General features: G+C 33.9%; 3 protein-coding genes, 1 long non-coding RNA gene and 1 pseudogene across 6 annotated transcripts; 3 read left to right on the plus strand and 2 right to left on the minus strand.

The window, feature by feature from the left end:
• The first annotated feature begins 15187 nt into the window (after positions 1–15187).
• Positions 15188–16894, plus strand: LOC145579311 (senescence-specific cysteine protease SAG12-like). Its single transcript, XM_081636560.1, has 2 exons — positions 15188–15581; positions 16157–16894. Exons 1-2 carry the CDS (start codon positions 15251–15253, stop codon positions 16726–16728), a joined length of 903 nt encoding a protein of 300 aa, XP_081492686.1. The 5' UTR covers positions 15188–15250; the 3' UTR covers positions 16729–16894.
• Positions 16895–25856: 8962 nt separating this feature from the next.
• LOC145578139 (cysteine proteinase COT44 pseudogene) lies at positions 25857–28180 on the plus strand (annotated as a pseudogene). The gene is made up of 3 exons (XR_014098846.1): positions 25857–25881; positions 26741–27247; positions 27494–28180. The product of XR_014098846.1 is annotated as a cysteine proteinase COT44 pseudogene (transcript).
• Positions 28090–45297, plus strand: LOC145578140 (senescence-specific cysteine protease SAG12-like). The gene is made up of 4 exons (XM_081635522.1): positions 28090–28174; positions 32732–32888; positions 43197–43657; positions 44505–45297. Exons 1-4 carry the CDS (start codon positions 28090–28092, stop codon positions 45062–45064), a joined length of 1263 nt encoding a protein of 420 aa, XP_081491648.1. The 3' UTR covers positions 45065–45297.
• Positions 45298–49841: 4544 nt separating this feature from the next.
• LOC145579312 (cytochrome P450 CYP82D47-like) lies at positions 49842–52230 on the minus strand. The gene is made up of 3 exons (XM_081636561.1): positions 51261–52230; positions 51009–51051; positions 49842–50773 (listed from the first exon to the last, which is right to left on the minus strand). The coding sequence occupies exons 1-3, from the start codon at positions 52187–52189 to the stop codon at positions 50150–50152; spliced, it is 1596 nt and encodes a 531-aa protein (XP_081492687.1). The 5' UTR covers positions 52190–52230; the 3' UTR covers positions 49842–50149.
• A 3533-nt stretch (positions 52231–55763) lies between these two features.
• On the minus strand, positions 55764–58567 carry LOC145579313 (uncharacterized). Of its 2 annotated transcripts, none has more exons than XR_014099118.1 (4): positions 58419–58567; positions 58103–58215; positions 56830–56987; positions 55764–56151 (listed from the first exon to the last, which is right to left on the minus strand). It is a non-coding gene; the product is annotated as an uncharacterized LOC145579313 (long non-coding RNA). The 2 variants fall into 2 exon arrangements; XR_014099117.1 differs by having other exon boundaries at positions 55764–56276.
• Positions 58568–72089: the final 13522 nt, after the last annotated feature.

Here is a 72089-nt window from a genome sequence, read left to right on the forward strand (position 1 = left end):
TGCAATATTCAAGATACAAAATTTGTAATACGTCGCATATAAGTTCTTCAGGAACTATTCTTACATGATTCATAACATGCTATTAAATCGACGTTATTAATATTTTCATCACAACTGTAAGCTTGTTGGAATATAAAAAAATCTTTGTAAGTTCCCAACGATGTTGTAAATACGCCTTACTATACCTTAGATTACCTTAAATGAGCATTCACACGTACCACAATTATTATATATATAGAAATTAATTATGCATGCAATATGAGATAAAAAAATGATGATAAGATATTGAACAAAACATATGATGAGTAACGCATCTAAAAACTTCCTACACATGCAATAGGTAATCCATTAATGATTAACCTATGGCTCACACATGCATGGGGATATATAAGACTCAAAATAATGCAACACTCTACAGTGTGGATTTGAAAATCCATATTTCAATGGACTTCGGGTCCATGATAAACTTATGATCATTATCATTATGTCGACATCAAAATGTAAATATATTTCAGATCCCTTATTCACTAGTCCATTCCATTATGCATATGCATATTATTCACCGGTTCCATTGTGTACCGGTATCATAAAATTCCTTTAACGTACATTCCACATGCTATTTTACTATGATATCTGAATATATTTCTCATTGGTACCATCATAACTTTTCTTACATCATAGACAATTTATTGTAATAATTCAGATATTTATACCACTTTTGGGGTATTTCATACACTATGGTATTTATATACTATTACACTATTAAAAGTGTTAACTGCACTATCTTTCCATATATCATATCTATTAGGCATATTGTTATTTTGGAACCAATCATACAACCTAAATTTCAAGTGTAGTGATTCAAGTATTTTTGGCAAGATTTTATCTCAATGTATACACATAATTAATATGACCAATATGTATCTTCAACGCTATGCAACATGGCCGAGTCATAACTGAATACAAATCAAATTATAAATGTGCAACATATCTTGATAATATATAGACAAAAGTTGGCATATAACTTTTCAAACTACCATTATACGGATCATAATTATTATTTATTTATTTAATTTTTTCAACTTTTGCTAATTTGTTCTTCTCCCCCTAAGTTGGTAAAATATCTCATTTATAGGGGCGTCTTATTCTATACCAACTTAGTAGACAAATTTGCATTAATAAAATTCACTTCATTAGTAGGATCACAATCAAAATTTATTTTTCAGAAGATTTGCATTAAACAAGTTCCATCTCTTATGGAGAACAATTTCAATGAAGAATCATTTCTTCATTAACTTTACATTGCAAGTGTAATTATTATCACCCTTTTCATAATATCTTCTAGAAAACATTGTCAATGGGGAGACATGTGTTGTACATTTTCCCTTCTTTTTTAATTTCTTATGTGCTGACATATAATAGCCCTAATCAAAAGAAATGTTTTACAAGCATAAATACCTTGATTGTAATTCTATTAGGTGGTGATCTTCTGTATCTTTAAAGACTTAAATTGTGATTTTGGTAAGCTTCTGGTCACCTAATCGTTGATAATAATATATAAGTTATTTTGGTGAACTTCTGGTCACCCATTACTCTTTTATATAAGAAATCAAAACATATTAACTCTTGAAATTTTCATCAATACAAATTATTATGAATCACAATCCAAATATAGCTCAATCTCAATGTTATGTCTTTCCATTCAATTCATTTCATATATCTAACATTGAGAGAGCTTCAGCACATTATCAAATGAAACTTCAGGCTTCTATAACAGGTATTTATTAAACCCGGATGGCCTAATTTAGTCATCACATCCAATCACTTCTCTAAATTTGAACTCTGGTCAATTTTCCAGACACTAGTGACCACTTTATAAAACTTACTTTATGCATGGCCACGAATATGATGTGATATTATAACACCAACATGTGTTTCTTTATACAATTAGCAAGACAATCAATTAAAATTTTATCCAATAATTACTCATACTCTACTGGACTTTTAACTATAAACTTGATACATGTTAATTTTGTTGGATATATCATACTCTTTTGAAGTCTTTTATATAATCATGGAACATAAGAATTTTACTAAAATTTATTTCTTCTAGAAATGTAATGTAGTTTATCACTTACTCAAATTCATCATTGAATTACCAATAGTGGCTCCTTTCCTTTTTTTCGAAGATACTTAATTATCTTTAGATTCTATTGATCTATCACACTTCAGGCACGCTATAGGTTCATCAGCAATTGGTTTTGTTCTTCTGGGACATCAATTTTAATTAGAGCATTTACAATTAGTATATAATCAATGACATTTATTTATATCCATCTTTAGGATGATATCATTTCAAAATATTTAATTAACATGTGGCCACTTCGATTAAAAAAATCATTGATTTTAAGTTAATGTATATACCAAACTAACCATCAATATATTTTATTATTTATGTGTAAGGATTACATAAAATAATGGAATGAATACAATCTCCCCCTAATCCTTGCATATGGGGCATAAAATGAATCCAACATTAAATCTTATCCAAATTTTAAGGCATAAATTCTTGTAGCAATGCATGTATCAAGCATAATAAAGTTATTTTTTATAAACTCTTATTCGTATAGTACCTCTTGCCCAATTATATTAATTTCTTATAAGTATGGGCAGAATAAATATATTTTACAAGTAAGTTTCCTACAATGTCATCTATCTCTTGCTCAAATAGATATTGTGCAATCATGTTTAATTTGCACATCGTATAACTTTTTGCATGAATTATAGAAACATGCATGTATCGTCTCAATCATACTTTTATTTCTGCTCATTCATTTTTGGGGTATAAGAATCTAGTAATCTATGAATCATTAATACTCACCCAAAGTGTGGTACATATAATAACCACCAAATTAAAAGACATTATGTCAGTTTTTCTAATCTTTTGTATTATTATTATTCTGTTTATAAAATCACATTTGTATGTAATGGATATCTAAGCAACATGCTTTAGGCCATATATTTTTGTATTGCTCTAATCCACATGGTTTTGAGGGTTTTCAAAGGTCAAATATTAATGGTATCACTGAATCATCAGTAACTTATATAAGTATTTGAAGTCAAAGTAAGACCCCCAAATTTGAAATTATCAAGATTCCATATGTAGTAGATGCAATTATATAACAAAGCTGAGCTAATTATAATATTACTAAACATATATTTACAAAGGTGAAACCTTCACCTTTCAAATAAAATAACTTAAAATTAATCTCCACAACTGAACATAATTCAAATAATTAATTAACCAATCCATCTACATTTTTCAGAAAAAGAAGGTAAAAGTAAGACATGACATAATTAGTTCGAGCTTTAATCAAAACATACCTTATTCGATGCACTTAGCTATACTAGCCAAAATTAAGCTTTGGAAACATAAGTAAACAAAATTAACACTGATTAATAATTCTAAATCCCTTCCAATGCCAAGTTAATCGAGATTTGACACAATAAAAAAAATGTATGTATGCATACCATATACAATACAAAATAATGCATTAATACAATAAGGTATAATGAATTGAGAGTTGTACCCTAGCGTTTTAGCACTTTAAAGCAAAATATGTTATGTACTTGAAACGAAATTGCCCTTGGCTAATCAGTCAAACATAAACAACCTTAATCATAAAACCAAATATGATATACAAAGGGTAATTGATCAACAAAATATAAAATTGCTTCCAAGATTGTAACATAATGCCTACTATATACTATCAATAATCAATCAACCAATCAATAATCTATAATATTATTAAAACCCAAGGGATTAACACATCGATGACATGTGTCATACATTTTCATCATAACATTTATGACATACCGTCACATTGATAATTACATGACAACACATTAGTATTTGGATTAGATTTGAACCATTACGTCCCTTAAAATTCCCAACTTTTCATGACCACTATTCCGCAATTAATGTCACTCTATTACTTAATTAACATTAATATATGAATTGTAAATTTTCATTAAGCATTATATGTAATTCCTTACTTAATTGTAAAACAAATACTACTGTAGCTCTCTTTCTATCCCCAACTAATTTTATTATTTTTATTTTATTATTTAAACTTATTAAGGTATTTTTTCCAAATTATTACTTAAACTCAAGGTAATTTTTTCATTTTGTATTTAAACATAATCCGAGGGCATCGCCCGGACCCCAAACTAACTATACTAAAAGACACACCGGTAATGGCTCGTGTCAATTTCTAGTGTGTCCTTAGTATATTATTTTCTTTTAATAATTAATTACTAAATTTTATTTAAGGAAGTTATTTATTTATTTATTTTTATTTATTTTTTTTTTCAACTATATAAATGAGCAATAATATTTACCATTTTTATGTTGATGCGCAATTAGTTACGAAATAATAAGGAAATATATAATCTTTTTCAAGAAGATGTAATTTTAGTGGCAAAATTGGCCTCAACACTCTGAACTATGGCTTGGGTGCACCCAACACCCTGTATTTTGCGTAGTAGCCAAAACACCACAAACTAATGGCTTGGGTGCAAAGCGCACCTTTAGTGAGTTTTCCGGCCACCATTCTTGCCGGAGCCGGTGAATTAAATTTTTATTTTTCGATTTGTGTGCCGAAAAATGTCCCGTAAAGGTTTAGGGGGTAGTTTAAATCTTAAGGGTCCAAATTGAGCTCAAAACAAGCAAAAAAATAGTGTACATGATTCGTTTAGTGTGTTATAAAATATCTCGATTTGCGTTAGATTGTTTTTAAGCCGAATTGAGTCATTTATGCTAGTTTTTTTTTTGCTTATTTTAAGCTCAATTTGGATTCTTAAGAAACAAAATGACCCCTGAAACCTTTACGGGACATTTTTCAACATGAAAATCGAAAAATAAAAATTTCATTCATCGGCTCCGACGAGAATGGTGGCTGGAAAACTCACTAAAGGTGCGCTTTGCACCTAAGCCATTAGTTTGTGGTGTTTTTGCTACTACATAAAGTATAGGGTGCTGGGTGCACCCAAGCCATAGTTCAGAGTGTTGAGGCCATTTGCCATGTTATTCTTCAATTTTATTCAAGATATTTTAACAATTTTTATATTTTATGCTATAAATAAATAAATTTGTAAAAAAAAATATGGGGTAATTAAATAACCGTGCATGATACGAGACCTAACCTAGTACTCACGAGACCTAACCTAGTAAGTGGATGACAAAGTGGGATTCAAGGCCAAAGAATTGTCAGATACAATAAACAATCAGCTTAATGCTATGTTTAAAAGAAATTCACATGATAAATCAATAAAAATAAAGTAATAATATTTTATCTTTTATCAAACTCAAATATATTATAAATTATAGAAAATAATTATTTGGCATTACTATTGAATCCGTAATTGTATTGGACGTAACTTTACTAGTGCAGAAGATATAATTTGCAAATTGATCATTTCAAAAACCAGCTCCTTATGTACAAGTCATATGTAATTATGACTCTTAAAGATATAATTTGACCTATTATTACTTGAGTATATACTACCAAAGGGATTAATATGATATAATTAATTAATGTCTAGACTCCTCAGGTAATTAAATATTGTTACTTGATTTAACATATACTCCATTACAAATACAATTATCATTATTGTTATGTAGTGAATCAAAATCAATGTTTCAAATTAATAAACAAGTATATACATATATATATATTTCATATAAAATATTAGATAAATAATATTAGTCTTGGTCCTTGGATTGTGACAAGGTCACACTATTGATGAGGAATTCCCTTCCGGAGGATTGGAAAAGGAGATTCACCTCATACCTTCCAGATATGCTTTTTAATAGTCTTAAGGAGCTAATCACAATGTCTTCCGAGACTAGGGACTTGAATGTTCATAACTTAACTAAATCATTATGAACATGAAGATTAAGATCCCGGAGGAAGGTTGCCTAGCCAAGGAAAGGCACAAAGTATGGACCTAGGTCTACAATGCTAGACTTAGACCCGGAATGCCTCTTTAACCTTATGTGCTTCGAAAGACAAGACTTTACAAGAACTTAGAGCTCATTGGTAAGCCATTGGAGGATAAACAAGCGGCACATATGCTACTAAGCTCATCCACTCAGGCTATGTTGCATTTAAAATGCATTTGATAGCCAATCGAGACAAACTCTCGTTGATGGAGGTTGTTCAAGAGCTTTGTAGAGCTGATTTTTGCAAGGATAATAGGTTTTATTTAAGGCCTAAAAAGAGGGATTTCAAAGACAAGGCAAAGATGTGGTGCTTCTATTGTAGTAGGCAGTGCCACTACAAGAAGGAATGTAGCATGTACCGAGAAGATGAGGCGAAGGAAAAAGTAGCTTTTACCTCAGGTATCTTCTTTATAATCAACACTTGAATATAAGCAACTCATAAGGTATTAGATACCAATAATGACTCACTATATGCTCCTATTTCAGGAACAAAGTGAGAAGAGCTTCACAAGTGGATTTGCATGTACAAGCGAAAGAAGAAGACAATCTTTCTATCAAGCTTGTAATCACATAGTTTGTCTTAAAATAGAACTTATCTTAGTTTTATTGTCGAACATATTTTGATCTTTTGGCGTTAGACATCGAGTTGTTTGATCACAAGACTATTACAAGTGATTGTTTTGAATGTCTTGTTTATATGTTTTATGGCATCACACGTTTATCCAAATGTGCTTTCTTTAAATGAACAAGTTTATAATGTTAAGGATACTAACAAGAGAGCTAAGACCGTTGAGTCAAATCAGACATACTTGTGGCATTTTCGTCTTAGCCACATTAACATCAAGCACATCAAGAAACTTCTACAAGAAGGTATTCCTGACTCATTTGATTCACAATCGTTTGAGAATTGCAAAGGATGCTTATTAGGCAAGATGATAAAGCAGCCATTCTCCAAGTTGGGAGAAAGGGCATGTGACTTATTAGGCCTAATATATACCGATGTATGCGGACCAATGAGCACAACCACAAGGAATGGTTATCGATATTTCATCACCTTCACGGACGACTATAGTAGATATGGATATGTCTACCTTATGTCAAACAAATTTGAATCATTTGAGAAATTTAAAGAATGTCAGAGTGAAGTTGAAAACCAGCTTGGCAAGAAAATCAAAGCCCTTCGATCGGATCGAGGTGGTGAATACTTGAGCCATGAATTCGACGACCACCTGAAAGAACATGGTATTCTTTTCGAGTTGACACCTCCAGGAACTCCATAATGGAACGGGGTATTCGAAAAGAGAAATTGAACCTTACTAGATATGGTACGATCAACAATGGGTCTTAGCGATCTTCCTATGTCTTTCTAGGGACACACACTTCTAACCGCGGCACAACACTGAACCGAGCTACGTCAAAAGCTATCGAAAAGACTCCATATGAATTAAGGACGAAGAAACCTCCAAAGTTGTCTTTTCTCAAGATTTGGGGTTGCGAAGCATATGTCAAGAGATTAAATCTGACAAACTTCACCCAAAATCTGACAAGTGTTTCTAAAAGATACCAAGGGGTATTAATTCTACAATAAATCCGAGAACAAAGTGTTTGTTGCTCGTGATGGTATCTTTTTGGAGAAGGAACATCTTTCCAAAATGACAAGTGGGAGGAAAATCGAACTCGATGAAGTTCGAAAGGACGAGCAACAAAGTCAAAATGACAGTCAAAGTGCTCCAAGAGCATCTGTTGACATTGGTTAAACTGTGCAAAGTCAAAATGACAATGCAAATGCTCAGTCCATTACCCTACGTAGGTTGCAAAGGCCAAGATCTCAACCAGATAGATATCTCGGTGTTATATTAACCGAGGATCAAGACATCCTAGTTATGGATGGTGATGAGCCAACAACCTACAAGCAAGCTATAACGAGCCCCAACTATGCAAAATGGCAAGAAGCCATAAAATCCGAGATGGACTCCATGTTTGAAAATCAAGTATGGGACTTGGTTGATTTACCCGAAGGTTACACACCTATCGGTTGAATATGGATTTTCAAGATGAAAACCGACAAAGATGGAAATGTATTTGTATATAAAGCTAGACTGGTAGCAAAAAGTTACAGGCAAATTCACGGCGTTGATTATGATGAAACCTTTAGAAAGACATATTTATATTTCACTGGGCTTATAATTATGATTATATTATATATGACGTTGATTTAATATTATTTATGAATCATGTAAGAAAAGTTCCCGAACAACTTATATGCAATGTATTTATAGCCCTAAAAATTTTACATTTTGGATATTGTAATTATTATGAAACTTTTAGTCTATGTGACTACATCGACATCTCAACCTGAAAAATTGAGCATATGAAAATTAGTGAGAATTACTATTTGTATTTGTAACAGAACTATCATGTCAATTATGAATATTCTAAAGAATATCAACGGAATACTTATGCATAAGACTATTTTATTATGGTCTAGAAGAAGCATGATCAATGTATATTATTACATGTGTTATATAATTCATTCGAGATTGAGGAGCAACATTAATAATATCATGTGTTGCCATTAAGGAATGTTTGATCAAATAATGACCATCAATTTCTATTATTCACGACCTCCAGAAGAAGGCGTAACTGCATTAGTTTAACTTTTAAACTAAAGTAACTTTATTCAAAAAGAGGTTTGGAATGATATAGAGATAAATCCATACATGGTGAAATGAAAACACTTTATATGTTCATGTGAACGCTTGAAGATGCAAATTTGGATTAGGAGGGTTGAACAGCAAGGAATGATATTCTACTACATATGAGAAGACACCTAGCCATATTGGATTCATTGCAGCACTAGATAATCTCAAGTTATGTATTCATCAAGGGGAAAAAATACACGCTACACATTTTTTTCCTTCACCATGGTTTTGTCCCACATGAATTTTCCTAGTAAGGTTTTTAATGAGACAGCATCCCGAACGTGTTACAAAAAATGTTGTACTCTTTTTCCTTCATTGGGTTTTTATCCCAGAGGGTTTTTCCTAGTAAGGTTTTAATGAGGCACAATCTTCGATAATAGACATCCAAGGGGGAGTGTTATGAAATATTTGTGGATGTCTATATCTTGTACTCTCCAGAACATTCTAAATCTAGAGTTTATTATTCTCAAAACAAACCCTAGTATTGTATCTGTATATATATCCCCTACTCTATGGAATAAAGACACACAGATTAATTCTCTCTTAATCACTTATGTTTCTCCTTATTTCACAACATTGATTAAATTTTTATCAAGTAAAAAATTTATTTTTAAAACAGAAAACAGGAAGAAGACAAGTGTCCTTCCAATTATCTTTTTTAAATATTAGTATTGTAGTTTTAACAAATATCTTATAGGGTTATGAAAAAACGCAAGTGGCAAAAGCAAATCGTTTGTTTTATAGTTTAAAGGGGTAAAGACGTAAAAGTTAAAAGTCAATATTGAATAAATAATTGTACAATGAAATATGAATCGAAAGGAAAGTCCTAACTAACTAAAATATTGTTTACTTTTTCTTTTTCTTTTTTTTGAATAAAAAATATTGTTCACTTTTAATTTCATTAATTTAGGAATACATTAATTTTAGATACGACTTGTCTGCGCATGACTACACGAGACATGTTGACATAACATGACCTGTACCCATCTTTAAAAGACAATGTGGTACAAGCGTAGAACCAATAATTATCACTTTGCACATTGTGCTACAAGATATAAAAAATTTACAACAATTCCTCTAATTTTCTCTCAAAGCAAGTAGTTCAAAGTCGCAAATTAGTGATTATGCTTGATGATGCTAACAATACTAAATCCCATTATAGGAGAGCTTTAGCCGAAATCAAGCTTTATCAGCTCGAAGAGGCCCATGAAGATCTTGGCAAAGCAGTCAAGAATGAGATTTAAAAATCAGGACATCCTTCGCGAGATGGAGAAGTTGGAGGGGTTGAGAAGACAAGTTAGCAAGATCAAGGGAAAGAGGGGCACCGAGGAATCTGAGTTACCCCGCATCATCTTCAACAAAACAAAAGAAGATTAACAACCCCTCTGTTAGTCTAGACTCTTTCTGGTTGCCAAATAGCGAGGCTTAGAGTGATATTATAGCCTTATCCACCATGGATGCTGCCAATGAGATGATGGTAGAGAGGCTTATCACTACATCCAATGTCCTTACCCTTTCGGAAAGAGGGGATGATGATGCTACTAGCCCTACAAACAACCATGATTCTAGACATGATGTGGACAAGGTACAGAGGAAATCTCATATTTTCCTCAACCGATCGAGAAATAATCAATCCCTTAAGATTTTTGATTCATCTTATTTAGAAATCAAACAAGGGAAAACCTTGAGTTTCTTAAGCATTATGTTGTATCATAAATGACGGTACGAGTGAAGGAAAAGACCACCTATAATGGGCATCCTGAACCTCATAAGGAAAAGGAATCCAAAGTTCCTAAAACCTTATTCACGCCCACTACGATGGTGGTGGGTCCTAAGAAGAGGTGTCGCAACAAATAGGGCCAAAGGAAAAAGGCCAGGCGACCCCTGAACAATGCCGAGGTCAACCATGTTGTCGGACTGCCCAAGCCTAACACTGCTGCTGTTGAGAACTTGAGAAGTTGGATGATCATATACCTACTAGCCTAACTTCTAGCAGCAATGAGGGTTCGATTATTGAGGAGGGGATCAATACCTGTGAGATACTTAACTACCACTGATATCGATGAAGTGGAATCCGTATGGTAGGCTCTAACGACGAAGACTCCATGACAATTGAATACGACCAAGTGCAACGCTCTCCACCAGTCTTTACCTTCACGTTTTTTGCCATGTCAAGAAAAAATGGAAGACCAATAAAGTCAAGGGTGAAGAATAAGAAAGGTAAAGGTATCCCTATTGTTTTTGTAGGATCAAGAAACGCAAGGGAACAAGTTTGGAACAACTTAGGGCTAGTTCTGATGATGGATCTTCTCATCCACCTTATTTGCTTTGCTTAGCAGAGCGTTTGTAACCCCAATAATCTCCCGTTTAGTTCTTGTATTAGTTTGGTTAAGAGGTTTAAATTTCTTGTTGTAGTGTTGAGTCTGTTAGGAGTTGGCCTCTTTTTTGATACCTTGTAAAAAGAAAAAAAAAATTACAAATTAAATTGGTTCCGGATTTTGGAGTAGGGGTGTCTATTCGGTTTTCGGTTTGGATTTAGGAAAAATCCAATCCGATCCGAAATAAAATTCGGTTTTTAATTTTTAAATCCAATCCAATCCGAATTTCTCATGAATCCAATCCGATCCAATCCGAAATAAAATTCGGTTATTTGGATCCGATCCGAAAATCCGAATTAAAAACATTGCAAATTTTCTAGGGACTTAAGTGATTATAAAAATAAAAATGCAATTATGAAAAGCCTAGTTTTAAATACATAGTTCCTCATGATTAATACAAATATTAAAAACATAATTTTTCATAGTTTATATTAATGTAATTATCAAAAAAAATTTACATGATTAATATAATGTATCCTTATTTGTAAAAGTGTGGTTTTATATTTCGGTTAATTCGGTTTTTTGGATCCAAACAAGGTCAATCCGATCCGATCCGAAAATTCGAATTTTCGAAAAATTTCAATCCGATCCGATCCGATTTAAAGTTTGGATCCGATCCGAATTAATAATTCGGTTTGGATTGGATTGGATTTCGGTTTTTATCCGAATAATGGACACCCCTATTTTGGAGCAAAAAATCAGTTAATTTTCGTTGAAATCCAAGAGCACGTCATGTCGTCATCTAGAAAGTAAAAAGTACAGTATAATAAAAATGTGTGGGGCTCGGCAGTAGAACCGTGTTAGCCGTTAGCGTAATGACTATTAGACTAATTGCTTATTGGCTTATTGCTTCTCCACATTAAGTTCAATTATTCATCATTTCTTGGTCTAATAATGACCTTGTATCTCACGTCCACTCATCAACTCTTATGTTTTAACTTTTCAAAGAACATCCAAGGTTGGAGAAAAAAATGCTTTATACAAATGGGAAGAACTGACAATAAATAAACATCTATTACACTAATTTATTTGTGAATTGTTGATAAATTCCCAACTTAATACCAAAAAAGGAAATATATTAAATGTTTATATGCAGCCGTAACATTACCTAATTATAAATATTTTCATGCTGCCCCAAACCAAACTAACAAATGTCACTCCTTGTACACGTGAGGTACTCGCCTTGTAGGACTAGCACGACATTTTTTAGGGAAAAAACTGCTATAATATAAACTAGTTCATATGTCGTGCCATGCATGGTTTTACGATCGTATTTCATAGAAAACATAATAATTGGAAGTAAAAAAGAACATAAAAAGAAATAAATTAATAGTTGCTAATGTATACATGCAAGTAGTCATCTAAAAAGAAATAAATTCATATACTTGATTATATTAACTTTTTAATTTAATTAAAAATAATAGAAAACAATATAGTTTACAATAAATCCAGTTTGGTTAAATTATTCTAAAAAAAAAAAAAAAGTAATAGTACACTGTTTCGTAACTATCCAAAGTCCGGTAACAAACTTTTTTATCTATTTATTTATTTATTAATATCAAAGTATTCATAATTAGATATCTTAACAAACTTCTTCCTTTTTATGATAAAAAAATTGTGAAAAAAAATAAATTAAATCTTTTTTAACATTAACAAAGTTTCTAGGCGGGAAAGTTTTTTCAGATATAATGACACATAATATTATGGGAATAATAACGGGGAATACTTTAATATATAAGTATCGAATGTGTTATAGAAAATAACAACTTTAAAAGAATTCTTAAAGATGAGCACCCAAATAACAATGGTTAGAAGGTTCTTAACATACCCATCAAGAGTTGTCAATTTCTACACCCTGTCTCAAACCGATCCAAAAAGGAACCAAAAAAGACCTAATTCAATTTTTTTCAACTAAAAATGAACCGAACTGAGTTTTTGCAAATCGTAATGACTTGACCTGTTATCAAGCCAAACCGTTACAATCCGAAATCGAAAATAACCCGAATCGATTGAATTGCGTCCGAACCCGATAATAACCCGACCCATTAAAATTGAAACCATTTATATCCGGGGAAAATCCTAACGTCCCAACCTGGAACCTGTTGAGACCAAACCGTTTATAACCCGTAATCTAATTTGACCAAAGTGTTTTTAACCTGTAACTCGTTGAGACTGAACAATTTACAACCTGTAACCCGTTATGATTGAGTTGTTTACAACCTGTAACACAATATGTTTATAATCCGATCTGTTTCAACCCACTACTAGATAAACCAAACTTATTTAAGACTTAACTCTATTATACCTGATTCGTTCCTACCCATTATCCGATTAAACTGCCTCAATAATGGTTCAACTCGATTTAACTCGATATGATTTGAATTGAAACCCACTTCAAACTAGGTAAACCCGTTTTCAAACCGACCCAATTTAATCCAAACCGATTATGACCTGAATCGGTAATGACCTGACCCGATTTCACCCGATCTGTTTTGAACTGAAATTTTTTTTTAAACAAACCTAGTTGTACCCAAACTGATTATGACCCGAACCGATTACAACCCGACTTGATTAGGATCTTAATAGTTTTGAACCGAGACCTACTTTAAACTGCTAAACTCATTTTAAAACTGACCAAGTTAAACTCAAATGGATTATGGCCCGAACAGATTACAACCCCACCTGATTAGGTATCGATTTGAATAGAATAGAGCTGATCAATATCGGCACGACCCACTAGCCTAGCCCAAATATAGAGCGGGTTTGGACAAGCCTAAAGGCGCATTTTTAGTTAAAAATCTGAACCCAGCCTGAAAAACCCAAAAGTCTTGTTTGGCCTGACAGGCCCGCTACTTTCATGTGGATTTGGGCACAAGATATATATGATGCTAAGGCCATGTCCACCCCGGCCCAAATTTTTTTTATCACCTATAGTATAGAAACCGCTATAAAAAAATCGAATCGAATTGTACAAATAATTCACAAAATTGACGTGAACCAACCCGTCAATTATTTCAACCCTTTATAAACCGACTCATTAAAACCCGAAACTGATAAACTTAACCCGAAATCTACATGTTCCGAATTATCACCCCTCCGCTCATCACATTCCCCAACTCTCAAGGCTCAAGCCAGCCAGGTTGGCACGCATGCACATTTATAGGGCATCACGAGAGTGAGGGATAGGCGGATAGCTCAAGTAGTTACAGTTTACCTCTCAATTCCAGAAGATCCTGGTTTCGATTCTTACCCCGCCCTTATCGATATCTAAACAACAAAATAAACTTTTGTAGGGCATCATCCCTCCTACCACTTTTCTTAAATAAGTTGTAGTAAACTACTACTCTCAATCTCTCATTAACGAGGGAAGTATTTAGTAGTATTATATTGTGGGACTTTTCCTCACTTTTCAATCTTCTATATTTGTGTTTCCCATATAATATTTTTGGTTCTTAAAAAACAATCAGGTATACAATCAGAACATGACACAAAAATAAAATAAAATGAATATCGCAATCAACATCATTCACTTGTTATATTTCGAACAAAATTTCGACAACATACTAAATATACCATTTTTTTTTTTTTTTTTTATTATAACTACGCAAGTTATTACTGAATTTTCGAACGCGGTATATAATACGAGTACCAATTTTTACACGAGTATTATTATTTACTTCGTATTATTAAATATTGATGATCAACTAAGTGTCATATATACAGTATTGTGCATATACTGAGTCATCCTTTCTTGATTATCAACCGAATCTTATTAAACACCGTTTGAAAAGAAAAGAATTCATATTGACACCCGCAAATTAAGGAGGGGAATACAAATTATCATTCTAAGTCAACCTTATGTAATTTCCATGAACTGTAATATAAAACGTAAAGATTGGTTTAGAAATATGATTATATTTCATAGTATGGGATGCCTATAAAAGATAGATACATTGATATCATTTTGTGCATCCAACTTATACCCAACATATATACTACACACCTTCTCCTGTAATCTTAAATTCTTAATGGCTTTCGCAAACCAACACTTCCAACTCTTTTGCTTAGCCTTAGTCCTTATCTTGGGACTTTTAACCAACAAAGCCTTGGCTCGTCCTCTCGACCATCACAAAGCCTTGTCTCTAAGAGAGAGGCATGAGCTTTGGATGGCTCGACATGGGCGAGTCTACAAGGATGAGTTAGAGAAGGAGAAGCGTTTCAACATATTCAAAAAGAATGTTGAGCGTATAGAAAATTTCAATGCTAATGCATCATCAATAAACCTATACACATTAGGTACTAATGCCTTCAGTGATTTAACCACTGAGGAGTTTGTAGCTACTCACACTGGTTATAAAAAGCGATCTCATTCCACATTTGGTGGTTCGGTCACAACGAGGTTTAGGTACGAAAACCTTACTGATGCTGACATCACGCCTTCAATGGATTGGAGAGAATATGGAGCTGTCACAGGGATAAAGTACCAAGGGTCATGTGGTATGAAATCAATTGAGAAATTTTTTACATAATCCTATTGTTATTACACCATCTATTCCAAATGTGTATATGGTTATGTCTAAAACTATACTCAATTTTAATTGGCTGATTTATTTATTTATTTTTTACTTGTCAAACTTAATTAAAAAACGATTTTCCTTTTATAAAACTCATAGTTAATTATAAATTTAAAAAAAGATTTTTGAAAATTATAATAATTAATATTTGAAACAAAAAAATGAACGAACTTTTAAAAAGAAAAATCACCAACTTTTATATGTGGCTGGTCAAATCGTGTGCCGACTATCACGACGTAACTTCGTTAGTGTTATAGAGGTTATTTGATCATTGAAAGTTAAGTTATCTTTAATAAGGTTGACCAACAAAAAAAAAAGTACTGTCAATAAAAAATCAGTCAATTAAAATTGATTATAGTAGTATTATTCATTTTAATGATGATTATATGACAGAATTTTCTCACCATTCCCTTATGTATTTTACACTTTGACATTTTTTTCCTCTCTAAATTTTAATGTTTTTTTTTTTTTTTTTTATCACGTGTTTAAAAATTGTAGGGTGTTGTTGGGCATTCTCAGCAGTCGGGGCAATAGAAGGGCTAAACCAAATAAAAACAAGACAATTAATCTCACTTTCAGAGGAAGAACTAGTTGATTGTGTACAACCACCAAACGGTTGTGCTGGCGCTGCGATGCAAGCAGCTTTCGAATTCATCCGAAACAACCAAGGCATATCAAGAGAAGACGATTACCCATACACTGCAACCAACGGTATTCCGAGTCAATGCCAAGCTAAAACAAGTGCCGTGACAATAAACGGCTTTGAATCAATTCCACCTAACGACGAGACTGCCCTGATGAAAGCTGTTTCTAACCAGCCTGTCGCGGTTGGACTTGATGGTAGCGGGTTTGATTTCTTACACTACCAAAGTGGAGTCTTCCAAGGAGAGTGTAGCAATGACATTACTCATGCTGTTACTGCTATCGGGTATGGCACTAGTACTGATGGGATCGATTATTGGTTGGTGAAGAACTCGTGGGGTGAAAGTTGGGGCGAAAATGGTTATATGAGGATTATTCGAGGACAGAATAAATGTGGTCTCACATTGGACGCTTCTTATCCTGTATGATTTACGTCAAAAGGATGATCTATGGAGTATTAATTATATTATGATTGAATGAGTTATATTTTAAACTTTTGTTAGGTTATTATATTGCTTCAAATGTCCTACTTCGGACATACATTTATATTATATTTTCTTCAAGTTGTTAAGCATGCAATGTATGCATGGATTGTTTGTGTGTTAAAATTATGCATTTGGTTGCTTTCTATAAAGATTGAATACAACAAAAAATAGTACTTTATCCGTTCTTTTATTATTGCATCATAGATATTGACACATTTTATCTGTTATAGTGGGAAAAAGGAAGAGATAGAAGGGTAAAATTACAAAGTTATTCATATGATGTAAACATAAACTAAAGAACCAAGTGGCAAAAGTAAGGACATATTGGGTATTTGTAGTGTAAAAAAGATATTTTGTTTTCTAAAATGGAAATAGTGCAACATTGTGAAAATTCCTTGGCAAGTAATGCATTAAATTTGAAGCCTTTCAATGTGAACTATACTAGGTGTTGGTAATTATAAATCTAATGCATAAATTTTTAAATGGTGATCTTGCTTAGTAGTATATGTATAATAAGATCACATTCTTACCAATCTTCTTTAATCCTCAGAATTGTCACAAAATACAATTTCTAAATGTAACCTATTTTTTTTTTTTTTTTTTTTTTTTAACACGTAGTAATACAAAATTAAAGATATCTATGATTCATAGAAAAATAAAAATAATAATAATAATAATAATAAAAGATGTATGAAAAGTCAAATAATCAAGTATGTACCACAAAGAAAATATATAGTGGGCACTATACGTACCTTCGTTCTTAGCTTGCAATTTCTTTATTTTTTGTCTAATTTCTTTATTTTTTTGTCTAATTCCATGATAAAGCAAAAATATTAGTTGTTAATTACGAGTTTGTGCCACATCCACAAATCAAGAGATAGAGAGTCCACTTCACAAGTACAAAGGAGGTTCCATTTATTCCAAAACCATATGACAGTAGGAGGAGTAAGCCCTTAACCTTATAAAGTGATTAACTCTCTCTTCTTCAACCAATGTGGGATACTTACATAGTTACATGTGGTGATAGTTGAGTGGTCTATTGTTCAACAGTCAACACTCCCCCTCACATGTAAGGCCTCTTTTAATTTTGTCTCATGTGATTTTTCGGGCTAGAATGCTTCTTCACTCCCCCTCACAAGGACCTACACTTGGCCCAGTGAAATTTAGCTATTTAGGGTCTTATATCGTAGGTTTGGCTCTAATACAATGTTAAATATGGGTTTAAGCCGCACCCGCAAGAGAAAGTCCAATTCACAAGTCCAAATGAGGTTCCATCCCAAAACCATATGACAATAGGAAGAGTACGTAGCCCCTTAGCCTTATTAACTGATTAAATTTCTCTTTTTCAACTAATGTGGGACACTTACATGTGATGATATTTGGGAGGTCTATTTTCAACAAAAATAATGTAGGATAATTGAATAATTTGACCACTTTATTTAAACAGGTCACGTTTGCATGGATTGATTTCGTGTCGTGTTATGTTAACTTCATGTATTTTCTCAGTAACTTTGTGTTCGTATAATGTCGGTTTCAGTAGTATTATCGTGTCGTCGTGTCAGAGGTTGCTAGCTTTTAAGAATATATAGCCAGATATATAATCAGAAGACTTTGAAACCAATACGAATTAAGACAAAGTATGTCAATGGGCTCCTGCGATGAAAGCTAGAACCATATGATATGGAGAGATATAACTACTTAGAATCTTAATAGAGTAAGTACTATTCATAACCTCTTTTACTGTGCTATTTAGAGTGTTCTTGCTAACCCACAGAAATATTATCGGTATATGTACTTTTTTTTTTTTTGACAAAAACTGTTATTATATTGACCATACACATATATAATTATGTTTAATAACATTTTGTCCATTTTAAAAAGATATTTTTTTCACACCAAATTCTTCAAAAAGGCGGGTGCATTTTATTGTAAAACAGATCAAATTTATGTTAAAAGTATTTAAAATTAATCTTTATGCTATAAAATTTATTGATTTTCTAATAATAAATTTTAGCTTACAAAAATTTATAATGTATTAGATTAATCATATTAGCCTTTATATTATATAATCGAATCTATAAGAAACTACACATTAAAATAAAATTTAAACCAACGACAAATTAAAAGTTATCCTTTAAGTGATTAAAATTACCATAAAAATAGTTAGAATTACTCTCACTGACGGTTTTACAATAAAATTAGTGTTCACCCACCTTACACAGAACTTATTGATTTTTTTCATTGAAAACTACTTACTCCCTCCTTTTTCTTTAATTTGTTTGTCGCATTTAAAATTTTGAGAGATTCTAATGCATGATTTAAAAGATTAACAACCTAACTCTTAAATTTATTATAAGCCCAAATCACTAATAATCCTCCTATAAATAAATCCTGAGATATAAACCCTAATTCCCCAAATTGATACGGAGTAATACTTCTCAGATTTTATTTAGATGCATCACTACTTTCTATATTTGAAAGTTTAAATTTAGTTGCATCACTTTCCTTTTTGGTTATAAATTCTCTATATCTCTTTCATATCACATGGGTCCACTTTTTTCTTTCTATCTATCTCTTTCATCTTAAAAAATTGTTTAGGAGTTCGTGAATAATTAAAAAGTAATGCATCTGTTTTCAAAAAAAAAAAAAAGTAATGCATCTAATAAAAAACAAAGGAAGTACATACTCTCTTCTTGTTTTGAAGTGTTACACTTTGATCGATACATAAGTTTAGTTAAACTAATTGACTTGAATGTAAAATAATGTAAGTGATGTAGTTGAAACATATCTATCTATTAATTATTACTAAAACAGAATATGCTGACATCACCATTGCCCATGTTTTGCTCTCTCAATAAAAAATTTCCCGCCTAAGTGCAATGATGATGTCATTTTTTTTTTGTAGAGCTATCGCATTTAACATTTTTGAAATTTAAATATTGGAAGTTTCTACATTACAACGAAAACCTATCAATTTATGGTAGGAAATTGAAACAATTTTAAATAGCATATTAATAAATGACCTTCTACATTGAACTATGAATTAGACAATGTTGAACATATACTGTATCATAATTTTGATAAAAATAAAAAAATTTAAAATTACAAAATATACGTAATTCTTTTTTATATTCATGTATAATAGCGATTTATTTTTAAAATGTACAAATTAAATATAAGTTTTATATAACCATGCATCGTACGGGTTGTAACCTAATAATAAGAAGAAGAATAGATAGTAACATTTTTGGGTAACACTCTTTAATTTCTAAAAGTAATTTTCTCTTTGTTGTGTCATATTGGAGCAATTCTCATTCTCTACTATTTGGAGTAATTATATCATTGACTCTAATATTGATACGAACAAAATATTTATCTTTTGTTGGTAATAAGATTTTGGTATTATGGTTGTGTTTTTATACGTATGTGGCACTACTTAAATTTTAAGTGTTAAATCTAATTCATTTATTTTGCTTACGTGAATTATTTTTTTTTTTTTAATTGTAAAAGAAACTGCAACTCACTCTTTTCATTGGCTAAAATCTCTTATTTTCCCATATGTCAGCTCTAAAATCTCTTGAAACATTCCCCTACATATACACACACTTGTATGATACTAGAAAAAAGCACGTGCATCCTTTTTAATACATAAATTTCAAGAAAATATATTTATCTTAATTACACTTAAAATTATATACTTCATTCGTTTCTTTTTAATTGATACGTTTTTTTAGTCACGTTTGTCAATACACATATTCAATCGTGAATATCTTTAATTATATAAAGCAAAAATTATAAAAAGTTGATATTTTGAAAATATATAACGTGGTGAATCTAACAAAACCCCACGTGACTATATTTTTCATGACGTATAAATCACAAAACACGGTTAAAGAAAAGTGTGTGAATAGTACTAAAGTCAAAATGTGTCAATTTAAAAAAAAACACAGGTAGTATTTTTTATGGGAAAGTTATTTTTAATTATTTGATTCCATTTAATATTTAGTAGTTTCTAAAAAAATTATATAATAATAATCTAATCAAATTGAAATGCTATTGCCTATTAGAATAGTAGATTTTTTTTTTTAAAATGCAATTTATAATGCAACTTTATTTATAATTATTAGTTATGTGGTTTGACAAATAAATTTATTAAAAAAAATAGTAAATATGTTATCCCGTTATTATTATTATTATTATTATTATTATTATTATTATTATTATTATTATTATTATTATTATTATTATTATTATTATTTGTGTGCGGCTTGTCATACCATGTGGCCCCAACAAAGTATCCCCTATAATACTACCAGGTAACACATGTAATACGAACTAAATAACCCATAATACTAACTGAATAACACCTATAATATTGACAAAATAACCCCTATAACACTAATCAAGTAACCCCTATGATAACTTGCCACACGATGTATGTGGCCAACCACATATAAAATTTTGTGTTCTTTTTGTTACTTTTATTTATTAATTCATTTTTGGAAATTTTGAACTTTAACTCCACAAAAAGATTGAAAATGGATTATCAAAAAAAAAATTTGAATTAAAATCAATTGTAGGAGCGTGATATATATATATATATATATATATATATATATATATATATATATATATATATATATATATATATATATATATGGGTGTCTGGGGTATTAATTTTATTTATTTTTTTGTTCAAATGAAAATAATATTGTACACCGTACATGGTGCACCGGTACGTAGAAAGAACATACTATTATTCGACAAAGAACACCCCGTGTATGACAAAGAACATACTTATATTAGACAAAGAACATACCTATATATATTTGATAATATGTTCTTCAATATTTATGTTATTTACATATGTTGATGAAACATGTTTTTTGGGTTTCAATAATACAAAATATGTTCTTTGATTTGGCTCGTATGTTCATTGAGGTAATGAATCACCATTATATTTTATTTATTTATTATCATACTAGATTAAAACATGTGCGATGCACGGTTTATATAAAATCTATTTTTAATTTGCACATTTTAAAAATAAATCGCTATTATACATGAATAAAAATAAGAATTACATATATTTTGTAATTTTTAAATTTTTTTTTATCAAAATTCTGATAGAGTAACCGTTTAACATTGTCTAATTTATAGTTCAATGTAGGAGGTCATTTATTAGTGTGCTATTTAAAATTATTTCAATTTCCTATGATAAATTGATAGGTTTTAGTTGTAATGTATAAGCTTCTAATATTTAAATTTCAAAAATGTTAAATATGATAGCTCTACAAAAAAAAAAAAAAAAAAAAAAAAAAAAAAAAAAAAAAAAAAAAAAAGATGACATCATCATTGCATTTAGGCGGGAAAATTTTTATTGAGAAAGTGACACGTGGGTAATGATGACGTCAACAACTTCTGTTTTAGTAATAGTTAATAGATAAGTAGTATAATTTTTTTTTTTTTATTATCGTTTGTTTTTTTAGTATGATCAATTTGTTTTTTGGGTATGAATTATATATTCTTTACATTATAACTTATGTTCTTTTAACATATGTTATTTATGCTAATGCCATAGCTAAAAAAATCTCTGGCCTCTCCTCTCCTCCTCTCTTCTAAGGTTTCTCCAAAATCTTGGCCGTTTAGGCCGAAAATAGTTTAATTTCTTCCGAAATTAGACTATTTCCGACCCTTTTTCCTTAATTTTATTTAATTTTGCATTTTAGGTTTCAATAAATCTACACAAGTAGTGTAGATATTTGTCCGTCTCCCTATAGTGGAGTCGTCAGTTTTTGTTAGTTTAGTTGTTTGTTTATGTTTAGGGTTTGTTTGTGTGTTAAGGGTTCATAAAAAAGGTAATCATCTTTGGCCCTATTGTCAGTTCTTTAGTAAAGATTTTTTCGGGATCGCCACTAGGTGAAAAAAGAAGATAAGCACCGCCCTAAGGCCACCGGTTTTTAAAAACCGGTGGGCAAAATGTGAGGAAAAATAGGCGGGATTTTGAGGGGAGGTTTTTGCCACCGGTTCAAACTAAACCCGTGGCAATATAATTATTGTCACCGGTTTGAACCGGTGGCTTTTGCTTTTTTTTTTTTTTTTTTTTTTTTTTTTTTTATATAATAAAAAAAAAGCCCTACTCTTTCTCCTTATAAACCCAAACCCTACTCTCTCTCCTCATTCTCAGCCTCCCTCGCTTATTCTCTCTCCTCCTCTCCATATCCTCCTCTCCTGATCTCCTCTCCATATCCTCCTCTCCATCCTCTCCTGATCTCCTCTCCAGATCTCCTCCCCTCTCGATCTCATCTCCTCTCTCTCTCTCCAGATTTCCTCTCCTCTCTCTCCCATCTCATCTCTTCGATCTTTCCTGCTCTCTCATCTCACGCCGGCCTCCCTTCTCTTTCCTGCTCTGTCGTCTCACCACCGCCGCCGTCTCAACTCGCCTCTTGTCTCAACTCGCCTCTTACTCTCTTCCAAAGTATTACTGCAGCTAAGCTTTTGTCTCAACTCGCCTCTTACTCTCTTCTCGATTATTCTGGGTTTAGGTTGTTTCAATTAATTTATATTTCTGGGTTTTTTTAATTTCTTGGTTATTTTTAATTTGATTTTTTTTTTCGTGTTTTCTGGGTCTTTTGGGTTTTCTGGGTTTTTGGGGATTATGTTTCATGAGTTTTATTAATTTTTTTGTTTTAATTGATGCATGCGTTTTTTGGGGTTTAATTATGCGATTATAATCAATTTGGGATTTTCGTTTATAATCAAATTGGGATTTTAATTCGTTATTTCTCGAATATTCTGGGTTTAAATTGTTGATTTTTTTGATTTTTTTTCTCGGTTTTTAAAATTATTTATGGGATTTTGTTTTCATTTTTGTTTGATTTTTTTTTTCTGGGTTTTCTTCCGGGTATTACGAGTTGTAGATTTTCTGGGTTTTTCAGTTGTTTTTGTTTTTAATTTTGTGGATTTTTTTTTCTGGGTTTTTGCATTTTTATGCATGTACTGTTTGCATATCTTAGTGCCTTGTTTTAATCGATTTTTTTTTTGTTTTGATTGATGCAGGAATATTATTGATTTAGATCTTAAATGGAATCGAAGAGTCAAGATGAAGGAATATTGTTTTTATATTGTAATTTTTTTTTTTTATGTTGGAAATTTTTTTTATGTATATTCGATTTTAGTTTTGTGTAATTTGATTAATTTAGATCTTCTAAATTGGAATTGTTGTACAATTACTTACATATTGATGAATATATGTGTTTTTATTTATATTATACATATAAATATGTTTCTGCTACACTTTAAGTGAAAAAAATGAAAAAAAAAAAAAAAAAATTTGTTTTTTAAGGGCATTATTGCCACCGGTTAACCGGTGGCAAAACTCATTAATACACAAAAAAAAAAGAGCGGGAGAGATTATTGCCACCGGTTAACCGGTGGCAATACTTGTTTTTGCCACCGGTTTTGAACCGGTGGCTTTTTAAAAAGCTAATTGCCACCCCCCAACTGATCACCGGTTCAAAACCGGTGGCATAGGGGGGTTTTGAACCGGTGGCCAATTGATATTTTCGCCTAGTGCGCAACGGTTGTCAAGTTTTCAAATGCGTTAAAGCGAATTAGATGAAAATCATCCTTATGGCTACAACAAATCGTTAGACCGTCTCTCCGAAAAAGTTGTATATTCCAGCAATGTGTGCGAGAGATGTACCACGGTGCAAGATCTTTTCAACGATCGTAGCTTTGATAAAGAAAACCCTAATTTGATTCAATTTTATGTATTTGTTAATTTAGATTTCATTTGTAGATGTCGGATGGCTTTTTATTAATGAATTGATTTGTTTCAAAAAAAAAACATATGTTATTTTAAATTTTAAAATTTGAAATGTAACTTGAAAATGAAATTTTGAATTATTTTTAGTTGAAAATAACTATATAGAGAGAACACTAAAATTATTATGGAAAGTTGAATTTTTGGAAAGAAAGAAAATTATCTATTTTTGGAGAAATGATACATTTGGTAAAGATTTTTTTCATTAATGAGTAATTTTTCATGAAGTTTTAATAAAGTTTTTATCATGTTCTTTTTGTAATGTATTTATGTTCTTTAGTAACGCATGTTCCTTGTTAAACACAAACATGTTCTTTTTCAAACACTTAAATGTTCTTTTTCAAATAGCTAATGTTCTTTCCGCCTTTCAAACACCCGGGTGCACAAACCAGGCATTAGTGTTCAAATCCATTTTCAGTCTTTTTAATGGTGTTAAAATTTAAAATTTCTTTTTTTTTTTTTTTTTTTTTAAATATCTTTTTTAAAGTTTGGGATGGTCATGACTCATGAGAATAGACCCTACATGCATGTTAGGATGGTTATAGGCTAATAATCCATTTACATTTGTCATTTTCTCATCAATTTAATTCCTTATTTCCTTTCCATTTCTTCAATAAAACAATAATAGCCAGTTAATTGCCAGAAACCATCCAAATATAAAGGAACCAAGTTCTGTAATCCAGACAAGTTATGTCATGCTAATGGGCTCGGCGATGGAGCGTCGCAACTTAACATCTTGTTATCATATCAAATGCTAAATAGTGTGAATAGTACTAGTCATCACCACCCTTTCTTAGACTTATTATGTCCTTTCTTATTAGGTTCAACACAATTTTGTCTTCTTAAAATGTGAACGGACAACACTCAACCTTATACAACTACGGAATTTTATATTGTATGGTATTTTGTACATGGTGTACATTTGCGTTATTCAACTATGAGTGATCATGGAATCTCTAGAGACTCCATCAATCGATTATAATATACACATAATTACTTATTTCTTGATGGAGGGGGTATTATTATTAAATAATTTTCATTACAAACTCGGGTGTATACTATATTAAATTTATATCCACTCCCTACATAATGCATTCAGAGGTAGGGGGAGGGGGAGGGGAAGAGGGGGATTGCCACCTCTCAAATTTCCAATGCACATTTTCAACCTTAAATATCATCAATTTTGTAATTTTTTTTTTACAAGACCAATTATGTAAGATTTATATTTATGAAAAAAGGGTTAATAATGCCCATACTGAAACCATTAAGATGTACAAAAATAGATGTCAACACCAATTTAACAAGACTTAATACAACTATTTTGTTCTTTAATTATAAAAAAAAACTTAAATTACTATTGTGAAAAGTGTTCACGTGCAAAAATTAAGGAACAAAAGAATTAAAGAAGTACATATTTGTTTATTGTCATCTCCATTTTTTGGCATAGCTCCAAATTACTCCGTAAATGATAAATTTTGAGCAACACAATTTAAATTTCTATTTTTGGTCTTGATGAACTACAAGAACATAATGCATTTTTATTTAATTACAAATAGGGGTGGATGATTATGAACCTGATACTTACCTAGGCTCTCGATCTGTATCAATCACTAAGCCACGACCTTATTGATATACTTCCTCCGTTTCTTTTTAGTTGACACGTTTGCTAATGTACAAATTCAACTATTAATTTAATTTTCGATAAACAGAAATTATAAAAAGTTGATATTTAGAATATATATATCGTGATGATTCTATTAAGATCCCACATCACTATATTTTTCATTATATATAAATCACAAAATACGGTCAAAGAGAAGTGAGTGTATAGTGCTAAAGTCAAAACGTGTCAACTAATAAAAACAGAGGTAGTAGTAAAGTAGCCGGTTTATATCCAATGATATTTTGCAATGCAAACAATTTTAAAAAGCAAGATAAAGTAGATTGACAACATACTTAGACCCAGGCCACAACTAATGGACGGAATAGAAATTATGATTCTACATCAACCACGTAAAATCTAGTGAACATTAATTTAACATGGATTTTAGCTAATTATATCAGATACTATACATGAGATTGCGTATAAAATTAGATCACTTACAATATCGTAAGTGCATTTATACACAGCATATATACTATATACCCTTGCTATCTTAATCTTAATGGCTTTCACAAACCAACATTTCCAACTCCTCTTATGTTTTTCCTTAGTCCTTGTCTTAGGGCTTTGGGCGACCAAACCCTTGGCACGTCCTCTCGACTATCACAAGGCCAGCTTGTCACTAAAAGAGAGGCACGAGCGTTGGATGGCTCAATATGGACGTGTCTACAAGGATGAGATCGAAAAGGAGAAGCGTTTCAACATATTCAAAACTAATGTTGAATACATAGATAATTTCAATGCTAATGAATCAAATAAATTATACACATTAGGTACAAACGCCTTCACGGATTTAACCACAGAGGAGCTAATAGCTACTCACACCGGTATTAAAAAACAATATATTTCCGAATCAATGTCCACAAGGACAACCCGGTTTAGGTATGAAAATCTTACCGATGATGACATCCTACCTTCAATAGATTGGAGAGAACACGGAGCCGTCATGGGGGTTAAGGACCAAGGGTTATGCGGTATGAGAATATCATTTTATTTATTTATTTAATTATTTATTTTCAAATAAATGGTCAAACTGAATCGACATCTCTCACAAGTTAAACCAGTCCAGCTCCACAGGTCATTGCCTGATAGTAGAGGGGAGATTAGGGAATCCTTCTCCCTTCTACTCTCAAGCAAATGTAGTTAATATTTATTGATTAATTACTATTTTTCTATTATATTGCTTTTTTTTTTTTGATTCATATTGTTTAAATTTACAGGAAGTTGTTGGGCATTTTCAGCAGTCGCGGCAGTAGAAGGTTTAAACAAAATCAAAACAGGACAACTGATCTCACTATCAGAGCAAGAACTTCTCGATTGTGTTAAAGATTACGGCTGTGGTGGCGGAGAGATGACAAAATCATTCACATTTATACAACAAAACAAAGGAATATCAACAGAAGCCGAGTACCCATATCAGGACACTCAGTTGCAGTGTCAAGCTCGTACTCTTGGAAGCAATGCAGTGACAATAGACGGGTTTCAAAGAGTTCCTAACGATGAGTCCGCCCTCATGAAAGCAGTTTCACAACAGCCTGTTGCGGTTTGTATTGATATTCATGGGCTTGACTTCAGACACTACAGCAATAGTATCTATAATGGGGATTGTGGCCGCGATAACATTAATCATGCTGTTACTGTGGTCGGGTATGGGAATGATACAAATGGGACTGATTATTGGGTGTTGAAGAATTCGTGGGGTGAAAGTTGGGGTGAAAATGGTTATATGAGGATTATTCGAGGTCAGAACAAATGTGGTATAACTTCATACGCTTCTTATCCTATATGATTTACCAAACCTTAGCTTGCACAAAGAATGACCAGATCATCTGTTGCTGTATCTGAGTTTTGGTCACTTTGCCAATGTTCTAAGGCCATTTTTTCTGTTGGTGTTTTATCAGGTTGTTTTATTTTTGCAAGTGTGAATGAATTTTTTTTGTTTCACCTCATTTGATGATGTGATAGCTTTATACAAATAGTGCTCTTTTTTTGAGAAATATCTTTATTAGTGAAACTTAACTCTATGAACCTATGCATTTTACATTGTTGAAGTTAAAATATTATTCCCAGCTCTATAATATGAAGAATTAAGTTCCAACAAGCTTATATATAGGTCTCAAATAAGAGAGCAAATTTATTCTTAAAGAACAACCAAACACAAGATATGAAGAATCAAGTTCTAACCTCGTTCTTTCTACTTTTAAATTAAACAACTCTCACCATTATGTAAACCGAACGCCTCCTAATATTATATGGTATACCTAAAGATGTCAAACCTACTATTTAATTACCTACTGCTCTAGCTAATTCCTGATACATAGCATTCACCCAATGCTCTTCTGACATTGCATGTTTAAAATGCTCAAGATCATGATGATATCCTGCAAGTGTAGTCAAGAAACAATGAAATTCTGCATTTATGATCTAGGTAGCCAGATTAGCAATTTGCTGATATTTTCTTGGTTAAGGTAGAACATAGGCCTTGTTTGGCAATTGGCTGCTGGCTATTGGCTGGTTTGATTATCTGGTTTGACTAGCTATTTGTATTGGCTTTTTTGTTGGCTGTTTGACTTTTTATTAGTCTAAAAACATGTTTGGTAATATTGGTTGGATGTTATTAGTAACTTAGGTAGCCAAAAGCCAAAAGCTACTCCAAGTAGCTTTTTCATTTTGGCTTAAAAGCCAGCATTTCAGCTGGCTGAAAAAGCCATTTACCAAACACAAATTTTAGATGTTTGGCCAAATGAAAAGCCAAAAGCCAAAAGCCAATCAAAAAGCCAATGAAAAGTCATTTAACAAACAAGCCCATAGTCTTTCCACTAGCTAGGTTGGTGGTTTAGAGATTTTAGTGTTATGTCTAGATCTGGTTTCGGATTCAGGTTGAGGTTCAGAGGTTGTGTCAGCTTCAGTTTCAGTGTGAGGGCTATTTTAGAGAGCAGGTTCAGGTGAGAGAAGAGGATTTAATTCATTTGTGTTGTACTTAGTGATGAGGGTAACATCACAATCATCACAAGGGTTTAAGGCTAGAGATCTTGTAGCTTAGTTTGAGATCAAGACATCTGGATAGGGAGTCATGCATTTATCAAGAGATTATTGAACTTGAAACGGAAATATAATTTCATGAAAAGTTATATATATACATCTCTTAGCTTGAAACAATTTTTTTTTTTTGTTTTCAAGTGAAGTAATCTATAGCCTTTTTGAGTTCCTAGATATCCAAAGAAAACACAAGGTACACCTCTTGAATTGGTTCAACCTTGTCTTTGACCAGTGAAGGATTAGTTGCAAAGGCTAAGAACCCAAAGACTTTCATGTGATTATAAATAGGAAGGGTTTTGAACAACATTTTATATGGTGTTTAATTTTGCAAAACAAGAGTAGGGAGTCTATTAATAATATGGCTAGCAGTCATAACACACTCACCCCAATAGGTTAATGCAAGCCTTGCTTGAAATCAGATAGCTCTAGCAACCTGAAGAACATGTCTGTGCTTTCTCTCAACTCTGACATTTTGTTGAGGTGTGTCAACACAAGATGTTTGGTGTATTATTCCCAGTTCAACAAAGAACCATCGACAATATCCATCATCAAAATCTAAGGCATATTCAGATTTAAAAAACTTGATTTTTGACTTAAAATGAGTCTGAGCATAGCTAGAAATAGATTTCAGTTGGCTAAAAGCATCAAACTTAAGTTGCAGCAAGTACACCCAAGTGTTTCTAGACAAGTCATTGTAGAGAATTTTTCAAATATCAACTTTGAACCCCACCGTGGTCATGCAGTTAAACATAGTGGCGTCTAAAGGAAAAGAAGGTAAAGATAAAAAAGTCACCAATAAGTTTTAGGAACTTGTAAACCGTTAATAAGTGTGAAGGTTATACCCCATTCACAATCACGGAAATCGCTAACTCCATAGTGGTCCGTAACCATGACTGGATATTCGGGGATAATGGTACGAATCCAACCTAAAATAGATTGAACCTGCCCTAACACAACCTCTACTGAATTCTTATGATATTCATGTGCACTTTTCGATCAACATACAATCAATAAATTAATCCTAAGCATATTTAATCAACGTTGGTTGATTATTAATGCATAAATAAATCTATTATTGACAATAATTTGAATTAAAATCATATTAGCCTAAATCAAATTATTAATTATCTTATTTAGCGTGATTTCAATTACAAATTCCCTTTAAACCTGCAAGAAAGGGCATGATAAGCAATAACAATAAATCATGAATAATCAAGCAACATATAATTGACACGACAATCATCATCATCATAATAATATCCTCAAAGTATGATTAGCAAGATCCTAGGCATGATACTAAACAGATTAATAACAAATCCTAGAATGTCACTAATAATAAAGATCAAAACTTTATCCTAAACATGATACTAGGAAAGTAATATTAGAAATATTAATTAACACCCTAAACATGATACTAGAAATCATGCATAGAAGCATCCTAACATGATACTAAAAATCATAAAAGCATCCTAACCTGATACTAGGAAAAAAGCATCCTAACATGATACTAGGAATTAAAACAATGTTCTAAGCATGATTTCTATATCAAAAGAATAGTTAAGTAATCAAACTACTTACTTTGATGGCCCGTATCTCTTTCTATCAAAACAATACACACGTTAGTAAACTTCAAGAAGCCAAAGAGAGAGAGAGAAAAAATAAGCTTTAGCTTAGAGAGAGGTTCAATGATGATTGTTGGTGACCAAGATAGTTGATGATTAAAAACGAGGTGATATGACCTCTATTTATAAGAAAAAAATGAGGGTAGAAGATCAGAAAAGAGTCAGAATATGACTCGGAGTAAAACAACAGCATCTGTCGCGACGCAATATTTCTATCGCTCGACGATACTTTTTAGAAGATATAATCTGTACGGAATCCGTCTTTCAATCAAATAGGGTTAATCGAATTTCCGTAAGTATTTTAATTTTATCAGAACTAAAATAATTGAATAACAAGTGTTTTATCCTATGTAAAATTCTAAATCTTTATCTTTTCGAAAACAGGTTAAATTAGAAGATTCTAGAAGCTTATAATAAATCCTAATGGATTTAGGACTTAAAACAACCTTCTAGAGGATTCTAAAAGCTTGTGATAAATCCTAATTGGTTTAGGAATGAGGTTAAGGTTAATGGACCCTCTACATGATCATTGGGCCGCAGATAAGGCTCGGTTTGGGATCAATTTAGTATTTTAGTCATAACTTCTTCGTTATGACTCGGATTGGGCTTATAATTTATCGTTGGAAAGCTCTTTTCAAGTCCCATCCAACTACACCATTATTGGACCCATATTATAGACCAAAATAGACTGGTTTAGATGTTTTTATAAATTGGACACGAAATGAATGATTTTCAAGGACACGTAATGAATAATTTTAATTTAAAACATTTAAGGAAAGGTTGTAAATGGTCAAGGCTTAGGAAATTCACGAGACTCTTCAACTTTTCACCTAACTCGATAATCAAAGACGTGAAAAGTACTCATCAATGGGTTTGGTTTTTGGGGAGACACAATCAGGTGTCTACAGTCATCAACTATAGTAAGAAAGTACCTGTATTTTTCTGTTGTGCACACTTTATAGGATCCTAGTTGTTCATGTGAATCAGCTCATAAGGTTTAGTAGCATGTGATTCACTCAGCCGGTATGGCAGCTTTGTAAATTTTGCCATTAGACAAGTGACACAAATTTGACTATTTTCTTGATAGTCTTTTTCATACAAGGAACGTGTTGTAATTTCCCCAGGGAAGCATGCCCAAGGTCTGTGATGCTTTGCAACAAAAGGAATTGGGTTTGTCTCTTTCTTGGCAGCAAGGCAAGTAAAAAAATTTTATTCTTAAGATATCATATCTCCACTCAATGGTTCATTAAGTACAAAGAATTTTTGGCCTTTGCTACACCTTATATCTTCTTTGGACAATATCTCTAATCATACTATGATTTCTATAGAAATTCACATCAAATTGTGAATTTTTGGTCAATTTTGGCAGTAATAGTAGATTGTACCTGATTTTTGGTACACATGAAACATTATGCAGGCTTAGAGAGTTGCATAGATCAACCTTGCTAGTGTGAGATATTGAGGGTAAAGCACTAGTAGGCAAGGTTATTTAGAGAAGACCAATAACAACTTTAGGATCTGTGAACTTGTTTAGATCATAGGTCATGTGATCTGAAGTACCTGAGTCTATTATCCAACCTGTAGGGAGAGATATTTCATGGTGACATGACACCATGCCAGAGAAGCTGTTGTCTAGCTCTTCATCATTTTTACTTCCATTTGTTATACTAGAGGATAACATGTGTCTTAGAAATTATTCGAACTGCTACTGAGTAAAGGTGATATTGCCACCTTCTAATTGTGAGAACTACATGTGCTGTAGCTGCAAATTTGAGTGTATTCTTGCTATTGTTCCAGGTTTGATTAGAAGTTATGCTCTTGCCTATAACATTGACTGGGTTCATCTTGAGTTTAAACCATCTTTTGGGAAATCCATTGAGATACCAGGACTTGTTCTGAATATTTCCTTTCTTAACCTAATGAGAATAGGTGACAGTGGTTTTCTTAGGGTTATGTCTGCTATACATAGCAGATATATCAAGATCAGCTCTAGGAAGAAACATTTCTTTGTGGCTTTCTTCTTACTGAAGCATAGAAAAAGCTGACTTGACTGTGGGTAGAGGTGTAAGCATGAGCATTTATCTACACCATAATGGTCATCAAGACCACTTAGAAATTGGAAAAGCCTACTTTGTTCATGATTTCTAGCCACTATACTCAACAGATTTTTAACTTCACCAAAGGGTTCAGATATATATCACAGGCTGAGTAGTCATTGAATCAAGTTCTTCGCACATATAGTGTAGCCATAGCAGTATAGTAAACATTAATAGGATTAGTGTTTTGTTTAAGTTTATACAAATCTTTGTTCAACTTATATTTCCTAGATCCATTAGCCATTGAAAAACATTTTCAAGTTACACTGCATCCAAGTTTCTCTCTAGCAATATTCACATAAAGCACATAATTTTAATAGTATCAGAAAGGCAAGCATGGATCCATGATATTACCATAGATTTGCAGATATCCCACTGAGAAATGTGCCTAGAACAAAACCTATCTTCTTCTTTGAGGTGAGATGAATCTCCATAGATCTTCTCTAGAATCTATAGTCTCCAACACCAGCCAACTTTTCAATAGAGATGGAGTAATAACCATCATTTGGGTGCAAATACAACACATTATTTGCATCAGTTGCCAAAATACAAAGCTCTGATTTTTAAGGCTGAAAAACAAGAAAAAGCTTTGATTTTTTTAGGAAAGGCAAGTGATGTTTATTGGGTTTTGAAGATTCAAAATATCCCAATGTTTCCCCAGTGGCTCTAATACCAAAAAAAGTTAGATAGCTTGGTGTAAGAGAATAAAGCTATTCATAGAAGAAAAACTAGAGAAGGAAGAGAAGAGGATTGATATTAGGGTGAGCAAAATATATGTTCCACTAGGATTACAAGAAAACACAGCTAAGCATAAATAGTCACTATAAGACAAAATAAAATAACCCCCTAGGCCTGATCATTACATTAAAAATAAGGCAGCAGTAATTGTACACAAACATTCCCCAGCCCTGCTACAACTCATTGTGGAAATTATTTTGGGTGTTTTTGTCCCTCGGGAGAGTTACGTCACCAAGACTGGTCCGGCGCGGTCTGTACCTGCAAAACACAGAGACTCCGGTTGATTGGAGCTCCGCCTCCGACAACCAAGTTAGAACGCGTTGGAGAAAGTAAAAAGTGCGGAAAGGTAAAAGTAAGATCCGATCTTCTTGGATTCCGAGATTAGGTGTTTTATCTAATGTGAGAGAATATAGGGTAGGCTGTAATAAATGAATTTTAGATGTCCCCAAAGTAGGGGAAATCTCCCTATTTATAGGGTCATCGGTAAATGTGCCCCTGATTAGGTCACTCTGACCTAATTCTGATGGGCTGCGCTGAATTACGGCTTTCTCGGGATTTAGGCCCTGAAGGCCGTCTTTTTTCCAGAAATCTGGGAACGCTATGTGTCAAATGGGGATAGGTCCAGTTTGGACAAATTTAGGGTTGACACGTGTCGCCATCTGATTGGCCCACGTGGCTTGGGTAAAAAAATACCCAAAACATTTTCCATTCACAAATGTGACATGGCACGCCACGTGGCATCTCTAACACGTGTCACTCTGCCACTAGTTGAATTTTAACTGTGAATTTTAACTTTTTACATTTCGGGGAAATTACGAGAATATCCTTTTCTCGCTTGGAGCTGAATACAAGTATTTCCTCTGGCTAGAGGGAGCTGTATTTACCCTTCTATAAATACAGGTTTTACCCCTTTCATTTTGGATGTTTTCAAAAAAAATTTAGAGAGATAAAGTCAAAGAAATCTAGAGAGAGAAACTTTGACCACCGTGTGTGTTAAACACAAACAGCTCCTTTTTCGCCCGTCTGCACAGCCGATTAGCAACCGCTTGTGCTATATACAAGCAAAATCAACTTCAACCCGCTTGCTGCAGCTGGTCAACGCTTTACCCCATCCAGATTTAAATTTAAAGGTATCGTCTCTACCCTCTTCATCTCATTCTTGCTTTTTTTGTTTGTATACTTTCATTCAATAAATGGACTCATCACTAACACACACGGCACAACCTAGGTCAGTAGTCAGCCGGTCTCCTAGTAAGACTGAGTCTAGGATTGGGGGTGCCAGCTCTGGGTGCATGGAGCAATTTTGTACATCCCCTAAACCGACCGTCTCTGTGTCTGTTTAGGACACAATGGCTAGAACCAAACAAACAGCCACCAGACGGCGAAGGAGAGATAATACATTGGAAGTACCATCTGATGAAGTGACCCTGGTTGAGGGGGAAGACATGCAAGTTGACTCGGGGGAGTAATCCCCGTCTAGGATCCCCAGGACCCCAAGTGATGGGATCTTGTATGAGACTAAGGGTAGAGACGGTGAGGAGGCCGTCTCCAATGCCGGGTTTGAAGAAGTTGATCCCGAAGATGGAGACGGGGAGGAAAATGCGTCTGCCTCGGGGTAAGACGGTGAAGAAGTTTCCTAGGAGAGACATGGAGGAAGTACCGCCTCTAGGTCTAGCTCCGAGGGTAGCAGTGATGCCTCCATATCCCCGCTTGAAGATAGTGAGGTGGAGGAGAGAAAAAATTAGAGTGGGAAGGCAGATCCCTTCAAAATTCACGTCTCTGCTAAAGAGAGAGTGAGTATGGAGAAGGGACTTGAAAATTTTACTCTCAAATGGCCGCTTGGTAATGGGTATAGGATCCGGGTGCTGCCTGAGTTGGGCACCATTTCCTAGAAAGATGACCAGGAAAATGCCAGCAGTTACATCGGCTGCTATGAGGCGGCATTTTTGGCTGGTCTACAGTTCCCCTTGCATGATACTGTGAAGGCCATCTTGCGGGAGTATGACTTGGGTGTTTGGCAGTTGTCCCCAAATTCATGGGTTAACATTTTGGGGTATGTCGCCGCCTGTGAGATGCAGGGTCTGCACCCCGGTTGGGAGGCATTTGCTCACATGCACTATCTTAGCCGCAACCCAGGTGGCTGGAGGGCGTGGTATACTTTGACCACCTACCCCCAGTATCAGGTGACTTTAGACAAACCGTCTAAGTGGAACAACTAGAAGCACTGGTTCTATCGGGTTTTTGCCCCCACACGGTGTGAGAACTACAAGCTCTGACGATACAATAAAAAACCTGACCTTCTGGATCAAAAATGCAAGTTCCTCGCTATCCCAGATGAGGATTATGAAAGAATCATAGAGGCGGGGTTCTTCGAACACACAACAGACACCCTCTCAACCGGGGAATTAATAAGTGTCCCAAAAAAATGGATTCCAAAACATGAGTGGTTGAGGGACGAGGCGTTCTTGTCTACCTGTGGACTTAGCAGGATGTTCACAAATCGTAGGTTTTTTACTCATCTGGCAACTTTGCCTTCCCTATTGTTGCATTGACCATCTTGTCATTCTATTGAATTGACCATTTGTCTTGTGCGGAAGAAGCTCTAAGAATGCTCCCAAACGAGAAGACTCCCAGGCGGTCGGCCGCACAGATCCGCAAAGACAAGGAGGAGAAGCAAAGGGCGGAAATAGCCGCCAAAGGTCAGGTATTCACCGTTTGGCCTATTTACTTTGAATTTCATTGTAATCTTCTACTAGAAGAAGCTCATTGCCGGCTGTATACTCATTGTACCATTGTCTTGCAGGATGTTCCTCGATCCTTCCAAACGCTCATCAAGCAGAAGCTAGAGGAGATAGCCGACAGTTCCACCAAATCTCAGAAGGTGTCGTCGACCTAGACGGCTCTTGAACTGTCGGTTGGGAAGACCCGTCTTAACATCGAGGGGAAGCGCATCAACTTGCAAGGCTTCGGCCTAGGAATAGACCTAGGCATGAAGTTTGGCGCAGCGGCGGTGCCTAAGGGGGACGAAAAGCCCAAAGTAGCTCGCAGTGTTGCCCCGGCTAGTTCTCGCATTCTGAGATCAGGTGTTTTCTCTTATGTAAGAGAATATAGGGTAGGCTGTAATAAATGAATTGTAGATGTCCCAAAGTAGGGGGGGAATCTCCCTATTTATAGGGTCATCGGTGAATGTGCCCCTGATTAAGTCATTCTAACCTAATTCTGATAGGCTGCGTTGAATTACGGCTTTCTCGGGATTTAGGCCATGAAGGCCGTCTTTTTTCCAGAAATCTGGGAACACCACGTGTCAAATGGGGATAGGTCTAGTTTGGAAAAATCCGGGATTGACATGTGTTGCCATCTGATTGGCCCACGTGGCTTGGGTAAAAATTACCCAAAACAGAAATCATTTAGGAATCTTTCTTACACATATACCCTTAATTTTAGTCTTTTTACAAGTTGGTTATTTTTTTGGGCAAAATTGGCCACAACACTCTGAAATATGGCTTAAGTGCACTGAGCACCCTAAACTATGCGTAGTAGCCAAAACACCACCAAATATGGTGTTAGGTGCGACGCGTGCCTTAAATGAAAACTTTCGGCCACTCATTTTATCAGAGGAGGTGAATCCATGTGTGCTAAGTGGATGAAACACTACATAACTGCTCTAGAGAGTGAAGATTCACCTCCTCCCGGTAAAATAAGTTGCCAGAAAATTTCATTTATGGCATTTGTTGCTCCTAACACCATAGTTGGTGGTGTTTCGGCTACTATGAAAAGTTTAGGTTCCTCAGTCCACCTAAGCCACACTTCAAGGTGTTGCGGCCTTGCTTTTTTTTTTTTCCACATAAGTATGTATGAAATGTATACTAGTATACTTATATCCTTACAGTGTGTTTGGGTAAAGAAATTGGGACGAAAAGAAGGGTAGGGAGAAATTTTCGTTTATGGCATTCATTGCTCCTAACCATAGTTGGTGATGTTTTGGCTACTACGCAAAGTTTAGGTTGCTCAGTCCACCTAACCTAAGCCACACTTCAGGGTGTTGCGACCAATTTTGCCTTTTTTTTTCCACATAAGTATGTATGAAATGTATACTAGTAAATATATATCCTTACGGTGTGTTTGGATGAAGAAATTGGGAAGAAATGAAGGGTAATGAGGTGAGGGGTTGGAAAGAGAAAGGGAGGGGAGAGAAGAATAAGAAGTTTTCCTTCCAAATCTCTCCATTATTGGAGGGATTAATTTCTTTCAATTTCATTCCTCTACTTCTCTTCCCTTTAATTCCATCCTTAATTGTTATCCAAATAAAATATACCCCATCCCCTTATCCCTTGTCCTCCATTCCCTCCATTAATTTTAGTTGTATCAAACACTAGTAGAAAAAAGGTGATTGCCACCGGTTCAAAACCCCTCAATGCCACCGGTTTTGAACCGTTGAGCATTTGAGGGGTGCCAATACTTGTATAAAAAGCCATCGGTTCAAAACCGATGGCAATACACACGTTGCCACCGGTTAACCGGTCGGAATAATAGTCACCCACTTTTAAAACAAAAATAATTCATTACTTTTGGCACCGATTAATCGGTGCCAAAAGTGCCAAAAAAATAATTTTTTTTTTTCACTTAAAATTAGCAGACAAAGATATTAAAAACATAATACAAGTATATTTAATAATCACATACATATATTCATCAAATAAATTATTACAGTATTTTACAATTTCAAAAAAAAAAAAAATAAAAAAATAAAACTGCAACATCGAATTAAAACACCAAAATCATATTCCAAAATTAACATCTTGAATCCTTTTACTATGTGATGTGTAAAACCTGCATTAAATTTGGACACCAAAATTAATAAAAACCCACAATAAATTAACATTCTGAAACCCAAAAACATTATAGAACAAAAAAAAAAAAAAAAATCTAGTAATATAGAACAAAAAAAACAAGCAGCAAGTAATATAAAAAACTGTTCGAATTCCTTAAAAAAAAAAGTTTGAAATCCAAAAACACCTACTAGAAAATCTAGTAAAATAGAACAATAAAAACATTATAAACGCAAATACAGAATTCATATTGATATTTGTTAAATAAATAAATAAATAATCTTGATATTTAATCCTCAAAACTCAAAAAAAAGAAAAAAAAAACCCAAATTAGATCTACAAGACAAGCAACAATTTAAACCACAACCAAATTAAACCACAACCACCAGCAACCAAATTAAAGCAACAATTTCGTGATCTAACATGAATAATTGAACCAAAACGCAAAGCTAAAGAACCCAGAAACACTAACCTCAAATTTCTGATTAACGAAGAAACTTGCGAGGGAGAAAGAGCTTGGTTAACGAACAACGACTGACCGACGACGAGGAAGGACGACCGACAAAGCTTCATTAATGAGAAAATTGTTGTTGATGTCGAATTTGGTGGTGGTGTTGTTGCGGCAGTGGCGGTGGTGGGCTTTGAGGGGAAAGAAGAGGAGGGCTTGGTGGTGGTGGTGTTGTTGTTGCGGAGATGAAAGAAGATCGAAGGGGACAAGAAGGAGACGAGAGAGAAGCAGGGAGGAGATCGAAGAGAGAGACGAGAGAAGGAGACATAAGGGAGAGGAAAGAGAGACAGATCGAAGGAAGGAGGAGAGAGGGGAGAGAGAAGGAGGCTAGGGTTATGGGTTTATAAAGTGGGGCTTTTTTTTTATTTTATAATTTGGCACCGGTTTGACCCTTCTCTTAAAATCCCGCTCATTTTTCCCCATTTTTCCCCACCGGATTTTAAAAATCGGTGGCCATTGCTCGGTGCCATTCTCCATTTTTCTACTAGTGAAACAATCCTTTTGTTAATTATTCATATTGAAACCTCATACTATTCCCTCACTTTCATATTAATTGACACAATCAAATTTGTCAAATATATAATTAGACGTTAACAAAATTAATCAAAATTTAACAATATTGAACTTCACATTAATATCTAACGTAGATGTTTTACATGACCAATACTATAGTCAAAATTAGTACATGAATAATACTGAAATTTTCTTTTTTTTTTTTTAAAAAAAGGAATTAGTATGTCAATTATTATAAAACAGACTGAATATTATATTTTAATATAAATATACTATTTATACATTTAGGATATTATGCTCCTAAGCGAATATTGTCCCTAATCGAGAACACAATATCATATGAGCAAGTGCAAGAGTAGTAAACTTTCTAGACTTCGAGTCTTGTGGAAATTATTTGCCGTAATCAACTATGTGTGACTTTTACACACGGTCTTTGGTCAGTTGAACCTTAAGGTTTAAGTCATTAGTCTTTTTGTCATTTTTTTACGTGATTTGGGTCGTCACTAGAACCATTTCATGGTTTTGGATGATATATGGAATTTAGTTTGTCTTAATGATTCAGTCAATAACGAAATAAAAAATAAAGGATCTTGCTAACGAACGCTTTCGAGGCGTTGGATAAACATTTAAAATATTGTCTAAAATGGTATTAATTTGGGAATGCATGACAAAATCACGAGTCGATCGGTGTAATTAATGTTAATTTTAATTTAATCTTTATACTTTTAACTACCTTATCCAAAGCCCCCGGGGCGTTCGTTAGCTTTTGCCAAAAATAAAATTATCCAGTTATTATATGATTCACTCTCATATTAAGCTTTGGAAAAATCAGTGATTATATCATCATGGTTTTATTGTAAATTACATAATTACATGTGTATCCTGAAGCAATATATATGCAATTAAATGCATCCGTCTATAATACAAAGTACTCCTTTCATCCCAAAATATCAAACATATTTACTTGTTTTAATTATTTATAAACTAAATTTAATCATTATTTTTTAGTAATATATTAAAATAACAATTTTATAAAATATATTATTTATAAGTACTAAGTTAGTATGAAGGTTTGTCTTAAAAAAAAAAGTTAGTATGAAGTTTTATAATATGAACTGTTTTTTTTACTAAAACTTTTCTTTTTTTGAGGAACGCGCACTGAACAATTTATTAGTCAACAAACTAAGTGTGTGATAGTACTAGAGAGCGATCTCTATAGGAGAATGGTTGACCCACACTTGTTCAACCCTAAATGACACTAATTTTGCGAGATGATGAGCGACAAAATTCTCAACTACTCAAAACTATCAAATTATAACTCAGCAACACATCCTGCAAGACACTAACTAAATCAGAGAAGTAAACTGCAACTTTAGAGATAAATTGTTCTCTTATATATGTGACATGTTTGATTATGTCAATTATTTTGCGACATATAATGCAGAAAAACATATACTACCATTCTCAAATTAATGGATCTTAAAGATAATATCACATATAGTAGTCCCTTCATTCTCTTATGGTTTTATCATTGAGAAAATTTAATTTTCTTTGAAAAAAAACTTTTGTAAAAAGTAAAATGAGGAAAACAATAAGGAGTGGACTGAGCTGAGCTGAGCTGATTGGAGTCTATTCTCATCTAGTGAACTGAGCTAAAATGAAATGATTGGAGTTGAAATGAAATGAAATGAACTGAACTGGTTGGAGCTGAACTGAACTAAATTGAGCTGAAATGAATATTTTATGAGAGAAGGAAATTAGGAGTTGAACTGAACTGTACTGAACTGATTAGAGCTGAATTGAACTGAAATTAAGCTGAAATGAACAGGCCCTAAGTATAAATATAAGAAATGTTAGGATTTCATTATTTTGATCTCTTTTCCATTAAACTTTTTTATATAAATTCAGTTAAAATATTTTTTTTAATCTTTATAATATATATTATTTTTTTGTTATATCTAAACAATCTAAGACAAACAGTAAATCTTAGTGGGTAAGTAGCCACATTTATTCATAAAAATAATCATTACTTGTCACGAGTAATGTGAGTAACCTTAATTATTCATGTATGTAAGTAAACTTAATTTGTTCATAGAGTATCCCTCATTTATAATACGAGTAACATTAATTATTGATAAAAATAAGTAACCATGTTTGTTCATAACTTTATAAGAGTAATCCATCTTCTTTTATTTTAACTACTAAAATATTAACTCCACTTGTTTATAACCGAACCCAATTTCCCTTATGGAAACCCTGTATATGATCATCGCCATAACCCTCATCAATTGCTTATATGTGAAGTGGTCACATCATATGGTTAGCTTAGTCACTTATAAGAATTTGTGAAGATCAAATCACGTATTAAGAAATTTTTCAAACAATATTTTCTAACAAACAGCTAAGAAATAAATTAGATAGAAGTATGTTTAGATGATTTCACGTATTATAATTTCATACAAAAGAAAAACCAAATAGAGCCTTATTATGAACACAAATTCTTCAAAAAGGCAGGTGTACGTTAATTTATTATAAGACGGGTTAAAGTTATGTTAAAAGTAGTTAAAGTTACTCTTTATACTACAAAAGTTATTATTTTTCTAAGGATTTTTTTTGTGAAAAACTACCTTATATACTTCAAATTTTTTCGAAAAACTACCTTATAAAAAAATTGTTGTAAGAAACTATATTATAAAAGCTAAAGGTTGTAAGTTGCTACCACGTGCTTAATTTAACAATGCTAGAGAATGAGTATTAGAGGTAATATGGGGGCTATAGAGAAATTGGGTGGGAAAATGAGAAAAAATGATTGAAAATGGGTCATTAAACGTCCCATTATTCAATCCAAAAATCTGGCAAAATATAGCTTCTTACAACATTAAATGCATTATAAGGTAGTTTCTACAACATCTAAGTTTTATAAGGTAGTTTCTTACAATATTTTTTTTAATAAGGTAGTTTTTCACAAAAATAGTATTGTATAAGGTAGTTTTTCACAAAAAGTTTTTTTTTTTCTAATAATAAATTTCATCTAACAAAAAAATTTATAATGTATCAGATTAATAATATTAGCCTTTAGTATGTAATGATGAATCTATACATTAAAATAAGATTCAAACCAACGACAAATTAAAAGTTACCCTTTAAGGTGTTAAAGTTACCATAAAAGTAGTTAGAGTTATTTTTAAATTGATCATCTTACAATAAAATTAATATACACCTGCCTTACACAAGACTTATTGTACTACGAATTATTATATCAACATTTCTCCTACAAAAATATCTTTCATGAATTAAATAATTAATCTCATCTATTAGCAAATTTTTAATCCCAACCATTTTAGACGCAATACAGATTGTCTTAACATCCCGTAAGTTATGGAGAATTAAGGAGCTAGGTCAACACAAGTATGTACTTAGGATTACCCTTTAATTTAAGTTACGTAGAATATATTTCCTACTATTATAACAAAATTTGCCTATAAAAGGAGGAAGCATTTCATACTGTATTATGCATAAACCAACATCCTAAAATTTTAAGAGCATATTTTATCTCATATAACATACATTATTCTTAGGCTTAGCTTCATGGCACCCTCAAACAAACACTTCCAACTCCTGTGTTTAGTCCTTACCTTAGGGTATTGGACCACCCAAGCTTCAGCTCGTCCTCTCGACCATCACAACCCTTTGTCATTGAGAGAGAGGCACGAGCAATGGATGGTTCAACATGGACGCGTCTATGAAGATGAAATTGAGAAGGAGAAGCGTTTCAACATTTTTAAAGAAAATGTTGAGCGTATTGAGAGTTTTAATGGTAACAGTTCTAATAAGTTTAACTTACGTATTAATGCGTTTGTTGATTTAACAACCGAGGAGTTTGTAGCTACTCGTACCGGTTATAAGAGGGCGTTTCATCCATCCAGCAGCTCCATGAAATCCACGTTCCAGTACAACAATCTCACTGATGTACAGCCTTCGGTAGATTGGAGATACGAAGGAGCTGTCACTCCTATAAAGGACCAAGGGCAATCATGTGGTAAGGACCAAAAGAAATATATAATTTCTAGTTTTGTTCATGCATACATTAATTTTCAATATATCACCTCTATAATGAGCTTAGTGTTGGACTGCTGGGATAAACCGACTTAATTAAAAGTATTATACTTGCATTGCATATCCTTTCTAAGGTATATTCATATACTTTTTCTGTTATTTTATTATCGCATCATATAGATTGGGTACAAGTAAGGGTATATTAGGCATTTGCAATGTGAACAGAGATATTTTGTTTCCTTAAAACGATATGGTGCAATATTTATGGAACTTTTTAAAAAGATAAGTGGTGCAATAATTAAAAAACGGATGAAGTATATTACATTATTACTTGTATCAAAGTGGTGCGTTGACAAACATAAAAATCAAAGTTATAATAGTGCAACTATTGTTGAACTGTACAATTTTAAAGTAGACTTTACCAGGATGAATTTGTTGGCATTATATTGTTCATTCAATGTATATGTAGTTTCTCCATTTCATATTATTAACACATATGTTTTGACTTTAATGGTTCACATAAGTTATTTAACGTTGGTTTGTAATCTATACTTAAAAATAAATGATAGAGTATATGATAATATTCTTGAGCCTCAACCATCAGATTAAGCTTTTGGTTGAGTTAATTGGTCCTCTAACATGGTATCAGACCCAACGTGACATAGAGGTCACGGGTTCGAATCTCATCAACCCCTCCTTTAAAGTGGAATTAATTCGCGTCGGGTATAAGGGAATCTGTGCTACATGTATTAACAAGCATGTTAAAACGTGTCAATTAAAATAAAACTGAAAAATAGCGTTTTTAACATTGTGTTAAAAAATTTCTCCAGGGTGCTGTTGGGCATTCTCTGCAGTAGCGGCAGTTGAAGGGATAAATCAAATAAGAACAAGACGGTTAATTTCGCTCTCAGAGCAGCAACTCGTAGACTGCGATCAAAACAGCAATGGATGTGATGGTGGAGACCCGGAAAGCGCCTTTGAATTCATAAAACAAAACCAAGGCATAACCATGGAGTCTCAATACCCATACCAGTCTACTCAAGGTCAATGCCAGGCTAGTACTGGTGTAGTAACCATCAATGGCTATTCAGAACTCCCACAAGATGAGAACGTCTTGATGCAAGCTGTTTCGCGACAGCCTGTCTCGGTAGGAATTGCTGCTGGCTCGTTCGAGTTCCAGCAATATGGTAGTGGAGTCTTCCAAGGATCATGTGGCTCACAGTTGGATCATGCTGTTGCTGTCGTTGGGTACGGAACCAGTTCCGATGGGACTGACTATTGGTTGTTGAAGAATTCATGGGGAACAACCTGGGGGGAGAACGGGTTTATGAGGTTATTGAGAGGAACCAATTCATGTGGAATTACCATGCATGCTTCCATTCCAACATAATTATAATTTATCGTATACACATGTTCGAGTAACGAACTAAGAACACAGGCTCTCTCTACATGAATGTAATTCACCGATATTATGTGTTTTGTTATGTTATAACTACCTTGTACTTTTAATTTGTGGTTTAGTCTACTATATGTACTTGAAATTCTGCTGATATTGTACTTGCTCAGTTGCTTTAGTCATGAAGTAATTGAAGCCTTTTATTCTATATAATTTTTATTGTTAAATGGTTTTATGTTGGAGGGCTCCCCAGTTGATCTTCATAATTAACGAACTTTGTCAATCTTTCCTGCCATGTCAGAATGTGGAGTATGCGCATAACGAGTCAGCATCCTATTCATAAGTTAATAGCTACACCTAGGCAAACAGCTATGAAACGACGCTACTTATAAGCACCTTAGCCGTTAGTGGGCTTTTAGTTTACAGTGGAAGATGAATACGAAGTAACACTACTTCATTATTTTAGCATTATTGTAGTTAGGTGGTGGTTTATACTTTATAGACCATTCAAAGATAGGTCAATTGACTTATTTTTTTATCCAACCAAGTGTGATATTTTTCAATCAAAATTTATTATTCATTGACTAATACTTTCAAAAGTCTAATACTTTGTTGGAAGACAAGATAATTTTAGTTTCTTTAGTTGCAAGATATAGTGTGAGTGAATCGACTTGTGTATGGTTGGATAATTTCCCTCAAAGTTTCATAACTTTGGCGGAATTTAATTTGATTTAGTTTTGATAATAATGCCCGATTAACATTTTTTTCAAAATAAAAATAGTAGGATAGTTGGAGTACTAAAAAATTGTTAAAAAAAAAAGATAGAATATTAGAAAATTATTGATTGTGAGAGAGATGAATCAATTTAAAATGTATTAGTTGGTTTTGGTGAGGACTATGAGAGGATATTGATATAATATTAAAAAATACTCCCTCCGTCCCTATTGATAATTCCTTATGGGCAATTTTCACGTGAATTAATAAACATAAATAAAAGTAGTAAAAGTACATTGAAAATGTAAATTTACTTTGGGTATGTAAAAAAGTAGAGAGATAAAGTAATAAAAATACATGGAAAAACAAAATTTACATAGGAAAGTTAAATTTGCACAAATATTGTTGCAAATTGGAGGGAATTTTGGTAAAAAAATTGATATTAATGGTACTTGAAAAAAGCAAATGGGACTATTAATTTGGGAATAAAAATTGGCCATAAGAGACTATCTATAAGGGACGAGGGGAGTAGTTTTTTGCAAAAAAAAAAAATAAAAAAAATTGTAAATCTTATTAACACACAAACGCATTTGGTAAGTGTAAACTTTATTAAAACACGGTGGAACAAGTGTATTTATGTAGGTTTGTTCGTGTCAACATATGGTATTAAGGGGCATGCGTGCTAATTAATTTATATTCTGAGACACTAATTGTAAGTACTATATCAATCCATATTATTTCTCTCCATCTTCTTAAATTTCTAATGTGTTGGAGTTAATTCTTTTAATTAGTTAAAAGCTAGACTAAACTTTTTGAGGTATGACTGGATTTAATTTTCTATGATTTAGATTAGCTAGCATAGATATTTGGTTGATGCTTCCTGTTGAAATTTTGTCTCTTGGGTTTGCACAGATATCTGAATAATTTGCTCTAGAATTCTTTATGTTTTAGTTTTCTGAAATAAGTTTGTTTTGTATGTAATTACCTACATTTTGTTTATATTAATTTTATGTTTCTAATGACTCTACAGATCATGGTGGTGGAAGATCCGAATCAAGAGATGCATATTAGCTCATTGAACTATTGACTCACATAACGAACGAAACTTGTAATTATATTAATAAGCGTTAGTTTGAATGGTTTTCGTTTGGTGATGACGATTAGATTTAACTGGTTGAACTAAGACTAGCTACACCCCATATTTTAACCTTTGAGGTTTCCTTTTGGATTATTTAGATATTACAAGTATTAGATAAGTTTTACATCAGACAAATTATGGTGTAATAAGTTTAATTTTGCTTATATGTTTTTGGATACAATGTATTACTGTAATTATTATTATTATTACATTTATAACAAACGGTACCAATTGGCGGAAGTAACACTTGTTAACAAACGGTACCAATTGGTTTTTTTAAACACTTATTATAAACACAAGAAGGGAGTAAATGAAATTTAATGACATTATGACTCCATAACTAGATTAGTTAATGGTGAAAGTCGTACGCCGATAGAGGAGTTCGTTAGTATTATGACTTTTATCCTTTTATTTAAACACACATCGCCTCCGTTTTTTTAGTTGACATGTATTCCTTTTTAGGAATTTTTTTTTAGTTGACACATTTCCTTTTGGGGTAAGTTTTTTACGTTGCATTTTCAAGCTATTCCACTTGCTTTATGATTCTCTCTAACTCTCTCTCCTCTCCTTAATACATGTGCCTAAATCAAACGCGTCAACTAAATAGAAACGGAGGAAGTATTACCTATTTCCCATACGTATGATATATTAAGGTAAAATTCCCAATGATAATCCTTTTTAGTTTGTCAACGGTAATATCCAATTTTCCATAATTTTAAAAACTAACCCCTTATTTCATTAAAAGAAGTCCCAAAGGACATTAAATTTCATTAAATAAAGACATACGACATCTACAATTGACAATTAACGATAATGAAAACATATTTAACAAAATCAAACAAGAATTAATCAGGAAAGGGCTAAGAATCCAAATATATTAACACATAATTGTTGTGTTATAACCCTTGTTGATGTAGGTAAAATTTTGTTAATTGTAAAATTATTAGAAATAAGGGGTTCTTTTTTACAATTAAGAAAATTTGATATTACGGTTGACAAACAAAACCAGTAAAGGCTAATCCAAATGGCATTTTCTGTTCATCATTCATATATGAAATATTTTTAGACCTGTCAAAAACTGACTCGACTCGAGACCTGACCTGAATCGACAATGATCTGAACCCGACCTGTACCTGAACAATGGGGTGAAACTAATGACCTGTAACCGACCTGAACCCGACCTAATGTTAACCGACAACTGATTCGATCCAATACTTTATCACATGCACCCGACCTGATAATAACCGTCAACCGATTAATAAAATTTTAGGTCGGGTGCATGTGATAAAGGAAATTAAGAATTGAACTAAACTGAATTGAACTGAACTTATTAGAGCTGAAGTGAACTGAATATTTTATGAGAGAAGGAAATTAAGAACTAAAACTAAACTGAATTGAACTGAATTAAACTTATTGGAACGAAACTGAACTGAATTAAACTGAAAATTAGCTGAAGAGAACATACGCTTAGTCAATGGGGCTACATTTTATTTAGGTAACTATGACATTCCCTTCCTCTTGATAGTTCCCCGGACCTCTTAAAACAGTAACTGATACGTAGAAATAAATAATCAACTGCCAAAGTGTGTATTTCGTAATCGTTTTTAAGCTAATTTAAAAACGTTGGCTAAAGTGTGTATTTCCTAAGCAACTACTCTTGATGAATGATCGAGTAGGGTATCTGAGGTGGTGGATGCTCTATGCAACTGTTCACCTCAAAAATTTGCTAAGAACGAAATGTATAAATTGAAGTATCAAAAGACATAATTTATACAGTTATTGCTAACAAACATGTCAAACAAATTAACCCAAAACAATATAAAACATGAGTTAAGAATGTCAAACACTTGTTAAAACAATGTCAAAATAATTTAACCCAGAACAAATCATAATGACTTGATCCATGGTGATTATCCCTTCGTTGTCTTCAACAAGTGTTAGATGTCAAATATCTAGCTAATACAAAGGAGAGAGAAAATACTAGGAGAGAGAGCTAGGTGTTTTGACCTATGTCAGAAGAAGAGTGAAGAGCAATAAACGCTACCTAGCTAACGGCCGTCTATGGCGTTAGATCCTACGGGGCAATTGGTAAACTAACGTGGAAGCTTAGTCATTGTAGATTGCCGGTTCATCACAAGGAAGTTACCATTACATCCTCATAGTAAATGGTTGAAATACCGTAAATACCCTTAGATTGACAAAGTTTGATAATCATGAAGATCAACAGGGATTTTCCGTTTATGTTGATTGACAAATGCATAAAACTTGTCATGAATTCAAATTAGTTACTCGAATATGTGTATTCAAATATGTGTACATCCAAATTTTATTCAAGTCTCAATTTTACTTTTCCATATGTAATCTAAATTGATTGGATTTTAAATAAAAATTTAGGAAATAGATAAGATAAAATGAAAGATAATAGTGCTACAACTTGTTATCTTCTATTTATAAATCAAGTTTTTTACAGTAATGATTTTAATAGGTTTCTTCACACCCTCCTCAGCAGCACCAGCAAACACCACTTTTACCATATATATCACCTATCGCAAGACAAACAACAAGCAAAAAAATTCGAAACAGAGAAAGCAGAGGAAGAGAGAGAATTAACTGGAATCAAAATTCAAAATTGCAACGTTATTTTTGTTAACCGTTGTGAAACTTCCAATTTGAAATACAAAACACTTTTGGTAATTTTCATCTTCAAGGCTAAACATAAAAATTAGGGGCAATTGTTAGGCTAGTTTTTCCACTAATCCCACAAAGATTAGGGCAGCTACTAACAGACCCAAAAAAGCTGTTGAAGCTCCTACTTGCAAATAAGCTTATACAATATAGATTTTCTATACTACAGAATACGTATGCATAAATCAATAGGAGGAGTATCCCCCAGCCTTATAAAGTGTTTAACTTTCTCTTCTTTTTCTCAATATGGAACACTTACAGTAATGTGGTGATACTTGAGAGGTCTATTTTTCATCACATATTATAAGAAGTTTCCAAAGGAAATAACGCTAATTCGACGACATAAATATTGTGAAAATAACTAGGGGTATGGACTTTATTGCACAAAGTAAATGCTGAACTGTATTTCAATTCAAGAACACCGTCCACATATATGGAACCAACGACTCAAGGACTTGGCTGAAAAACAAGGGAATTATTAAGTAGTACGACTTGCATTGTGAAGTGATATTGTAGGTAACAATCGTACTAGCTTAGGATAATTATAATTTATAAACATGGTCTGGAAGATGAGGTTTGAGGCAGACTTCAAGTGGTGTGGCTTTGAGGTTAGTTATTCCTAAACTCTCAGTCATGTCGACAGCTTCATCAGATAGAGTTGAGATATCGAAACCATGGATTAAACTAGCTAACGTAAACTGAGTCATCTGCAAGGCAAAAGATATACCAGGACATATCCTTCTGCCACTTCCAAAAGGAATAAGGTCAAAATCTTGCCCTCTGACATCATAATCCATGTGAGTAGTAAGAAATCTTTCGGGCCGAAAATCCAAGGGATCAGGCCACAATTCAGGGTCCCTTTGTATCTTGTACATATTAACAAAGAGTTGGGTGCCGGTAAGGATCTGATAGCCACCCACAGTACAGTCTGCAATGGCCTCTCGAGTTAACAGTGGTGCAGCTGGATATATCCTCATGGATTCCTTGAGAACAGCTTGTAAGTAGACTAATTTCTTGAGGTCTGATTCATCGACTTGCCTTTCTTTTCCCACATGATAATCGATTTCAGCTTGAACTTTTTTCAGAGATTCTCTATTGTTCAGTAGCAATGATAGTGTCCATGTTAAGGTTACCGCGGTGGTGTCTGTTCCTGCTAGTAGCAAGGCCTATAAGAAAATTGAGCAAAAATGTTATTTTATGATTGTTGACACTAAAGTGGTGTAAGATGTAACAATTTGATGAAATCAGTAATATGAATATATGACAAAATAAAATTCATTTCAAGGATGCAACCAGCCTATTCTGTTTTCGCTTATAATATATAATGCTTGGACTTTGTTGTAAAACAAGAATATATCATGTCTATCTATCAGTCTGTTAGTGTTAAGGCGAAGTGCTTACCATGCTATTGGCCTTGATGATTCTATCTGCTTCGGGAAATTCCCTGTTTCTCATGGTGAGAAACAAAATTTGTTTCTCATGATGGCATTTTCGTGAATAAATCAACAACTTTTTCAATATTGTGGGCTCCACAGTTGAATAAAGTTGAAAAAGTTGTTGATTTATTCACAAAAATGCCCCCATGAGAAACATGAGAAACGAATTCGTTTCTCACGGTGAGAAACTGGGGCTTCCTCATCTGCTTCAAGGCGCGAAGAGTTGTTCAATCCAGTGTCATATATACCAAGCATTACATCAATAAAGTCCTGTTTTTCTTTCCCCTGATCTTCAGAAAGTCGTCTTGTTCTATGCTCATCCAACCAACCTTGAGCTACATGATCGATTTCCTTTGCAACTTTCTTCATAGCTTTTTCATACCCTCCAATATCAAGCCACCTCAAATAAGGAACAGCATCGGCAGGAACAAAGGCGCCTCCCAAGTCGAAAAACTCCCTCAAAGCTTTTATACACTTGTTATATTCTTCCTCGCCTTGATAGAATTCCTTTAACGACTTCCCAGCTATTAATCTTACTGATGCATTTAAGTTTATGTCACTAAACCACTGTTTCATGTCCACTAATAATACATTATTTTCAAAGTCAGGACTTGATTTTCTCTTGACTAAGAAGCTATCATGTGTAGCTTTTATGACCGATTTTACCTCAGATAATCGAACATGTTTTAACATCTCTAGCCGATGATTGGACAGTAGCTCAGTCACGACTATCTTACGCATCTCACGCCAGTAAGGGCCATAAGGGCTGAAACCCATCATAAGAGAATTGTAACCCAAATGCTCTATAAAAGTTGTGTAAGGCCGGTTTGCGAATACTTTGTCATTGGTGCCTAGGCACTCTTTAGCCATCTCGGCTGAGCTCACAACCAAGGCTTGGTGGACACCGAGCTTGATCATGAAAATTGGACCATATTTGTCTGCTAAATTTCCGAAAGAAATATGAGGAAGGCTTCTTCCTAGAAGAGGTAAATGGCCAATAAAAGGCCATGAACCAGATGGTTGGGGTGGGCTTTTTATGGTGGTATTACGGTTAGTTTTCCATCTTAATAGACAGTAGACGAATAATACGAAGGCAAAGACCGTTGCGGCCTCAGCTGAGAGCTTGATGGGGCTGTGTAACTCCATTCACAGCAAGCTGAATAACTTTTCTGGCCAGATATGACGAGATTTTGGTTGTGAAAAATAGTGGTGCTGAAATTTTGTTACCCATTTTACTCATAAATATATCTTATGAATTGGCTGTCGTAATATCATTTCCGGTAAGTCACTATCATATTTTAGACGCACTAACACATACTAACATACTATTATGTGAACACAATTCATTACGAGTAGATTATTGCTGCAGATTTTCTATTCCAAATGCTACAAATGTCAAAGTACAAAACTACATTAATATCTCTAGTTTCATTATGTAGATAGGTGAAGATGACATGAACGGTTAGGAAACTATAACATTTTAGCAAAAGATTAAACTTCTGACTTGGAATTTTGAAAGTGGTCTAAAATTGAATATTAATTTGTACTCTTTTAAACTTTTTCTCCATATATGACTTTATGACGAGCTAATGTGACAATTCAATACTTTTCCATATATGACAAGCTAATGTGAGTAGACCTGTCAAAAGCTGACCTGGCCCGAAATACCAATCCGAACCCGATTATTAACCGACCTGTTTCAACCCGGAAAAATAGTAACCCGAACCTGATATGACCCCACCTGAAACAAACCATAAACCCGAGTATTTAAGACCCGAACCTGACACATGAATCAACCATGAGATAACCTGACCTTAATATAACCTGTAAAGAACTGAACCCGACCTGAACCGAGATTGACCAAACCCGTTTTATTCCGTTAAAACCCGAATTTAACCCGACATGTTACTAACCCGACACGAATTTAACCCAACATATTACTAACCCGGCCCGAATTTTACTTGACCTATTACTAACTTGACCCGAAATTACCTGTTACTAACCCGACCCGAACTCAACACAACTTGTTATTGACCCGACCCAAATTCAACCCGTATTGTTCCTGACCCATTTTGAACTCAGCCTTAACCTGTTATTGACCTGACTCGATTTCCAATCACCTTAAATTCAGTTTAGACCACCTTATTAATATTAAACAAAGCACAGTTATATTGTCACTTATTGTGCATATCTTATCTAAGCTTATTTGAACTAATGAGCACAAATTTAAACTTATTTGAAATTATTTCTCTTTACAATAAATGAATAAATTGATAATGATTAAATGTGAACGTCATTACATGAACTGCTAACAAACCAAACCAAAAAAATGTACCAGAACCCGATATGACCCGACCTGAAATCAACCCAAAACCCATATTAACCCAATATTTGAAATTATTTCTCTTACAATAAATGAATAAATTGATAATTATTAATCGTGAAAAATCAGATTGTTTAATAGATGCATCAAAGTGTCAATGTGGTTGATGTTTAGTCACCCACTTTAGTCATTTTATTATGAAATGACCAAAGTGGGTGACTAAACATAAGCCACATAATAACCTACAACAATTGCATCAAAAGACCTTGGAAAATCTGAACAAGGAGCTCGAATCTTTCAAGAGCAACAAGAAGAAGAGGGTCAGAACTGAAAATATTCCTCAACACTCCTTGATCTCATCCGATGAATCTGATGGAGAGGATAACAAGATTAAGAAGCCTGAAAAAAGAGTCAAATAGAGACGCTAACCCTATGGATGAGAAAGTGACTGTCATTGAGGCCTAGAACTGGAAAATGATGAAGCTCTTGACCTGGCTACCAGGTGCGCCAAAACCTGTAGCCTATGAATTTCCTGATGGATTTGTCGAATCCCCATTCATGGAAGAGATTGCTCAAGTTAGAATTCCCAAGAAGCTGAATATCCCAGTCTTCTCTAAGTTATACGATGGGACCACTGACCCTCAAGATTATTATGTGGCTCAGTACAAGAAAAAGATGTGGCAACTATCAATTCCATGGGAGCTTATTGAGCCCACTATTTGCAAGTCCTTTGGAGCTACTTTATCTAGACCTGCACTCTAATGGCTGATTAACCTCAAGCCTGGATCTATTAGCAGCTTCTCTAGCTTGGTGAATAAGTTCTACCAGTAGTTTGCAACCAGCAGAGAGTTGGAGAAGCAAAGCAGTGACCTGTACCGAGTCGTCTAAAAGCAGAATGAGACGACCAAGCAATATTGGAACAGGCTTAATAGAGAGAAGGTCAACATAAAAACTGCAATCATTTAACTGCCATAGAAGCATTCTGCAGAGGTCTCAACTATAAATCCAGGTTGTATTATGAGTTGACCAGATATCCTTGGGCCTCCTTTGAAGAAGTCAGTATTAGAGCAATGGCTGAAGTTCGTGTAGAAAAAGATGAGCAAGCAAGAGGTCTTGTTACAAGGAGACCAGTTGGGTATTCCCGAAATCAATATTTTAAGCCCAGGCAGAACAACTGGCGTGACAAACCAAGGCATAGCAAGGCCAGCAACGTGAGTACTGTGTCAGATTTAAAGATAGGTGAAGGCTCTAGTAGGCCAGAACCAGAAGATCATCTTGACATACAATCGTACGGATTCAATATAGATGTAGGAGGAGTAGTTAATGCTCCGAAGGACATCGGACAACCTATAAGGTGGCCTAGAAAGAGTGACAAGCCAGACCACAAAAAGGATAATACTAGATGGTGTGAGTATCTTGGGGACCACGGTCACAAGTTTGATGAATGCAATGGGTTAAAAAGAGAAGTAGCTTGGTTGCTCAAGAAGGGGTACCTGAAAGATCTCCTAAAAGAAAGGGAAGACACCTAAAGTCAAAATGAAAGCCTTACCTAGGTTGTCTCCCCCTAGTGTCGTAATCAATGCCATAATAGGAGGATCAAGCATAAGTGGTATGACCTATTCCAATGAAAAGAATATAGCAAAGATTGGCACGTCAGCTTCCAGCATCCCTCAAACCTATCCTAGTAAAGAAGAAAAGGCATTGGAAGAAATGAACATAGTGTTCGATAAAAGCAGATTCAATGAGCTAGGGCATCATGATTGTTTGGTTATCTCCCTCCATGTTGACCATTACCTTATGAAAAGGGTGCTGGTTGATAATGGCAACTCAGCTAATATAATCTTCAAAGATGCCTTAAATGAAGCTGGAATCAGATAGCACTAGTACATAACTAACCTTAAGTAACCCCCAAAATGTGTTACATAAACTGATAAAAGTGTTATTATAGACAATAGGTAACACTTTAGTGGGTGAACATCTGCCCGTGTTCCCTAAGGTCTTATGCAACACTTTGGCTAGCGTATAGTAATACTTATAAAAGTGTTACTCTAAACCCTCTTATGTAACACTTTTTTATATCATTGGTATCATTTTTATAGTGTTACTTTTTATAACTTATGTAACACTTATTTATCTTTAGTAACATTTTGCATTCATATAGTAACACTTTATTAGACATTGTGTATCACTTTTGCAAACTACAGTAACACCCTGTTGATAATTAGGTAACATTTTTTAATTATCTTTTGACATATATAACACTTTATTCGACATAATGTATCACTTTTTGCAAACTAATGCATCACCTTATTAATTATTAATATTATTATAATTATTATTATGATTATTTAGAATATGCAATTTTTTTTAATTTTTTTTAATATAAAAATAATATTAACATGTATAACAACTACAAAAATGTGAAATTAACATATACAAATGACAATAATTTGAATTGATATAATTTCATAGTTTCTTAAGAAAAATTCCATAAGCACCAATTTTTTGCTTGGCTAAACAATCCAAAAAAAAAAAAAAAAAAAAAATTCAACTTTGGTCTCTAGATTAGACCATCAAATTCCAAAACAGAAAAAGCAAAATTGACCGCAGATGGCAGTAGTTGGCAGTAACAACCGATAGCAGCAGCTAGCAGTAACAACAGTTAGTAGTAACATGCTAGCGGTAACATCAGATAGCAGCAGCTTGGACTCTTGGAGTAGACAGCAGATAGCAGCAGCTTGGAGTACACAGCAGTCAGCAGTACCAGGCCAATAAACAGCAGTAGCTGCAGACAGCAGCATGCATCAGTAACAACAGACTCTTGATTACTTTAAGAATATGGAATTCATCTTCTTCACATTTAGATTACGCGCTCTAAGGAATCTTCTCAATATTAAGTCATATATTTCCCTATATGCACATTAGAAACTTATGTCAGTTTTGTAGCACACATTATTCGGTATAGGAGTAGATAAAGTCATAAATGGCAAATGACATAGGCAACATTTAATTTGGGGTCATGACTACGTTGTTTTGTGATCTTGATGAGTTTTGTAGTATTTTTCTAGAGTAATGAGTACTCTCTAAGCTTTAGTGAGCATTGGCAGGCTTCTAATACGTACGTACAATCAAGGAAATAAAGGAAGCAAGCAAACAGCTGTAAATTAATTGAAGTGCTCAAGAACAAAAAGTCTAAAATAGAAGTAGTATGTTGTACTAATCTTAATCAGAAGAACTCCACATACTTTAAGAATCCATGACCTCACAAACTCAGGGAGATTCACAGCAATGCAAGGTCTAAAAATGATGTAACTTTGCAGATCTTTTATAAATAAAACTAATAAATGCTTTAGATACAAAGGATCACGTTCATGCTCACCATCACTAAATTTAACCAGAAAATTGCACACATAGTTAACATACAGAAATAGGAGATAAGAGTGAATATATTTGAAAGACTGACCTCTTTTCTCTAACAAGAAAGGTTGGTTCTCGGTGGCTAGGTTGTTTTCTCGCTAGTTAAGTTGATATGGAGTCAAGGAGAGCCACGCGTTTGAATTTTCTTTTTTGTTATAGAAGCACAAGACTCTAACTTCAAGCACTGCATTATTTTGCACCAGCCTGCAATTGCATTATTGCATCAGTAACAATATCACAGCGGAAAAGATTAAGGATTCTCAAGGTGTAGCAGCATGTTATAAGTTGTATGATGTTAATTACTCTCATGAATTTTTTTTAATAAACTATAAGGAAACTTTCATTTCAAACATGACTCATTTGTTGACTCCTTAATACTTCCCAAACTCACTTGATAAATTATTACACTCATATAAATATATAATAAGAAATAAAAGAACCCTTATCTAGACATATCACATTTACAAACTAGTACATATTTTCTGACCTCATTTAATAAAACAACAAAAGGCTCATGTAATTCGAAACAAGAAGTTAATCAAGAGTGATAAATAAACTCGGGGAGATTAGTGTTTGTTCATCAAGTCTATTTTAAAGAAACATTTAAATCCTCTAATACATTTAAACTAATTAACTTTAGTCACTCACACATTCTAAATTTTAACATATACATTAACCCTCATCTCTTTGGCAAATTTAATAGTTAGTCATCATCAAAATAGTCAGTAATCCAAATTGCCTACATTTTAACTTTATGAACTAATGTGTAAATAAATGGAGGTAGGGAAAAGTAAATAAACAAAATAAATAAGAGAAGCCCAAGCATCATTTTAGCACCCCAGCCAACTCAACACAACAACACCAAATAAGCATCAAATGAACAATAACAGCCCCGCTGCGATAGAACCAAGGCAGCAGACCACATTAAATTCTAGAAGGCATAACTCCTAGCACACAACTCCAAATCGAGAAATTCTTGAGCCTAGATTGAATAACTTTTCGAGATCTAAAACCTTCATGAATAGACTATAAGCTAAAAACCACTTCAGGTTGATGATTTTTGGACGAACAGAACAACAGTTACAGGGAAGCAATAGAATAAAAGCAGCAACATCATGACATAATAGCTAGCCTCTATAGTCACTCACAACAGCAATATCTTGCTTGACAAATAAATAAGCATATTAATTAGAGAAAATATTGGGAGAAAAAGAATTAAACTTAATCTCTAAGTTTTGATGTTGTTGATTTTTCTAAGCATTCTGTGTAAATTTTAACTAAACGCCCAAAATATTATCATCACCACTGCCAATATTAACCTTAGCTTGAATGAATTGCAACATAAGTGGTCTCCGAGTAACAACACCAAGACCTTTAAGAAGAAAATCGCGGCCAGCAAGAGCTTGAATGACTCTCGACAAAATCGCAAACCCTAGACAATGAACAACAACAACAATAGTAAGGAACCACTACTCTCTTTGCAATTTTGAATATCAACAAATCAAAACAAAGATTGATTAACGAGCATTAATACCCCCAAAATCAGAATCATCAATTCTCAATCAAGATATTCTTTCGCACAACTCAACGAAAAATCAATTCGTGAAAAAAAAATTGCAAATTAAATCAACATACCTTGTATGAACAGAAAATCAAAAGTAGGAGATTAAAGAAAATTAGATCGGAAAATAGTGGGATTCGACGCCTCAAAATCGGAGCCTTTAGAGAAGATGAAGAATGATGGAGGAGAGAGAAGCTATGGAAAGATCGAGCAAAAATAAAATCAGCAGTACTTTTTTTTTTTTTTTTTTTTTAACGGAAAAATAAGTAGTGTAGTCATTTTTATTTTGAAAAATAAGAACAAAAATAAAATATAGAAAAGTGTTACTTTGTAATGTTATTTACTACCTCCGTTTTATAAAATGTGCAACAAAGTGGAAATCACATTTTTCAAGACAAAATTTGATAAAAGTGGATTAGCAAAAGTTAGAATAGGTGATTAATAATTTGATGAGAGAGAAAGTGGGGACCAAAATCAAAACCCACATGCTCTCTGCCAAAAAATTTACAAAAATTGAAGGGAGTAATTTCATTGGAATCTTTAAATTTGGGCTCCAAATTTAAAAATTTCAACTTTCCCCAACTTTCAAATTTGGCACCAAGTTTTTTATTTCTACCAACCTTATAAATACAGCATTTAATACCCCCACCATTCTAGTTCAAAAAATTACAGAGCAACATTAAAATCAGCCTTCACAATGAAACAGTTGCATTAAATACAGCAGTCAAAATCTAAATTCCTAATTGAATGAAGTCAACACTTCAAGCTTCCAAAAAACCAAGGCTTCAAGCATCATCTTCTACCATCTGTTAGGGGTGGGGGGAAGGTCCGCTGTTCCAGCAGCATCTGAAACAACAGCAAGAGAAACAAAGCAAAAAAAAAAAAAAAAAAAAAGGATACATCAAATGTTGATGAATACTTCAACATAGAGCAGATTTTAATGGAGGAAGATCTTCTCCAAGAAAATGAAAATGCAAATGAAGGCAACGGTCAGCAACAAAGTGATAGAACCCAACTAACTCTTGCTGAAAAACGAGGTATTGTTGATGAAATCTTAACACAGCTTAGGGAGGATGACACATTGCAACGGGGGATGCAAACAAAAATTGCAGCCAAATTTGGGGTTCACAGATCAACAGTTAATCGATTATTCACTTATGTAATGAAGCAAAAACAGAGGAGGGAAGCTGATTGATGTCAGGAATAAAAAAAACTAGGCAAAGTTGGTCCCGAATTCAAGCAATATTCACAAGAATTTCTGCTGTCATGCCCACTTAGGTTGAGAACCACAGAAAGAAGTTATGCAGGTTACTTAAAAATTTCTCATGTAACAATACACAGGCTAAGGAAAAGGGGGCTGCTCAGAACTCATACAAGCTGTAACCATCCCAAGCTGACAGACAACCACAAGATAGAGAGACTAAGATGGGTGTTGGCATACCTCAGCCCTGCCACACAAACACAGGAACCAATGTACAATGACATGGACAATGTCATTCACATTGATGTAACTAAAGATGTGATCAGAGACATGTTGATCAACAAGGTCATTCCAGCCATTATACACAATTGGCCAGCACATTTGTCTAAGGAAGTTTTTCTTCAATGGGATAATGCAAGACCCCATAAAATTCCTACTGATCCAGAATTTGTGACCGCTTGTACACAAAATGGATTCAACATCCAAATGGTGTATCAACCCCCACAATCTCCAGACCTAAATGTGCTAGACTTAGGGTTGTTCACAGTGATGCAATCAATTCAATATCAGTCATTCCCCAAAAATGTTGAGGAGTTAGTTAAAGCTGTGGAAGAGGCATACAACACATTTGATCCATTATCAAACAAATTCACATTGATCACATTGCAGTCTTGTATGATTGAAATTCTAAAAAGGAAGGGAGGCAACAACTTTACTCCACCCCATATGAAAAAGAGAAGATTGGAAGAGGTAGGGATTATGCCAGAGAGGCTGACTGTCAGCCCTGGGTTGGTGGAAGAGGCTGTAAACCACCTTAATGAAAGGTTCAGACCAATTAACCAGGCACAAGCAGAAGAAGATGCTGAAATGGAAGTAGATGCTGATTGAGAAGAACAAAGCATAATTATTCTGTGCAAGGTAGGGACTGAAATTTGTGTATGGTTTTTTTTTGGGCTTTGTGGGTGTAAGATAGTTTTTGGGCAGTCCTTATGACCTACATATAAGGGTGGACTGCCACTCATAACCATTTTCTAATGTGTGGGACTCAAAAATTGTGGTTATGTGTAACTTTTGTGGGACTGTATCTGTAGTATGTATGCATGTAATGGCATGCTTTTGTGGAATTCAACAGTAGTATGTATGCATGTAATGGCAGGCTTTTGTGGGACTCAACTGTAGTATGTATGCATGTAATGGCATGCTTTTGTTAATCACCAAATGGAAGTATGATTATTGTAGTTGTATTTTTATTAAGTACTTGAACAAAAAAAATATGCATAACTTCTTTTAGGTTCTCAAAAGTGAAAAGGAATTCCATCAGAGGTTTTTTTTTTCCTCATCATAACAAAATACTCTTGTTTGTTACCTCAACACTAATTGATTCTGAAATGGATAAATCAAATAGAGGAGCAAATCAAACAAGATTTTGTTACTCAATTGAGTCCCTTCATCATATGGAATGTAGGGTGTAAGATGATCTCTCTCCATAGGTCATTGAGATCTATTTGGGACTCAATTAAGGACTACAACCAACAACAGCAAAAGATCTCTCCATACTGGTCATTGAGATCAAGGGGGACTCCATTTAGGCATTCAAACAGCAAAAAAAAAATAAAAAAAAGTTGAAACACCTATCATCATCCATCAATCAGCATCCCCATCAACCAACAACATACCCAACAGGATAACAATAAAAATCCACCATAAGAACAACAATATCCAATAGAACAGTAAATCCAACAATATATGCAACAGTATATCCAACAGAAAATCCAACAATATATGCAACAGTATATCCAATAGTATATCCAACTTATCCTACTCAGCCAACATATCCAACTTAGCCAACAAATCCAAATAAGACAACATATAAACAAAGGCAAGAGCTGAATACAAACATGAATAAGAACAATCAAACTGATGAACAACAACATAGCCACCAGAGCAAGATGATAATAGGCAACAAATGGGACTCACACCATAGCCATAAACTAGAAAAATGTAGCCATATCCAACTACACCAATATATCCATATCCAACACACCAACATATCCATATCCAATTAAACCAACATATCCAACAATAATACCCAAAGCAGATCAATATCTAACAACAAAACAGAACAATCTCCAACAACAAAACAGAACAATCTCCAACAACAAAACAGAACAATATCCATGAACAAAACAATATCCAACAAAACAACATCCAACACCATTATATCCAAAACAATATCCAACACCATTATATCCAACACAACAATATCCAACAACAAAGCCAACAGAGCAAGAGCATAATAGGCAACCAAAGGGACTCGGAAAATTGACATAAACCATAAAAATTGAGCCAATTTCAGGGGATAATGCAACAATAGGGACACATAAAAATAAGAAATGATGATAAAGTTAAGGTTCAGAGAATTTTACGCGTCTGAATCACCCAGAAGGGTCGAATTTTCGATCCAGAAACTTGAGGAACTCGAGATACGTTGGATCAAATCCTTCTCATCAACCTCAATCCTAGTTCTCACCCTTTTGCTCCCAACCTTTGCATCTTCAGAGGGGAAATACAGCTTCGGTGGAGGATTAGACATGGTATAACCATACCATTCCTCTTCCTCTTCAGCTTCTCCTTCCACCTTCTCCTTCCCTTTCCCTCCGTTATTTTTTTCAGCTTCAACCTCCTTCTTCTTTTCCTCTTCCTCTATTTGGTCACTTATCTTAACCCCCCTCCTACCAATCTTCCTCATTACTTCACATCTACCCATTTTTTGTAGTCTGTAAATAGGGCATTCGAGCAAGTTTCTACATCTAGCACATCGAGCAAGTTTACACCCCCCCTTCGCTTCCTCAATTGAATTCAAGACTTTACTTAGAGCTACCAACCCAACGTCAGAAAGAATCAAAGCAGCTTCACCATATTCGAAAAAACGGCAAGGCCACTCAAAATCCGTCTCAAGGGACATGATCAGATCAGAAAGTACACCACCCTCCGCGTCATCGGTGGTTGCACAGAAAATCTTCTCTAAGGGACTCAATTCAGCGATTTTCCGATTATCCATGGTTAAAAGTTGTAGATCTACGAAAAATGAAGGGAATTATGGTAGATCTGAAGGAGAAAAGAAAGAAATTGAGAAGAGGAGGAGTTGATGAAGGAGACGGAGTGAAGAGAGAGAAAGAGAGGCGTGAATTGGGGATGAACAAGGTTTAGAGTTCTTAAATTGGTTGATTGATGTTGAATCTGAATGTTAAAAGAAGAATGGGTGGAAGAAATAAATGAGAGTAGTTGGGAGTTGTTTTAATTTTGGTGGGAGAGATTAGGTGAAAATAATTAGCTTAGTAATTTAATCAGAGTTGATTAGGAATTATAAGTATAGATTAAACAAAAAAAATAAGGGTATAAGCGTAATTTCACACAAAAAAATTTACTAAAATTGAAAAGTTTCTACTTTGTTGCACATAATGTGTAGCTTCCTTTTTTGGAAATTGTTGCAGATATTATGAAACGGAGGTAGTATTTTAAAAGTGTTGCTGAGTTTTTTGATAGTATTGTTTTTGCTCATGTGTTTAGGGAAGCTAATAGTGTATCCCATGCTATGGCTCACCTTTCCCCACTAGAGTACTCTACCCGAGTGTGGGTTGGGTGTTGTCCAAGTGTGGTAGAAGATGTAGTAGCGTTGGACTTCGTTTTGAGTTTCAATAATAATTAGTCGTTTTGGTCGGCTTTCTCAAAAAAAAAAAAAAAAAAAAAAGTGTTACTTTGTAATGTTACTTATTTAAAAAGTGTTACATTGAGTGCTACAATTTTATAAAATGTTACTAAAGTGTTACTTATAAATCTAATAATTTTACATTACAAAAAGGTGTTACCAAAATGTGTTACATAAACTCAATTATGTATAGTTAGATATCACCAAGAGATCTACAGTTCTTGTTGGGTTTAGTGGTGTAACCATGAATACCTTAGGAGAAATTCAATTGTCGACCTTAGCTTGCTGAAAGGTGCGAGCATGATGCATAAGTTCTATGTGATTTATTGCAATACTACCTATAATTTGATAGTTGGAACCCCGTGGATCCATAAGATGAAAGCCATCCCATCAACCTATTATCAACTATTGAAGTTTCCAACTCCATGGGGGATAGCAATGGTCAAAGGAGATAGAAAGCAAGGTAGAGAATGCTACCAGATTGCCATGAAGGCTCATAGGCCCTCAATCTAGCAATTACAGCAGAATCCAGCACCTGGGCATCCAAATAAGATGCAATTAGATGAAGTAGTGTTGGATGAATCCAAGCCAAATCAAATAGTGAAGATTAGAGCAGCGCTACTTTCTTGCAGATCAGAGAGAGGCCATCATCAAGTGCTTCAATGAAAATTCAGATTGCTTTGCTTGGTCTCATCGAGACATGCATGAAAGGAATCAGCCCAGAATTCATCACTCACAAGCTTAATGTAGATCCCAACATGAAGCCAGTGAAATAGAAAAAAAGAAAATTCGCACCAGAGCGAAATCAGATTATAAATAAAGAACTGTAGAAACTGCTAGATACAGGAAAGATAAGAGAAGTCAAGTATTCAAATTGGCTAGCTAACATGGTCGTCGTCAGTAAAAAGAATGGAACCTATAGAGTTTGCATCGACTTCACAGATTCAAATAAAGCATGCCTCAAGGACCCATTCCCCCTGCCAGCTTCATATTGATTCAATGGTAGATGCTACAGCTGGGCATGAGTTGCTCACATTCATGAACGCGTATTCAAGATACAAACATATCCTAATGCATCTAGATAATCAAGAGAAGACCGCGTTCATGACAGATAAAGGAATCTACTATTACACAGTGATGTCATTTGGGTTAAAGAATGCTTGTTCCACTTCTCAGAGATTAGTCAACAAGATGGTCAAAGACCAGCTGGGGGACACCATGGAAGTCTACATTGACGACGTGTTGGTGAAGTCCAAGACTGCAGCTGATCATGTAGACCACCTGAACGAGGCTTTCAGGATGCTGAGAAGATATGAGATAAAGTTGAATCCATCTAAGTGCTCATTTGGAGTATCTGCAAATACGTTCCTGGGCTAGTAACGCAAAGAGGAATTGAAGCTAGCCCAGACCAGGAACATGCTATTATTTATTAATCTTCAATCACCTAGAAATTGACATGTAGAGTAGCTGCATTAAGTAGGTTCATCTCGAGGTCATCAAATAAATGCCATTTGTTTTACAATGTCTTAAAGAAAAATAAAGGTTTTGATTAGACTGATGACCATGAGAAGGCCCTACAAGACTTGAAACTTTATTTAATGTCGCCCCTCTATTTTCTAAACTTGCTAAAGGAAAGCTTTACATCTTTATCTTGCAGTCAGCACCCAAGCTGTAAGAAAAGATGAAAGTCAGCAGTTACCTATCTATTATGTTAGTAAAACTCTCCTTTGTGCTTAAACCAGATACTTTTCACTTGAAAAACTGGTATTGGGACTATAAGTAGCTTCTAAGAAATTACATCATTATTTTTGAAACTCACCCAATAGCGGTGAAAACTAACTATCATATCAAGGCTGTGCTACACAGACCAAAATTGACAGGTCGAATGACCAAATGGCCAATCGAACTGAGCGGCTTCGACATCAAATATGAGCCAAGAACAACAATAAAGTCACAAGCCCTAGCCAACTTTGTTGCTGACTACAGCCTTGACCTGGAGCAGCAAGCAGAGTAAGAAGTAAAGCAATTTACCCAAGTTACAAATCCAGGAACCTAGAGTATGTATGTAGATGGATCATCTAACTTTCGAACGTGGGTCTAGGTGTGGTGCTGAAGTCTCCATAGGGGGGGATGATGGTAAAATCTATTTGTTGTGAATTCAAAGCTACTAAAAATGAAGTAGAATATGATGAGGCTTTGATTGCAAGAATGAACCTAGCAAAAGATCTCGGAGCTTCCAGGTGGTAGGTGTTCTGTGATTCTTTCCTAGTTGCAAGTCAGATGAATGGCGAATTCGCAGCTAAAGATTCTAAGATGATTCTATACCGTGACTTAGCCAAATCCTTAACATCTAGATTCACTACTTTATAAAATAAATACCTAGAGACCAGAACACACAAGCAGACGCCCTAGCCAACCTGGGATTAGCTGTATAGAAATCCTAATTCTCCTCTATTCCCTTAATCCACCTACTAGAACCTACCATCAACATAGAAATACATATGCCAAAACTTATCATCCCGAATTTCGCTAAAATTGAACCTAGTAGTTCAAGCACCACTGAGCCTATTCAATCTAAACTTGTCAAAGACGAACCTATTGAACCTAACACCGTTGCCTCCATAGTAAACCAAATTAGTGGGATTCAACCTATCTTTAATTACCTAGAGCACAATACCCTACTTGATAACAAGGCTGATGCAAGAGCACTCAGATTCAAAGCATCCAAGTACGTGATCATCCAGGGTGTCTTGTTCAAAAATTCAACTAGGGACGTTCTACAACGTTGCATTGTAGAAGATAGATGCAAGCAGATACTTAAAGATTTTAACGACGGTGAATGCGGAGCCTATTCGTGGAAGAAATCTACCTAACAGAATATTAACCTTCAATTACTAGTGGCCAACACTGCGCAATGACGCACACAGGTATGTAAGTAAGTACGACAACTGTCAACGTCACTCAGGTATCACTCATAGACCTTATGAACCTTTACATCCTACTTTGACCTCATGACCTTTCATGAGACAGGGCATGGAAATGATTGGAAAATTACCACCTACCCCAAGTTAAAAGGTTTATATGTTGGCTTTAACAGATTACTTTTCTAAGTGGATAGAAGTATATTCTTATTAACAGGTGAAAGACAAAGAAGTAATCATTCATCTAGACCAACATAATCTTGATCTATAGGTTTAGTCTACCATCTGAAATTGTTTGCGACGATGGTTTTCAGTTCATAAGTGCCCCAACCTATGATAAATGAAACATCATTCTCATTACTTTAACACCCAGATATCCGCAAGCAAATGGACAAGCTGAATCTCCTAGCAACAAAGTAATCATTGGTTCTTTGAATGAAAAGCTGAAAGCAAAGAAAGGAAAGTGGGCAGAAGAGTTGCCTAGGATCCTATAGGCCAATAGAACCACACCAAGGACAGCTGCAGGTCAAACCCCTTTCTCCTTGGTGTATGGATGCGAAGCTGTACTACTTGCAAATGTCACAACTCCAATAGTTAGATATGGTCAGCTAACCCACAATGAAACAACGAAGAGCTTTCACATGACCTAGACATAATTGAAGAACGGAGAGACTTAGCATACATAAGGATGGCTACCTATCAGAAAATGGTGGCAAGAAGTTTCAACAAGGATGTAAGAGTAAAGATGTTCAAAGTAGGAGACAAGGTTCTAAGAAATGTATTTTAAAATACCATAGAGCTCAATGCCGGTAAGCTGGGGGTAACCTAGGAAGGTTCATACCAGATTGATAAGGTAATTTGAAAAGGGGCTTACAGGTTAGTCACATCAGAAGGTAAGCTGGTGCTCAAAAGTTAGAACGCAACTCATCTAAAACCTTACCACTTCTATGTTTTTCTAAGTCACCTACTCTAGTTTTTTCTAAGTTATTTCCAAGTCGTTTCTAGGTTATCCATAATCTTTTCTAAGCTTTCTTTAAATCACACACACATACACACACATTATCATTGTTTTTCAATTGGTTTTACCCCCATCAGATTAGTACTAACTTAAGCATCGGAGGGTCGTTGGCAGCAACTAATGCCAACGGTCAGCTCTACCCGCTGTTTTGTAGATTCAAAAAGACAACCTGAATTCTAGGAACAATTAGAAGAGGAAAAGAAACAAAGATGAAGAATTAATAAGTAATTTCAAACTTTGTCATTTTATTTTCAATTATTCTATCAGAACTTGTACTGACTTAGGCATCGGATGGTCGTTAGCATACCCAAACCATGGATGCAGGTACAACTATAACCTGCCAAAGCTACAAATGCTTAACGGGCCAAGATGCTAGAAATCAAACACATTCGAAGCAAAAACCAGAGGTACTCAACAGCAGAGGCAAAAGCACAATGAAGGTAAAAACCTTTAAGCTATTCAAAGAAACCTAGCATCAAAAGTTCAAATTCAAAAGCAGAACTAGCAAATGAAAATCATCCCCCATCACTTGTAGCTGGAACATCCTCGTTATAACCTGGCAAAGACTCAACAATAGACTTCTCAGCCTCAATATCATCACCTTTAGGCTCCTTGAATACCAGATCATTGATGTGACCAATAGTCAGATAGTCATCCACCATCTGTCGCAGTTTCTTCTCCCCTCCTTCACCTTCGTATTTCTTGAGAAGAAAACTATTAGCCATATGAGATTTGATTTTCAAAGTCGTATCAGCTTGAATATCCTTATTTTCATCTTCCAAAACTACCATCTTGTCAGACAGTTGCTTCATCTCCTTTTTTTTTCTTCATGGTCTCTTCAAATTCCTTTCTACTGCTCCATAGCTATGGTGAGCTTTCTCACCTTCTTGTCAACTACATCCCTTTGCATTTGTAGATCTTTTCTAGCAATTTCGCTCCTCTTCAACCTTTTTGTAGTGTCTTCCATATAAACCCTAGAAGATAGAACATTTTGAAGACCCTGTTTTATAAAAGAAATTCAAATCAGTAGCATTTTTAGCCAATAACCACCACAAAAATAAAAGCAGTTTAGCCACTAAGTTTGTCAACAACTTTTTAAAATGTTGCTAAATAGCAACGAAAATAATTTTTTTCATTGCCTTATTAAAAGCAACATTTTATGCTTTACTTTTTAATAAATAATGGCTACGTGTTTTTGATTTGTTGTTGTTTATAACCAATTGTCTTACTAGTTGTTACTAAATGGCATCATATTTTTGTCTTGTTGCCATATAGCAACAAACTATGACAACTGTTATTTTATTTGTATTGATTTTAGAAACAAACAAAGGCAATAAATTTTTAAATTGTTGCCATTTGAAATAAGTCGTCTAATTTTTTTGTTTGTTGCCATTTACTAATGCCAGTGAATGACAAGGAAATTTTTATTTGTTGCCATTGGAGATACTCTTCTTATCATTTGTTGCTATTATGACATCAAATTCTAGTTTATTGCCATTGGAAACAAGTTGTGTTACAGTTTGTTGTCATCACTTTTATATTTGTTGCCATTGGAAATACTCTTCTTATTACTTGTTGCTATAATAACATCAAATAGAGACGGATTTTAATTCCGTCTCTAATTTAGAGATGGATTTTTGATTTCTCCCTAATTTAGAGACAGATTTTTCTATTTTGTCTCTAATCTTTTATTCACTTATTATCAATTATGTGCATAAAAGTAAACAAATAGTACTTGGTATAGTTGGTAAGAGTTTCACGATGTGACTTTGAGGTCATAAGTTCAATTCCTACCAACTGCGATTCTTGAGACTGGAGATTCAAAGAGCCTTACATGCAAAGCCGACCCGAGTGAGGTTTCGGATTGGTAAAGGGATCGGGTTAAACCGAATAGCTAAATAGATATCAGATTTATGTCTCGTAATGTTAATAGCAACCAATATTAATGATTTGTTGCTATTTTTAGGAACCAACATTAATAATTTGTTGCTATTTTTATGAACCAATATTAATAATTTGTTGCTATTTTTAAGAACCAACATTAATAATTTGTTGCTACTTTTAGCAACAGCCAATGGTAATATATTGCCAAAGTTGACAACGCATGCACCAAGACCAGCAACCATCATGGAAACTATATTTAAATGCATGCAAGATTGCAACAAAATTGTTTGCAACTGGTAGCTAAAATCCCATGGCAACAAGCCTTTTAGCAACAACAAATTTTCGTTTCCAACCCGTTGCTAACTAGAGTTGGCAACAAATTTTTGGTGAATAACAACAAATTTTAGTTGTTGTTATATTGGCTTAATTTTGTAGTGAACCCCATTCACATACTCAATAGAATCAACAAAATTGCAAAATTAGTAGAGCGTCATTTGCCAAAACAGTAGGACCTTCTAATTTACCAAACGTTCCTTAGCAATTGGGAACAAGAGTTTCTCAACAGTTGACCATATTCACGACAAAAATAAAAGCTTTTAAGAAAGTAAGTTTGACAATAGACTTTTAAAACGTTGCTAAATAGCAACAAAAATAATATTTTTTCATTGCCTAATTAAAAGCGACATTTTATGCTTTAAAATTAAATAATTAATTGCTATTTGTTTTTGATTTGTTGTTGTTTAAAACAAATTGTCTTACTAGTTGTTACTAGATGGCATCATTTTTTTTTTCTTGTTTCCATATAGTAATAAATTATGGCAATTGATACTTTATTTGTATTGATTTAGAAACAAAGGAAATAAATATTTGAATTGTTGCCATTAGAAACAAGTCGTCTAAACAATTGTTGCTAGATGATAACGTATTTTTTATTTGTTGCCATTTACCAACGTTAGTTAAAGACAAAGAAATTTTTATTTGTTGCCATTGGAGACACTCTTCTTATTATTTGTTCACTAGTAGAAAAACTCCTATTTGTAACGCCCTATTAGTAACTGGCATATGTTATGCTAGTTACGAAAGCATTAATAGTAACTGACTAAAAAATGCCAATTACTAATTTTATGACATTAGTAACTGGCATAGTAAATGTGGGTTACTAATAATATGTGGTTTATCATTGTTTGAATTTTTATTTGTAACTGACTAAATAAATGCCAGTTACAAATTTACAACTATTAAGTTAAAGAAACTTTGACCAAAAAGTTTGTAACTAGCTTATAAACGTCAGTTACAAATATTAAGTAAAAGAAACTTTGACCAATAAGTTTGTAACTAACTTACAAACACTAGTTACAAATATTAATCAAAGAAACTTTAACCATATATTTAGTAACCGACTTTCATACGCAAGTTACTGCTCCATACTTCCTATTATTTTTATTTAATTTTTATTAAAGTAATTAAGAGTAAAGAAAAACATGACTTAAACTATTTCAATTTTTTTTTTTTCACTTTCGCTTCAACTTTCGCGCGAGCCTCCTGGCATAAACTTGATCCAAGATCAAGTAATCCACTTAGAAGCTCCATGGATCAAGAACCGATTGCCCTTATGTTAGAAACTCTTGGATTCAGTCCATTTGCTCTCAAGCCCGAATTTGTCTCCTTGCTCACTTGGGAGATCACTTGAAGCCCACAATGGAGTGTATGTGCATGGCCCATTTACTATTTTAGGCTATATAATTAAGTTTGCTTTTTTTTTTTTGTTTTATAAGTTGTAATAAGGCTTAGAGGAGTTATTAACTTCCTCTCTTATTAAGCCGTAAGTCAATGTGTGATTAGGAGTTGTTATAATTCTTAATTGCTGTTTTGTAACTACCCATTCAAATAGGTGTTACAAAGAAGTGAATTAAGAGTTAGAGGTTCATTTGACATCAAATAGAAACGGATTTGATTTCGTCTCTAATTTAGATAAAGATTTTTTATTTCGTCCCTGATTTAGAGACATATTTTTCAATTCCGTCTCTAATATTTTGTTCACTTATTATCAATTATGTCCATAGAAGTAAACAAATAGTACTTGGTATAGTTGGTAAGAGTTTCACCTGGTGACTTTGAAGTCACAGGATCGAATCCTACCAACTACGACTCTTGAGACTGGGATTCAAAGAGCCTTATATGCAAAGCCGAGCCGATCGAGTTGACCCCGAGTGAGGTTTTAAATTGGTAAATGGATCGGGTTAAACTAAATAGCTAATAGGGATCGGCTTTCTGCCTCGCAGTGTTGATAGCAACCAATATTAATGATTTGTTGTTATTTTTAGGAACAAACATTAATGATTTGTTACTATTTTAAGGATCTAACATTAATAATTTGTTGTTATTTTTAGGAACCAATATTTATAATTTGTTGCTATTTTTAGGAACCAATATTTATAATTTGTTTTTATTTTTAGGATCCAACATTAATAATTTTTTGCTAATTTTAGCAACAACTAATGGTAATCTGTCGCCAAAGTTGGCAACGCATGCAACAAGAACAGCAACCATCATGGAAACTATATTTGAATGCATGCAATATTACAACATCATTGTTTTGAAGCTGGTAGCCAAAATCTCATGGCAAAAAGCCTTTTAGCAACAATAAATTTTTGTTTCCAACCCGTTGCTAACTAGAGTTGGCAACATATTTTTTGTGAAGAGAAGGTTTTGTGTGATTTTGTTTCACGTGAGTCTGGTTTATAATGCATACTCCCATCCCCTACCCATTGTCACTGCTCAACCTTGCCGACGACCTTCTCCCTCCCATTCCCTGGTGCCGGCAACCCTCCCCTGCCCATCCCCATACAAGTTTATTTGAACATCTAATAGCGTGGTTGTACTAAGTTCAGGCTTCTTATTAAACTTGCTATGTTTGTGCAGACTTACCTCTCTACAGCGGAGTTCAAGCTTCTTATAATTAAGCTTTCTATTTGCTGCTAGCTCTTTTGTCTTTTGTTGCTTTAATTTTCA

The sequence above is a fragment of the Chenopodium album genome, chromosome 14, assembly GCF_948465745.1.
Source record: "Chenopodium album chromosome 14, dcCheAlbu1.1, whole genome shotgun sequence".
Classification (NCBI taxonomy): domain Eukaryota; kingdom Viridiplantae; phylum Streptophyta; class Magnoliopsida; order Caryophyllales; family Amaranthaceae; genus Chenopodium; species Chenopodium album.

What these genes read in the sequence shown, in the direction of transcription:
- LOC145579311 (XM_081636560.1), top strand. Translation starts at nt 15,251, where the DNA reads ATGGCTCGACATGGGCGAGTCTACAAGGATGAGTTAGAGAAGGAGAAG. An exon ending in AAAGTACCAAGGGTCATGTG is followed by an intron (nt 15,582 to 16,156) that starts GTATGAAATCAA and finishes TAAAAATTGTAG; the next exon opens with GGTGTTGTTGGGCATTCTCA.
- LOC145578140 (XM_081635522.1), top strand. Translation starts at nt 28,090, where the DNA reads ATGACCAGATCATCTGTTGCTGTATCTGAGTTTTGGTCACTTTGCCAA. An exon ending in TTCTGTTGGTGTTTTATCAG is followed by an intron (nt 28,175 to 32,731) that starts GTTGTTTTATTT and finishes CTATTGTTCCAG; the next exon opens with GTTTGATTAGAAGTTATGCT. An exon ending in AGTGGTTTTCTTAGGGTTAT is followed by an intron (nt 32,889 to 43,196) that starts GTCTGCTATACA and finishes CATTATTCTTAG; the next exon opens with GCTTAGCTTCATGGCACCCT.
- LOC145579312 (XM_081636561.1), bottom strand. Translation starts at nt 52,189, where the DNA reads ATGGAGTTACACAGCCCCATCAAGCTCTCAGCTGAGGCCGCAACGGTC. An exon ending in ACTGGATTGAACAACTCTTC is followed by an intron (nt 51,052 to 51,260) that starts GCGCCTTGAAGC and finishes CATGAGAAACAG; the next exon opens with GGAATTTCCCGAAGCAGATA. An exon ending in TCATCAAGGCCAATAGCATG is followed by an intron (nt 50,774 to 51,008) that starts GTAAGCACTTCG and finishes ATTTTCTTATAG; the next exon opens with GCCTTGCTACTAGCAGGAAC.